Source organism: Silene latifolia, chromosome 10 (assembly GCF_048544455.1).
Source record: "Silene latifolia isolate original U9 population chromosome 10, ASM4854445v1, whole genome shotgun sequence".
NCBI lineage: Eukaryota > Viridiplantae > Streptophyta > Magnoliopsida > Caryophyllales > Caryophyllaceae > Silene > Silene latifolia.
The window spans coordinates 39,848,744-39,920,832 of NC_133535.1; the positions used below are offsets into that span (position 1 = coordinate 39,848,744).

The 72,089-nt window shown below is 38.8% G+C and overlaps 1 protein-coding gene and 2 long non-coding RNA genes across 3 annotated transcripts; all 3 read left to right on the top strand.

Annotated features, from left to right (window-relative positions):
• Positions 1–20,273: 20,273 nt before the first annotated feature.
• On the top strand, positions 20,274–20,591 carry LOC141607478 (uncharacterized). Its single transcript, XM_074426830.1, has one exon. It carries the CDS (start codon positions 20,274–20,276, stop codon positions 20,589–20,591), a length of 318 nt encoding a protein of 105 aa, XP_074282931.1.
• A 21,101-nt stretch (positions 20,592–41,692) lies between these two features.
• On the top strand, positions 41,693–44,578 carry LOC141608947 (uncharacterized). The gene is made up of 3 exons (XR_012527082.1): positions 41,693–41,772; positions 42,905–42,991; positions 44,404–44,578. It is a non-coding gene; the product is annotated as an uncharacterized LOC141608947 (long non-coding RNA).
• Positions 44,579–47,482: 2,904 nt separating this feature from the next.
• On the top strand, positions 47,483–50,564 carry LOC141608948 (uncharacterized). Its single transcript, XR_012527083.1, has 4 exons — positions 47,483–47,591; positions 47,691–47,758; positions 48,893–48,979; positions 50,390–50,564. It is a non-coding gene; the product is annotated as an uncharacterized LOC141608948 (long non-coding RNA).
• Positions 50,565–72,089: the final 21,525 nt, after the last annotated feature.

The following is a 72,089-nucleotide window of genomic DNA, read 5'->3' on the forward strand; positions in this document are numbered from 1 at the left end:
ATAGATTTATTTTATTTTAGTTACATATGTATAATAGGAAATTACGTAATTTATTATGTAATTTTATTCATTCCGGAGTTCCCAAAGACGGATTTCTTCAAGAATGGCGATACATAAAGACGGTGTTATCTCGAGATGCGTGTCACAACCGAAGTTCAAGGGACCAATGGAGTTGGTTTCCGAATATGTAATAGTTAAATAGTTTTTCTATTTTAGGAAGGCCATACTAGGATTTTTTTTATGCTTGCATTTTATTTTATGTCACATGCATTGCTAAATCGCCATAACTAAACATGCATTGTCATTTTATCGAGTTTATCGACCGTGTCAATAAGAATTATCGTAGTTCACCGCTTTAGTTCACTTAAAACGTGATAGATAATAAATTGACATAACCTCTCGCTAAAACAATTAATTGAGACATAGCCTTACCAAGTAGTAGAAACCATGAAAACCTATTTCGCGAGGGAGTGCGCTCGGCCCCACCGGGGTACAAACCTTGTTACGTAGGGGAAGTGGGTGATGAATGTCTATCCACCGAATTCATGTTGATAAGGGATGTATCGGCCACACCGTGCCCAAGTTAATGTGGGTTTGAATCATGGACACATTTATTCGAAATTTGGATTGAACTCAACAAAAGTTTTTGATAAGGGATGTATCGGCCCCACCGTGCCCTTGTCGATGTGTTTTGGGCTAAAGATAATTGTTAATGTAATATTATCGACCAAGAGTTCTAAAAGTAGAATCGATTAAACGTTAATCCACCGAGTTATATTGATAAAGGATGTATCGGCCCCACCGTGCCTAAGTCGATATGAATTTGGGTCTTGGAATCATTTATTATAGTTGGGTAGAGGTCACTATATAAATGTTCATATCTTGTTAATTTGCAAGTATGATTTAAAAACACAAATGTTAATATTTCCTTTTTCCTCCATATTTGTAGTTCTTTACAATGAATCCATCAAATGCTACCGCACCAATAACTATTGAATCTTACCACAATGTTCTTGATGACATTTGCTCCAACAATGATTTCGACACCGCTAGAGAACTTCATTTCGGGATAGGTTCGGATGGAAACCTTAATTTCATCACTTCTTCTAAACCACCCACTACTACTAGACCTCGTATGAGTCCGTCTCAGGAAGACTACCTCATGTAATCTATAGGGTCTTTGTCTCTGGAAGATAAAGATGCCAAAGCTAGTGGGAGCTCTAGCAATCAAGTTCTTGCTTCAAAGGGCAAGAGGTTCAAGAAGAAGGGAAAGAAAATCAAAAACTTCAAGCAAGTTAATGATGAGTGCCATTATTGCTATGGCATGAGACATTGGCTTAGGAATTATCCCGTATATTTGCGAAATATAAGGGAAGGAATCATCACTCCGAAAGGTAAAATTCCTAAAGAAATTTATGTTATTGATATAAATTATACTTCCACTACGACATGGGTACTAGATACCGGTTGTGGTTCTCACCTTTGTAATCATTTACAGGGTTTAAGAGATGTGGAGAAGCTTAGCAAGGGAGATGTGGATCTACGCCTTGGAAATGGAGCTCGGGTAGCGGCCGAATCCAAAGGAACTTATGTTCTAGCTTTGCCAAACGGATTTGAGTTGTATTTACATAATTGTTTTTATGTGCCTACGCTCTCTAAAAACATTATTTCAATCGCCATGCTAGACATGGACGGTTTTTGTTTTGTCATTAAGAACAATCGTTGCTCTATTTCTAGGAATGACTTGATTATAGGCCAAGCTTCCTCAATCAATGGCATATACATTTTAGAGACCTCAAAACCGACAAATGATATTTATAACATTCAATCAAAGAAACTCAAAACAAGTGACCCAAGTGAAGTGTTCATTTGGCATTGTCGATTAGGTCACATAAACGAGAATCGCATCAAAAGATTAATTTCGACTAATGTGATTACACCATTTGATTATCAATCATATGGTACATGCGAATATTGCCTAATTGGCAAAATGACTCGTAATCCTTTTAGTGGTAAAGGGACACGAGCTAGTGAGCTATTGGGACTCATACACACCGATGTATGTGGACCAATGACTATCACCGCTCGTGGTAATTATGACTACTTCATAACCTTCACCGATGATTTAAGTAGATATGGGTATATCTATTTAATGAAACATAAGAGTGAAGCGTTTGAGAAATTCAAGGAATTTCAAAACGAAGTAGAGAACCAATTGAATAAAAGGATTAAGGCACTACGATCCGATCGTGGTGGAGAATACCTTAGCCTTGAATTTGATTCACACTTGAAAAGTCGTGGTATTATATCACAACTTTCTCCACCCGGAACACCTCAACTTAATGGTGTTGCCGAAAGGAAAAATCGAACCTTACTTGATATGGTTCGATCCATGATGAGTCAAACCGAGTTACCGAACTCGTTTTGGGGATTTGCGATACAAACCGCAATTCGATCTTTGAACAATAGTCCCACAAAGTCCACCGAAAAGACTCCATGTGAGATGTGGACGGGTAAGATCCCGAATATATCCTATATGAAGATTTGGGGATGTGATGCTTACGTCAAAACTAAGAACGACAACAAGCTTGCCCCAAGATCCGAAAAATGCATCTTTGTAGGTTACCCCTCGACCTCTCGAGGATATTACTTCTACAAACCTCAAGATCATAAAGTGTTTGTGTCTTGCGAGGCTGTCTTCTTAGAAAGAGAATTTATTTCTAAAAGACAGAGTGGGAGAAATTTTGAACTTGATGAAGTTCAAGAGCCACAAACCGAGATAGAGACGCAAGAAGACGTTCCTTCGTCGTCTAACGTGGTTGTACCTCCTCCACTAAGAAGGACGGGCCGAGTAATTCGCCATCCCGATCGATATGTGGGACTTATCGAGGAAGATGGAACACTCGATGTGTTGCTTATAGAAAGTGACGAGCCCACCACCTACAAGACCGCAATCTCTAGTCCTAATTCTTCTTTATGGCTTGAAGCCATGAAGTCCGAAATGGATTCTATGCTTGAAAACCAAGTTTGGGACTTGGTAGATTTGCCTAAAGGGGCAAGACCCCTTCAATGCAAATGGATATTCAAAATCAAGAATGGCATAGAAGGACATGACGATGTCTACAAAGCTAGGCTAGTGGCAAAAGGATTTACCCAAGTCCAAGGTCTCCATTATGATGAGACCTTCGCCCCCGTAGCCATGCTAAGATCCATACGGATTTTGTTAGCGATTGCCGCATTTCATGACTATGAAATATGGCAAATGGATGTCAAAACCGCTTTTCTAAAAGGGCATTTAGAAGAGGAGGTGTACATGATACAACCCGAAGGTTTTGTTGATTCTAAAAATCCTAACAAAGTGTGCAAGCTTAAGAGATCCATTTATGGTCTTAAGCAAGCATCTAGAAGTTGGAATCATCGATTCAATCATGTCATAAAGGAAAATGGTTTCACTCGAAGTGTTGAGGAACCATGTTTATACATGAAATTCAGTGGGAGCAATGTTGTGTTCCTAATCTTGTATGTCGATGACATACTACTCATTGGAAATGATATTCCAATGTTGTCTTCTGTTAATAAGTGGTTAGGTAACCACTTCCAAATGAAGGATTTAGGAGAGGCACAACGCATATTAGGTATCCGGATCTATAGAGATAGATCCAAGAGGATATTGGCACTAAGTCAAGAGTCTTATGTCGATAAGATTCTTCGACGGTTCAGCATGGACAAATCCAAAAGGGGTTTGGTACCTATGGTAACCGGAATGATATTGAGCAAGACTCAATCTCCCTCCGAACCCCATGATGTTGAACGCATGAATGAGATCCCTTACGCTTCCGCTGTCGGATCAATCATGTATGCCATGATATGCACACGCCCTGATGTCTCGTATGCCTTGAGCATGACGAGTAGATATCAAGGAAATCCAGGTGAGAGTCACTGGATTGCTGTCAAGAACATCCTTAAGTACTTAAGAAGAACTAAGGACTCTATCCTAGTGTTTGGAGGAGATACTGAGTTGCGTGTTAATGGATACACGGACTCAAGTTTTCAAACAGATAGAGATGACATGAAATCACAAGCTGGTTTTGTTTTCATGCTCAATGGTGGTGCCGTTAGCTGGAGAAGCTTCAAGGAAGTCAGAATCATGGATTCTACAACGGAGGTGAGTACATAGCAAAGATCGAAGCTGCCAAGGAAGCTGTGTGGATCAGGCAATTCACGGAAGGTCTAAAAGTAGTACCTACCGCCAATGATCCCATCACTCTCTATTGTGATAATAGTGGGACGATCTTCCAAGCTAAAGAGCCAAAGTCTAGTAATAGATCTAGACATGTACTTAGAAAATATCATGTAATAAGAGATTTTATTGAAAGGAAGGAAATTGCGATTTGTAAGGTTGGGACGGATGACAACATAGCCGATCCGATCACCAAGCCTTTATCGCAGGCTAAGCATGATAGACATGTTACGTCCATGGGACTTAAACGTGTACCAAATTTTTGTTAGATTTTGAAATGAAATAAAAGTGTTGTTTTTGTTCATGTTCATAATCACATTTGTCTTTTATCTTTAATTTATGCATTGTTACATCCAAACGGGTTGTAGTGACAATTGAACCCCGTTAAAGTGAACTCGGATTAACATAGTATTTGCCCATAGTCACTTGTATGAGGTGACGTCTCGAAGTGACTAGAGTGTGAGGCGATTGATGGCAAGTTCAAGTGCCATAGATTCATGTGAGATGACTAGTCGATCACATAGGCAGACTGTTAGGAACATTTTGTCGGGCCTAATGACCGCTTATAGAGTTCTGGCAAATTTATATAGCCTGGTCGTGGCGAGAGCTACTATAGTATTCAAATGAGTCGATTCTTTTGACTAAAGACTATTCACCTAAGATGGCACAGTTTCAGATTAACTTTGATTTGTGTTACTACGACCTTCGTAAATGGGGTCAAATGGGCATATTTTGGGTTATGATGGCTGTGGCTAGTCGAAGGGAATAAGTGCGATAGGAATTGTCCACCCCTAGTCAGGGTTATAACAATATCTCAGGGCCACTCGAGGAGTAATGAATCGAAATGCGTGGCCACGCTCGGAAGGTATCCGAGTGGATAAATCCGGTCAATCGCTTATACTCCGGATCGAGGAAACCACTCTCGATATGATCACTTGCAAGTACGACCTGAAAGACACCTTGCATTGAGTGGGAGATAGTAATAGGACAAGAGAATTGGTGACGCACACTTGTCGAGGACAAGTGGGAGATTGTTGGAATATGTGTCATCCGACAATAATGCGATCACGACTGTTGATCATGATGATCACATGTTTAAGTCTCATTATATAGAATACAATTGGGAAGTAATATTGTTATCACAACTGGTCAACATATATCGGTAATGATTGGTGACTAGAGTTTGACATTACTTGTCGTGTGACGGTGGTGATCGATTGACCCCTAGGTCATACCTATAGGGCAACACTCTTAATTGATCATTTAATTAATCGTATAATGTTACGAGTTAATTAAATTACTTGAAAAATTGACGGACGATTTTGGAAGTAAAATTTACGTATCGAATTGAAATGTGATTAGCTGAGATACGGTCTGAGTAATCGAATTGTATCATTACTCGGATGAAATTATTGTTTAAAGAAACAATTGAATTTGAATGAATTATTGTAAATACGATTTATAAACTGGTGAAATATTTTGGTACAAGTAATTATGAATTACTAAGTTGATTGTTGTATATGACGTATTTTATTAATACGTTGATTTTTAATATGTTAAAAATGCATAACAATTTATGTTACATATGACATGTGACATATTGACATTTGACAAAAATAATATGGAATCCATATTAACATAAGTGCCGAAAATTGGAGGTGGTTTAGGCTAATTGTGGTTGATTAAATAAGTGGAAAACACAATCATTCCAAAAGAGCCTAGCCATGCAACCCTAGTTTGCATTGTGAAGGCAAACAAGGGCATGCATTGGGTCTTTCTCTTCCCCCTTTCTACCCTCCTACCCGGTTTCACCCTAGGAAAGACAAAAGGATTTTTGTCTTATATTTTGATAAAACACTACATGCATTAGTGTGTATCTATCCATTATTATTCATTCTTACTTCTAAAAATATTTTAGAAAGAGAAAAACCTCTAAAATCCCTCTCCTCTAACCGGTTTTAGAGAGTAAAAACCAAACAATTTTTGGTTCAATTTTTCACAAGATTAATATTCTACTAGCTCATATAATATTAATTTGATTAAGAGTAAGCCTTGGGTATAAAGCTTAGGGAGATATCCTACACTTGGATCTTGGTTCATCCATAAGGAAAGCTCAAGAACAAAAGAAAAGGAGATTTCTTTTGTGCCCATAAAACCGATACATCCAATATAAGAATATGATTTCTTCTCTATTATATTTATTTGTTTGCATGCGTAAAATCCATATTTAATTTTATGACAAATTAATTTAAACATATATGAGTATGTTAGTATGTATATAGATCTACATTTCCTTCACCCCAGCAGCCTGCTTAGCCAGCACAGGAGAATTCACCTCACCAACTTCCGGCATCAGCACGCTCAGATCAGGTTGGGTGGGGTAGAGCATCTCCAGCTGCTTCTCCTCTTCCTCTACGGCCTGCTGGGTGGGAGCCTCCTCAAGGGCAGCACGCATCCCACTGATCTTTCCTCGCCAGGTGGCATAGGCAACAACGTTGGTGGCCAGGGAGATCAACTCACTGATCTTCTCCTCAGATTGCTTCAGAGAGTCAGAAAAAGTGCTGCACACCGCCTGGGTTCGAGCCAGCTGATCATCCCCCTCCTTCAACTTCTTCTTGGTGACAGCAAGCTCAGTCTTCAACTCCACCACACGCTCCTTCAGATCAACCCGCTGCTGTGCCAGACCTGCAATAGTCTCCTTCAGCTCCTGGTTCTTGGCGCTGGTAGCACGGCTGGTGGTCTGCACTATGTTGATCATCTTCCTGTTGTAGAGTGCATCAAGAGTCTCAAGGGGCGAGAATAATCGAAGTCGCAAGAGAGTTGAGAAGCAGAATTTAAGCAAGAAGCAGATGGACAGACAGGTAGAAGACGAAGAATATTTACCATGAAGGCATTGTGCACATCGTTCTCAGCCATCTCCTCTGGGGAGAATTCCGAAAACGTCTCCTTAACAGGAGGAAAGAGCAACTGGTCAATCTCCGGCCAGTACGCGGCACCTTGTCCACATTCCCGAAGCCCTCTGGGAAATGAGCAGTAATGCCTCCGCTGGATGAAGCGCGAGGACTAGCAGGAGGACTAGGCGGATGACGAGACAGCGGACTAACTTCTAAGGGCTCTGGTGCAGCTGAACTGGAAACTGCAGGAGGAGTCCGAAAAGAGGCATCAGGAGCACTCCTCTTGGAGGCAGAGGCCACATCAGGGCTGGCAGAGGGTCTCTTTCTTTTAGCGCTTTGGAGGATGAGTTCCAATGGATCAACTTTAGAACCTGCAAGCATACATAGTCTCAGACGACAAGATGATTAAAACATCAGCAGAAACAACATGCAAATAAAAGTGGTTGCAGAAGTCTTACCAGAAGACATACTGTGAGCTTATTGGGGAGGATTGGAGGAGGAAGCAGGTGAAAAACCAGGAAGCAGGTCTGGGAACTTTCTCTCAGACTCAGAAATGCTGAACAGCTTGCTGCAGGCAGGGATCTTAGCGCCAATACGGGTAAGGTCACGGGGGCCTGCACGAAGACGATGAAGTAAGCTAGTAAGCAGCGAGATAAAATAAATCAGGCGGCAGGGAGGCTACTTACTCGAAGTCAGAACCCATTTCTCGAAAATATAATCAGCAGGAGGCTGGATGGAGTCCTTCCTCACGTAGAAGGAGTCCTCAAACCATTTCTCATCACAGGATTTTGACACGTGTCTGAAGGGAGCCTCTCCATGGCCCCGGAATGAGAACTGACCCCTGCCCAGGATCTGATCATCGTACATGTGGGCCGACGCCCGAGTGACGGGTTTACAAGATTTCGACCAGCGGCCAGAGAATAGAGAAGAACTCTCCATATGGCAGCAAAAATTTGTGCCATGGCGAAATTGTTGGTAAAAATGAAATCTTGGATGAGTTTAGGGAAAGGAAAACGGAGGCCATATTTAAACGGGTATAGGTAGAAACTGACCCACCCCGGACGGAGGGCGTCAGCTTTTTGTCCCGGTTCAGGGATGGCGATATCCACCCCATCACCAAGACCCAGCAGATTCTTGATCATAGGAATGTCGACCGGAGTTAGGGCGGAGTCACAGTCATGTGGATGTTTAAAAAGTCCCCGAGAAGGGAAAGTGGGGTCAAGATTACGGTCGGAGGGTGTAGGGGTTGACGAGGATTGTCGAGTTTTACCCATGGTGGAGAGAGAAAATGAAGATTGAAAGAAGAAGAGAAGATGGATTACCTGATGATGGAGACGGGGAAGGGGAACAGTGAAGCCGGTGAAGAATAAAGGAAAAGGAAGATTGAGGGTTTAAGAGAGAAGATTTTTTGAAATGATATGAAGTGATTAATGAGAGTGGAAGAGGGACGTTGGAGTTATAAAGAGGAGAGAGGGAGTTGGGTGCGGAGAAAGAGGAGTAGGGCGGCTGGAAATGATGGGTTGCATGGGAAGGAGTAAAAAGACGGCGTAGGGTTTAGTATTTGGTTACGTGAAATTCCTTGCTCGATACTTGAAAGCGTACTTCACAAGAAATTTGGGGCAAACTGTTTGGGCTAAAAATAGCATAATAAAGAAGGCCCATTTGATAAAATAAAGACTATGAAAGAAGTGATGAGGAGGAAGGGAGCCCGCAGTCAGGAAAAGGGGAAACAGGCTTAAGAAGGATCAAGAGCCCGTCATAGAAGGTGCCCGTGTTAAGGAAAGAAGTGTCAGGGGGAAGTTTGGGAGAAATTAGGGAGATCAGGGAGAATTGACAAGGGAGTCCGGGTTTGGAAAGAAGTCCTTATGGAAATAATATTCCCTTTCCATATTCAAGGTAGGATATATCTAGGGTTCTTACCCTATAAATAGCCAAGGAAGCAAATCAAGAAGACATTCAACATCATATTCAAGACATCCGCACTTATGCATTCACATAAAATTCCACGGCATACCATCTTCAAATATACGTTCACCTGAGATCTTGCAGGCCAGACACCTAGCGTCAGCGAGATTAGTATAAACGTTACTATTGTAATCATCCTCCTATTCATATAGTTCAATACTTGGCAGGGTACCGTCCCTCCCGCGGTTGTTCCCACATTGGGTTTTCCGCGTCACCAAAATCTTACGTGTCAATTTACATTACGCACTTTATTTTCCTACTTACTCAACGACGTACGAACAAACATACATCCAACCAACGAATATAGACTACATTGACCCTAATTAATCGATTTGGGTAAAAATACCTAAACACATATCATATTTACTACCATTATTTATTAAATTTATTTCACTTACTCATCGGGGACACATTATATATATTGGAAGTACATTAAATATAAAGTATAGATACAAAGAATAATTAACCTAAGTACATAAAATATGTTGTTCAATTTTTATCAAGTACAATTAACTAAGTCATCATGTACATTGACTTTATACTGAATGTACATTAAATATAAATTGGACGTACATTTAATAGTTATTAGAGGTACATATTGTTTTAACTTAGGTCTTAACAAAGATATATATTAAAAGAGATACAAAAATAACAACTAGATGCATGTGTCACAGTGGTAAAAGTAAATGCATTTTAACCAAGAGCTCGTGGGTTCAATCCCCATCAACAACATTTTTTAAGTTTGAAATTGTTGATCATCATTGACCATTGGTGGCTGTTGACCACCTTCAACCACCATTGACTGGCATTGACCCTCCGCATGACTGGCTGTCGGACTCTTGACCACCTTCAACCATCGGTGGCCACCGTTGACCCATCGCCTTATTCCGGCACCACCATTGACCATCGGCGGCCACCATTGACCAACAGTCAACCACCCTTGACCGGTGTTGACTTTTTGTTCATTGACTTTTGGGTGGATTGTGTGTAATATTAAAGCTTAACCTTTAAGATGATGTTAAATCTTGTCCCTTAGATCAAAATTGAATGGTGGGGATTGGTTCTCACTAGAGAGAGGTGAAAGCGTGCGATCCTTCAGCGATTAGGGCATCTTCTTCCTGCCTGCCGCTGGCTGCCGCCTGGTTGGACCACCACGTCACTTCCCGCCGATCTTAGACCTCCCATCGCCGTCGTGTGTGGTTGTTGGTGGTGTTTTCCAGTAAGGTTTCACTTGGTTTCTGGTTCGTTTTTCTCCTTCGTTTTACGGTTTCGTTTTTTTTCCCGTTACTGTTGCTACTGGTCGTCCTTCCCTCTGCTGACAGACACTGCCGTCCTAGTTCGTGGGATATTGTAGGTTCTGTCTGGGTTTTGTTGGGTTTGTGTTTTGCCGGTGGGTTTGTGTTTTTGGCCTGTGTTGCCTATTGTCGGGGTTCCGTTTGGGTTGGGGTGGTGCTGCTCTGGTTGCGGTTGGTCAGGGACTGATACGCCAGTCATCGGTGACTTTGTGGGTTGCTGGTTGGTGGCGGTTAACCTGCTGGTTGCTATTGATGGTGTTAGTTGCTACTCTGCTCGCTATAAACGGCTGCCAACGGCCTTTGTGTGCTGCTGGTTTTTGTTTTACAGTACGACTGCCAACGGTCTTTCCAGGCTGCTGGTTTTTTTTTTACGGTTCACCTGCTACGTCACTGGTTGCTTTTTGCTTTCCTTTTCGGGTGTCTTGTCTTCTTTGAGCTTTTAGCTGCTTGTGCGTGAGCCTGGGTAGTGGTTTTCGTTCGGGTGGTTGTTGGTGGCTCTCTTGTTTTTCGTGCAGGTTGGAGGTGTGGTTCTTCCTTCATGCTTGAACTTGTACGGTTTTATTGTCCTTTTTCGAGTCTTCATGCGTGTCCGGATGGTTTTGGTAAAGGCCATACTAAGGCTGCATGGCAGAAACATTTACAGGACCGGCATTGTCAAGATGGTGCTTTGGAACTTACGCGTCAGCTTGCTGATAATCTGACTGTTTTCTCTAATGCCGAGATTACTTTGAAGCGGATGGGGCTCTGGTTGTGTGGGGTGTGCTTTAAAACCCGTACCAGTCGCTCTAGATGTCGACATAGTCGGGGGAATATTGTGGCGCCTCCTGAGTGTGTTGATGGCCTCTACAACTTTCATATTTACGGTGTTCCGAGACCATTGGCTGCTTCTCCTTCGGTTTCTTCATCTGATGTTGGTGTTGGGCTTGTTCAGTGGTCTATATCTTCGCTTGATCATTTGTTGTCGTTGGGCCTTCGCACCGTGAAATTTATTCCTCCCAAGTGTCGTCTTGGGTATGCTCGGGCTTTGAAAGGAGGTTTAGATGATGTGGCCGATTCCCCTGGTGACCTTTACCACTGGATTCATTTGCTTGTTTTGCCTCTGTGTCTGCTTAAGACCTTCGCTCCTCGGAGTAATATTGAGTGTAGGACTGTTATTCGGCGCTAGCGTCAGGAGGAGAGTAATGTCAGGGCTATTCTTACTTGGGGGACACCCAGGGGGGGTTTGCAGTTGTTGTAGGAGTGTTTGGATGAGGGTCCTTCTTCGTTTCATATGGAGGAGGATCTTGATTTGAGTGAGCTTAACCTCCATCAATGTCGGCGGAAGATTGGCGATGGTCCCTATACTGCTGTTGTTCGGGTGCTTTCTTCCTCTGGGGTCGCCCCCTACTCCGATGCCACTCTTGTGGCCTTGCGTGAGAAGTATCATGTTGCCCCACCTCCTTCATTGCCTCCTTTGTCTGGGGATCATCATCCTCTGGTTGCCTCTTTGACAGTGGTTTTGGATATGATTCGGAGCTTCCCACGTAGTACTTCTTGTCGGAGGGATGGGTTTCGTGCCCAGCACCTTATGGACTATTTGAGTGGCGCTGCTGTGGCTATCTCTGATGATTTGATCACTTCTATTACAAGGTGGTTAATCTTTTTCTTGAGGGTCAGTGTCCTCTAGCTCTGGGTAAGTACATTGTCAGCACCCCTCTCACGCCGCTTGTTAAACCGGGTGGTGGTGTTCGTCCTATTGTTGGCACTGTCTGGAGACAGCTTGTCTCTAAGGTAGGTGCTTTTTTGGTTGGACCTTCATTGTCTTCTTATTTTGGTGGTCTTCAGTTTGGGGTGGGTGTGTCCGGTGGAGGAGATGTTATCTTGCATGCCTTGAATCGGCTCATTGAGGCCAAGGGTACTGAGGTGGGACTTTCTATGTTGCTGGTTGATTTCCAGAATACTTTCAACCTTGTTGATCGTACGACCATGCTGTTCGGATGTTGTTGCCTTGCTCAAGCGGATCCAGAAATTCTCGGTATCTCAGGATGCGGGGGCTCGGGTGGCCGCTTACATTTTTACTAGACTTAGCTTTGCTGTTGCTAAGGGTGTGGGAGCCCAGATTGTTTCTCGGCTCCCCACCAATTTCATGTAAACTTTTATTTTTCTTTGAATGAAAGCTGCGGGCATCCTTTTATAAAAAAAAAAATAAAAAAAAAATAATAATAATAATTCCTATAATAATTGTAATAAGGCAATAGTTTCCTAATTAGTATATTATACTCTCTAAACCTAGACTATAAATACAAGGGTAGTCTGAAAAATAATTCATAAAAATAGAAGAAGGAGATTTAAGAGACGGAAGGAGCAATTAAACGATAAAAGGTAAGATCGTCGTAATTTATGTTTATATCGTCTTAAATTAAGTTATCGTATGAACACCGCATAGACCACCATGAATAGCGACGTTAACCTTAGTAGCTACCTTTGACCGTCGTGATTCTAGTAGGACCAGCCGTGACCATTGTTGACCACCGTGGATGGCGGAATTGGTGTCTAAAGGGGCGTTTGTCGCGGGATTTAAGACAAAATTTCTACCTTGTATGTTTGTCGACTTTACCTGAGACTTGGGTGGTTGGCATTTTCGGTGGTGGGCAGTCCTAGTGGTTGTGTCTAGGTTATTGCAGGTGGTGGTTGGTACGGTGGGTGTCAGGTTGTGGTGGTTGTAGCGTGTTTGTGTTATATATGGGTCATGTGTCATTTTTGGTGGGTTGTGGGTTGTCGTGTGAGGTCGTGGCATGTGGTGGGACCACCTTGGGTCAAGGGAGACCACGGTGGTGGCCACTGGTTGTCGTGGGGTGGTGTAAGGAGGTGAGTGTGTGTGATGTATCGGTTGTGTCGGGTTTTGAGGAGGGCTGTTTAGGGCGTGTGTTTGTGTGGTGCTTGTGACGGTGGCGGTAAGGCTGGTGGTTGGGGGATCATTGGGTGCGTCGTGGTGGAGGCAGAAGGTAGCTGGGTTGGGTGGTGGCACTGGTGGCTTGTGTTGTCGCGTGTAGGTGGATTTAAGGGAGGTGGTGGACACGGTTTCTAAACCGTGTACAAGGAGGTGATTTTGGTGTTTGTGACGGGTTTTGCTTTGGGTTATTCAGATTTATAACTGAATTGGGTTTTTCATATCGTAATCCTCTAATAATAATAATATATAATTAAATTGAATAACAAATAATAATTAGAATGTAATAATTAATTATTGGATGAATTATTAATATGTTAGGTAACGGATTGTGAAGAATTTATAATCGGGTTCGTCTGCTTTATTATTTGGATTGCTTTAAGCTCCGTAATTGGATTTGCTCTCCAGGTAGGGATAAATCCTACTCAATTCTCGTTTGTTATTGTACAACATTGTCGATGATATATATTGAAGTGAATTGTTTGTGTATTGATATTGTTGTATTTGTTGGAAGGAAGGAATTTATATTATATTGTGTTGGTTGTTATTAATAAATATGATGGGTACGACTTTAATGGTTATCGTTGATTGTGAACGTGGAAATTGTGCTAAGCTGTTGATACGTGCATTTTATATAGTCTTTTTGAGCCTCATATGCACGCATTTCTATGCAATTCTCGTAGTTTTAGGCTATGAAATGCCCCGAATAGTCTACTTTGGTTTCTCTTGTCCTATTTGCAGGAATGAACCAAAGAGGAGCATAATCAAGCTTAAAACATGTCCCTATGCATACATTTTGGAGATGAGTTGAGCCATAGCTTGGAACCTACTAATTATGATGTGCGTAGAAGTAAGGTAGCTAGGTGAGCAAAGGAATAGCTTCAAATTACAAATGCCTACTTTGAAGAGCCATATATCGAGTTATACAACTGCTAATCAGGTGATTCCAATTGGAGATTAAAGCGTATCCTCTTAGCTTTCCAACGCCGGGAAAATCGCTTGTTTCCGACAAGTAACGAAGAAATGGAGGTCGTTTGAAGTTCAGTGCGTGAAGCAGGAATTACGCGCTGAAACCACTCATAGAGTAATTTAGTGCTCGATCGAGTACTTTTTGTGTTCGATCGAGTACTTTGATTCTCTCGATCGATTACCTTGAGTCTTACTGTACTCGATCGAGAGCTTTTGAGGAAGAAATACTCGATCGACCAACTTTATGTTACTCGATCGAGTAAAACCAAGTTTGACGTGCAGGATTTATGTCGAGACTTATTATATTTAGCTATATTATATTATTAGATAATAAAATCTACTACTATATAAGAGAAAAACATTTATTAGGTTAAGGGTTCGGAACTTTTCACGGCTTGAACCTCTATTACGTTGCATTGTTCTTCTTATTCCGGATCTTAAACTCTGTCATTTCTCTTCCTTTCTCTTAATTCTTGTATTAATTCTTTATCCTTTGCATCTTTAATTCTTTTATTTCCTTAATTTATCTTCCTTTAATCTCTTTGTTAATTTAGTTTATGTTATTTCGTTTCTTCCCTCTTATTATTAATCTAGGGCGGATAGCAGACCAGAAGGACCTTTCCACTACCCTTCTCACATCAGACTAACTGACCTACCTTTAACTGAATTGTGTAACATCATGGTAAACCGACATCCTGGCATCTTTCTCTCTATTTGATCACATCTTTATTTCTCCCTTGCTATTTTAATTATCGTTAAATTTATTGTTCTTATTTTGGTTCATTAGTTTAGTACAACTCAAATGAAAACCCCCCATTTTGTGACCTTAGGCAGACTAAATAACAAGCAGATAGTGACCGCCTCCCTGTGGAGTACGATACCCGACTTACCTCTGCAATATTAGTTAGAGCCGGTTGGTTTATTTTTGATAGGGTTGCGACAGCCGTGTCAAATTTTGGCGTCGTTGTCGGGGAGGCAACTATTTTATTTACTTGTTTTTATTTAGTTTGTTTTAGTCTCAAGGGATTTTCAATTCCTTGAGGCAGTTCTTATTCTTTTCTCTTAGTTTTTTTTATGCCAAGGTCCAACAGGTCAGAGTTAGTAACAGCTGATCCTGAACCAGAGAGGACTTTTCACCGTAGACATAATTTATTGAGAGAGACTCGTCGAGGGGAAGTCTTGAGTACTCTTGAACCTGTTCTAGAAAACTTTACTATTGCAGAAGCTCAGTCTTTAGAGGAAGACACTTCTATTTCTGCAGCCGTTACTAAATCTGAGAAGATGCTTAACATTTCTAGTCATTCTGAGCCGACAGCTGATTCTATTCCCAAAGGTTTCAAACTTGCAACGGATGAGGGGAATACCTTTGATATTCGCCCCTATTATATTAATTTGGTGGAGAGAAACCTGTACAGAGGTGTAGCTGGTGAGGATCCGAGGAAGCATATGGAGGTCTTCACAGATTATTGTTCTACCATTCCTGTTACTAAGGGAGTAACACAAGAGAAGATAAAGGAAGTCTTGTTTCCTTCTTCTCTTACTTATGGATCCCGGGAGTGGTTGACTAACTTGGATTGGACTGCAGCCGGGATTACTGATTAGGAAACCCTGGCTCTTGCTTTTTATAAGAGATACTACCCTCCATTGAGAACTAATACATTGCGAGGGCAGATTACAAGTTTTAAACAAAGTCCGACTGAGAACTTGTATGAAGCATGGTGCAGGTTTAAGAAGTTGGTTAGGTCTGTCTCACATCACGGGTTTGGCCAGTGGTTTTTGTGCAACCAGTTCTACAATGGGTTGTATGATGACCACCGTGCCATTTTAGATGCTGGAGCCAATGGAAGATTTCAGAATAACATTGATGATGATAAGGGCTGGCATACAATAGAGGAGATGGCTACCCATTGTGCTGAATATGGGAATCCAAGGAGTGGCACTAGAAATAGTTTCTACAGATAATACTACATTTGTGGCTCAACTGGAACCCATGAATGCAAGATTTGATAAGCTAGAATTGCAGGCTGCGGGAAATCAACAGACAGTTCATTTGTTGTCTAGACAAGAGACCGTCTCATGTGAGAGATGTGGTACTGAGGGACATAGTGCATTGGAATGTTTACCTGGGAAGTAGCAAGTCTTTGCTTTTCAACAATTCAGGCATGGAGGCTCCTATTTTAACAACCAAGCTGGAGTTCATCCCAATTTGAGGTGGTCTTGCCAGAATGTGTTGAATCCTACACCTCCACTGCATCAACAACAAACTTATGTTCCACCCCCATCGGAATCAACAACAAGGCTTTCAAAAGCCTCCATCTTTCCCACCGCCGCATCAACAAGGAGCATATTCTAGTGGTAACAATGATATAGCTGAGTTGAAATCACTAGTGCAAACACTTGCTCTTCAGGTGCACAAAAATGAACAAACTAGAGATGCATCTTTTAAATTTCTTGAGTCTCAGTTAGCTCAATTGGCTACCAAGCAATCTTCATGACAACCGGGCCATTTACCGTCTCAACCTGACAAGAAACCACATGAGACGGTAAACTTGATCAGTTTAAGTAGTTTTCTTTCTTATGAGGGACCCATAATGCCAACTAAAGGTGCTGGATTTTCTGACTCGGGAGTTGTAGTTGTTATTCACGAACAGTCGTCTTTTGACGACAAGGTGATGAATTCACGAGATGTCCTCGATCGACCGGTTTCTGATGGTCGATCGAGTGAAATTGTTGAAGATGTGCTCGATCGAGGAGAACAATGTGATCAATCGAGCAGTACAGAAAAGAGGTCTCTCGATCGAGCAACTCAAAGTTCTCGATTGAGCACAATTGCTGAGAAAAGTTCTCGATCGAGTGGTTCTGGTACTCGATCGAGCAATAATGAAGCTAAGGATGATAAATTGTCGTCTAAATCTAATTTGGACGATAATTCTTCAATTAAAGATAATTCCTGCAGACCCTAGGTTCCATTTCCAGGACGGCTCTAGAGAACGAAAGCGGAACAAAAATTCGGCAAATTTGTCGATCTTTTGAAGAGTCTTAAAATCAACATTCCGTTTGCCGAGTTACTAACCCAGGTACCCTCTTACTTGAAATTCATGAAATAAATACTTTTACGTAAGACGAACGTAGATGAAACTAAGATGGTGGCCTTGACTGAGGAGTGCTCCGCCACTACTACAAATACAGGCAACCACAGCCCTTTAACAACGCTTATTCATGAAAATCACCAAAAGACGTTGTAGAATGGATTGCGCGAAATTTTACTAAACTTAATTACAACGGTTATGTGTTGTTAACCGTTGTTATTGGTTTTAACAACGGGTCAAACTTGCACAACCGTTGTTAATATAAAAACTAATAACAACAGTTTACTCTGTAATACATTATAACCGTTGTTAATAATTTGGCACAAAATTAGTGAAAAGTAATTACAACAGTTATATTAGAACCCGTTGTTAATACTTTTTAACAACGGTTGTCAAAGGAACCGTTGTTAATATATTATCTAATGACAACGGGTTTATGTGTAATAACCGTTGTCAATACTTTCAAGCATATACCACAATATATACCACACAAACACAGATCAGCTACAGCCACAAACACAAACACAAACACAAACACACAACCACACTTTTTCTCATCGTCTCTTTCTTATCATCTCTTTCTCATCGTCTCTTTCTCATCATCTCTTTCTCATCGTCGCTTTATAATCTCCGTCACTGTTGTTGTCATCGTCTCTTTCTTTCTCTAATTATCAGGTATATATCTATCGCTTTATGGTTTTAGGTTTTGTCATCTCCGTCATTATTGTTCTTTCTCTAATTATTTTATTTGCATGTGTTTTTCTCCGTCATTTTTCTTTCTCTAATTATTCGCATAGTTTTTCTGCGTTTATTAGTAAAATAAATTAAATAAAACAAAACAAAAAAGATGATGGAGAGGATAGTAAAACAAATCCACATTTAACATACATAAACTTAATTAATTGATATATATACATATACTTAATGCATTGCTAAAAATACATTTCTTAGATGTTCATATAGGGATGCATTCTCTTCTATGAGAATCATCCTCTCCTCCTTTGCTATTTAGAGGTTTCGTTCCGCAGGTGCAATATCTTCATATATCTGCATTATCTGCGGCTCTAACAAGCCATGTTTTTTGGCCCCCTTGAGTGCGATCCGAGCTTGCTCAAGGAAGAGCATGTTCTTCCTCTCGATTTCCTGCAAGCGGCGTATGAAACTTTTGTTGTACTCGGTCATAATGCATGTTAAACGAATGGTATCACTCATTATTGAAGGAAGTTTGGAGTTTATTCGGTTTTAAAGATTTAGGGTTTGGAGTTTAGGGTGGAGATAGTGATATAATGGATTGGTTATTGAGATAGTGAAATGAATTTAGAATTAGTATATGTGTCGTTTGAGTTGTTTTTTAATTAATATGTTTAGGGTTTGATGCTTAAATTAATACGAAGTATGGCTTTTTGTTTAAGAAGTTGTGCCATATCCCTACTTCAACTCTTATAACCCTTCGCATTCCATATATTGTGTCCTTTCATGCAGGGATTTTGGCAGTAATAATGCATCTAGTAATATATAATTAATTGATGCAGGAGGGATTTTGGCAGTAATGCTTTGTATTTTTTTTTTTTTTTTTTTTAAAAAACAATAACAACGGTTATTTAAAAAAAAATCTGTTGTCTTTAGTTATAACAACGGTTTTTTTATTGTAACCGTTGTTAAATTTTCCCACCAAAAATTAGTCACACTTTCCACAACGGTTATTTAAAAAAAACCGTTGTCTTTAGTTATAACAACGGTTTTTTCTATTGTAACCGTTGTTATAACTTTCCCACCAAAAATTAGTCACACTTTCCACAATGAATGACTCGTAACGACAACGGTTTTTAACCGTTGTTAATAGTTTTCACAACGGGTTTCTTAAAAAAACCAACCGTTGTTAAAACCTTTAACAACGGATGCTTTAACAACGTCCGCTTTTTTATATAACAATGGTCTTTAACCGTTGTTATACCCTATATCTGTAGTAGTGCGCACTTCTTCAGAATAAGACTCCACCAAAACTGGCTGACCCGGGTAGTTTCTCAATCCCTTGTAATATTGGAACTTAGTTAACTGATAATGCGTTGTGTGACCTAGGAGCTAGTGTAAGTGTCCTACCTCTGTCTCTCTTTGTTTAGGGTTTGATGCTTAAATTAATACGATGGCTTTTTGTTTAAGAAGTTGTGCCATATCCCTACTTCAACTCTTATAACCCTTCGCATTCCATATATTGTGTCCTTTCATGCAGGGATTTTGGCAGTAATAATGCATCTAGTAATATATAATTAATTGATGCAGGAGGGATTTTGGCAGTAATGCTTTGTATTTTTTTTTTTTTTTAAAAAAACAATAACGGTTATTTAAAAAAAATCCGTTGTCTTTAGTTATAACAACGGTTTTTTTTATTGTAACCGTTGTTATATTTTCCCACCAAAAATTAGTCACACTTTCCACAACGGATATTTAAAAAAAAACCGTTGTCTTTAGTTATAACAACGGTTTTTTCTATTGTAACCGTTGTTATAACTTTCCCACCAAAAATTAGTCACACTTTCCACAATGAATGACTCGTAACGACAACGGTTTTTAACCGTTGTTAATAGTTTTCACAACGGGTTTCTTAAAAAAACCAACCGTTGTTAAAAACTTTAACAACGGATGCTTTAACAACGTCCGCTTTTTTATATAACAATGGTCTTTAACCGTTGTTATACCCTATATCTGTAGTAGTGCGCACTTCTTCAGAATAAGACTCCACCAAAACTGGCTGACCCGGGTAGTTTCTCAATCCCTTGTAATATTGGAACTTCGTTAACTGATAATGCGTTGTGTGACCTAGGAGCTAGTGTGAGTGTCCTACCTCTGTCTCTCTCAAAGAGACTTGGTTTGACGAAATTTCAATGCACCAACATGACCGTTCAGATGGCCGATCGTTCATTATCACGGCGTTTAGGAGTCTTAGAGGACGTTTCAGTCAGGATCGGGAAACTCTTGATTCCCGTCGATTTCATAGTCTTAGACATACCCGAAGATTCATACACTCCCATCATTTTGGGAAGACCATTTTTGCATACTGCTCATGCAATAATAGATGTCGGGGCTAAGACTCTAACCTTTCAGGTGGGTGGGGAGGATTTGACTTTCACCCAGTCCAGTGTTCGCAGGGCGCCTATGCAAGTCATGCCATGCAATGCTATTCCCTCTATTGACCCCGACAAGGATCTTTAGAGAACTGTTATTCAGTCATACCCTGCTGTTATGACACCTCCGCCCCAGCCTGGGAGCGAAATGGAGGACCATTATGTTGTTTTATCTTCTGCAGGACCTGGCGAAATGGACAGTGGAGATCCGATTAACGGACTTGGTGCGTTGCAGTTAGAACCTAGCATTGAAGACGTTAAAGATCATAGGGGGCATGGAAAGAAAAATCCTGACAAAGAAAAGCAGAAGGATGCGATATACGAGACGTGCTATTCTCCTTCCGATGGCTCAAATGTTTGGAGAGCGAAAACGAATGTCATGAATACTGAAGGGACCTCATCAAGCCAGAAGCCCAGTTTTGGGCTATTTAATTGTTTCAAAGGATGAAACGGGACGCTATCCCGTTTTTTAACATTTTGTAAGTTGAATTTCCGTTAGACATTTAATTGTTTTATTAGTTATAGACTATAGTATTAGCTTAGTTAGATTTAATTTGCTTAGGACCGAATATAGACTGCGTACTGTTATTTTAGTATTTTTGCAGGAAGTATTTTTGCATAAATTGTAGGTTTTGGGAAGACACTGACCATTGGGAAGCGTGCTAGGAGGAAAGCCCTCGATTGAGCAAATGGCCAAGCAAAAGTCCTCAATCGAGTGGTTTCAACCTCTCGATCGAGCAAACCAATTTTGTGGGTTCTCGATCGAGTACTCGGATCTCTTGAACGAGCAAATGAAAGGAAAAAGCTCTCGATCGAGCAGTTTAAAACTACTCGATCGAGCATATCGAGCTGTTATTACACGAGGGAGTACTTCTTTCCCTCTTTCTATTTCATTTGTTTGAATTTTGTTCTTCCCCAATTCCCTTCGACACTTTATCTCCCTAACTAAAACCTTCAATTGCTTCCCCAAATTTATCAATTAAATTACCCAAATATATTTCCAATCATCAATTAAATAAATTGCTCTTATTTGCTTCATCAATTTCGACATATTTGGGGCTTTCTACGAAATTAGGGTTTGCGAAAAAATTGAATTATTTCGATTCATTTGTGTTCTTATTGATTTTAATTGATTTTCTTGGTGGGTAATCATACAAGTAAGTTCCTTCCCCTTTCTTATTGTTTAATTTCAATTTGCCCTATGTTTTTCGAATTAGGGTTTGACAAATTGATTTGGAGAAATTTTGATTTTTGTTGCTTGATTTTAATTGGAACTTGCTTTCTATTATATTCATGGATAGCAGTAAAGTAATCGGTCTCGAAAAGCCAATGTCGACACCATTTGCGCCGACTTCGACACCGTCTTCTCCGATATAGCCTATACTGCCGCCACTGTCCCAGCTATTTCTACCACTGTTGTTGCGGTGGTTACTACTGCTGCTACCACTACTATGGTGTCGACCCCTGCTTTGTCGACACCCGTCATGACTGCTGCCCCTGTCACTCCAACGGTTACTATTGTCGCTGCTGCTGGTTCACATTTGGGTACGGGGTTTCGTGCTTCTGCTTTACGTGTCGCTGCTAGGCACGCTGCTGACACTTCCACGGAAACTCTACCTGAGTTTCTGCAGGTACGTTTTACATCCCCGTCCCACCGTCCTCGATTTTTAAATTTGATGGAATGTGACATGACATCGACCCGTTTCCTATGTCAACCTTCCTTAGAGAAATTGGGAATTTTAGAGCCCTTTGTTGAGCTGCTCAACGGGACGGGAATGTCGGGATTCGCCACCTTGAAAGAGCTCACCTATCAACAAATGACCTTAGAATTCTTCAACTCTTTTGCTTTTCACCCTGCGGCCTATGCGACTGACCATGGGAGCAAGTGCATCACCTTTCGTTTGTTTAACACTACCTTTACTTGGCATTAGCTGAGTTTGGGGAACGGTTAGGGTTAGCTAGTGACGGTTGCATCGAGCCTCCGAGGAAGCTCGTGTCTCAGATTTTGACTACACTTGCACACACTCCCTTCGGTCAACGACGTGGTGCTCACATCCACTTACCCCCTGTAATACTACGGTTTTATGTGTCTATGGGTACTCTATCGAGTGGGGCTTACTCTGTCGAGTAAGTAGTTTTTGACGCAAAACAGTAGTCTTCCTGTAGGGTACTCGATCGAGTAAGGTGGGTACTCGATCGAGTAGGGGGCACTCGATCGAGTAAGTGCCTTACTCGATCGAGTAAGTGTGTTTTACGGGTTTGTTTTGACGGGTTTTGCTAATAACGCGAGATTAATATAAAAGGCTTCTGTCATTTTCTTTAATCACTTTTCACCTTTCTAAACCTTTCAAAAGAAAAAGAAGTTACGTAGTTATCTCTCGTCGCGTTGTTGGCAAATCCTAATGGCTAGAGTCGTCGGATCGTTAAGTTCTTTACGCCGTTGAGACCGTCGTATTGTGGGTAAGCTCCTAGTATGATTTTTATATTGTTTCATTGAGTTTGGTTAAAACCCTAATTGGGTAGATTTGGGGATTTGGGGGTTTTTATGATTGTATGATTCAGGTAGTATTTGTATGAATATATGTGTAGGAGGAGGGTTCGTAGAAGAGAGGTTTTGAGACAGCTGCTAGATCGTCTGATTCTGTGATTGATGTTCCAGGTAGGGTTTCCCTACTTAGTATTAGTTACATAATGTGTGGTGATTGTGCTGTAGTTAATGATTGTTGGTTGATTCAGACGGTTGTGATTTCTTATTGTTGATTGTTTCAGACGGTTGTTGATGTTGTATTGTGGTTACTGTTTAATTGTCTGCGATCTTCGGGGTGCGTCCCTGGCTGAGTGGAGTCACTTGCGGGAGTGGCTTCACGCCCTTGATTCGCCTTCTGTGGAACCCGCCACAGAAGAGATGTGCACATAAATGAACATGGGTTTATCGCTCAATGGAGATGAGCGGGGTTTAGGTGGGAACGGCTGCGGTCCCCCACTGGCGGCGAGGAGTATCTGTTGCGATGAGTACTCTGGCAGGGCTACACACTTTAGTGTGTAGTCAGTTATGAGGTGATTGGAGATGGAGACTGGGATTGTGTGTGAGCTGTTTGTATGATTGTTTCAGTGTGACTTTGATTGTGTAATTAGTACTGACCCCGTTTTAATGTTTTAAAAACTGTGGTGATCCATTCGGGATGGTGAGCAGTATGATATGACGCGTATGGGATAGCCGGGATGAGTCATCACGTGGCAGTTAGAAGTCTTCCGCTGTGTCAGACGATGTTTTATAGCTCTGATAGTTTTATCAGTAGACCGTCTGAGAACCTTGTATTTCAGTTTAACAGTTTTGGTTTTGATCGTGTAATCACTTTAAACTATATTGTTATTTAAATTATGTTTCTGTATTGACATTTGATTATCATTGCCTCGGGTAACCGAGATGGTGACGTTCTTATACCTTAAGTGGTCCTGGTAAGGCACTTGGAGTATGGGGGTGTCACACCCCCAGCCCGTTACTTACTCCGTATGCTAGGAGAACCCATTTTTGGTAGTCACGAGCCTAACAACGTTAAAAATACTGAGCTGTCCATTTTAGCCAGGTACCTGAACATTGATAGCGGTGCCCCGTTCCTTTTTAACATCGCCTATTTGACAGCTCAGCATTTTAACGTTGTCGGGTTAAAATCATTGGGCACGATAGCATGTGGTGGGTTAGTGAGTCGCATTGCCCGCCGCCTTTTCTCCGACTTTCCCCGTGGTTTTCCTTATTTAGATAAGGATAATGTCATCGACATTCCAGTCATACTTCTATGAACTGGCTAGCAGGTGACCATCGGACGTGGAAGATAGGCACTTCCCCGTCCGTGACTTTACCCTCACCCTCTCTACCCCGTCTTTCACCTTTGACTACTGTGACGGGTAGACTACCACCACCTCCACCTTCTTACCTCCTTGACTTCACCCTTACCGTTTCTAGGAAATGGAAGAGGACTTCCCCCCACTGTTAGGGAAGTTAGAGAGGGATCGCGACCTACACAGGCTGGACACACGCCTACACATACACCTTATGTCTCTCAGCTGGCTTTATCGGCTAATTTTATTCCACCAGCCATTTTTTAGGCGCCTGAGGTCATGGACAAGGAGGGGTCGTGATGCGCTTATTTTGGATATGTGCAGTAGAGTGGCTCGTATGGAGCGGTATCAGGCTCTTGCCTTATTCCCTCTTTACGAGTACCACATAATTCGAGGTCGTCCGGTTTCAACTGGCTGGCCACACCCTTCCTTTTACCGGTACCCGGCAGAGAGGTACCCTCAGCCTGAGAGTGAGGAGGACTCGGCAGCGAGAGAGGAGAGGATCTGAGCTGACTTAGACGCGAGAGGTCGTCAGAGGAGGAGAGGCGAGGAGGAGGAGGACCCCACCTACCAGGTGTTTGACGAGGAGGGTGGTGCCGAGTAGCAGCTAACTACTCACTTCCCCAGTTTGCTAACTGGTTTGGGGATGTTCATCTGGTAAGTATTTTTGTTCTTTATTTCTTTTTATCTACTTTCATTTTATTTATTTTGTTTTGCATTTGCGCTGTATTTTCCCTTTCCCCTATTATTCTGTTTGTGTATGTTGGAGGACAATGAGGGCATTGTCCGTTTTGGTTTGGGGAGGGTAATGCATCCTTTGAGTCTGCATTTGCATTTAGTTTGCATTCACGTTTATTGCATTTTTGTTTGCACTGTCTTTTATTTTTTTTTTAAAACATGAAAAATTCAAAAATTTAGAAAAATAAAAAAACTTCACGTTTATTTTTGCATATTGGTTGAGTCGGAACGGTAGATTTCGATGATAAAATTGTAACACCCCCATACTCCAAGTGCCTTACCAGGACCACTCAGGTATAAGGATGCTACCATCTCGGTTACCCGAGGCATGATAATCATAAGACAATGAAGAAACATACTTTATTAAATAAGTTTAAGTGATTACATTACAAAACCAACTGTAAGCAAATTACAACTGTTCTCAAACTATAAACCAACTGAAAGGAACTGTTATAATAAACACAGCGGAAGACTAAAGACTCTGATATGTGATGACTCCATCCCCAGCTAGATCCCACGCGTATCCAAGATATACCAAGCAAATCGCTCACCACCCCGAATGGATCACCACAGTTTTAAAACATTTAAACGGGTCGATTACTAATCACACAACTTATATATATACATATCAACAGTAAGATACACAGACAGCTTAACCGTCACACATACACACAATTACTCCAATCCCATCAATCTCAATCACCGACTGTCCACTGGACCAGCCCTGCCAGTGGGGGACCGCAGCCGTACCCACCAAATCCCCGCTCCACATAGTGAGCGATAACCCTGTCCATTAATGTGCACATCCCTTCTGTGGCGGGTTCCACAGAAGGCGAAACTAGGGCGTGAAGCCACTCCCGCAAGTGACCCCACTCACCGAGGACACGCCTCAAGAACCACAGATGACAGCTACAATCACAATCACAATCACAACCGTCACAATACAATTATTACATCAACAATTAATCTCAACACATCAACCAATATCCCATTATGGGACTAATACTGAGTAGGAAATCCTACCTGGAAAGCAACACAATCATCCGACGATCTAGCAGCTGTCTCAAAACCCCTCCTTTACAAATCCTTCTCCTATCACATAATCACAATCTAACCTTAACAAATCATAAAAACCCCCAATCCCAAAATTAGGGTTTAACGAAACTTGACGAAATACTATAAAATTGGTATGCAGATCTTACCCTCGACGCAAGGATCACAAAGGTATAAAGAACGATGGAATCCGACCTCTCAAGCTCCGGGATTTGTCAACAATGCGATTAGGATTAAGAACGTACTTGCCTTCTCTCTTAAACAGTAAATTAGGTTTTGCAAAAGTGATTTAGAAACAATGACGGAAGGTTATATATCTTAATCGCATAATTAACAAAACCCGAGAAAAACTCTCCGTAAACCGGCTACTCGATCGAGTACCCAAGGCTACTCGATCGAGTACCCCCTTACTCGATCGAGTACCCTAGTTACTCGATCGAGTACCCAACAGGTCAGAAACTTTTCTAAAACGCAACTTACCCTTACTCGACAGAGTAAGGCCTACTCGATAGAGTACCCCAAGACTTATAAATACGGAGTATTACAAAAATTGCACTACTTTTAGTCCTTTTTGCTTAAGCCTTACATAAACTATATATCTTTTTAGCATTATCTTATTGCATAATCTACGAGTTAATGTTGAAAGTTAGCTGAACGAATAGACTTGACCTGAAATTTTGGCAACCTACTCATATATTCTAAGTTTTAGAGCTTTAAAACTGGTGTCATTCATGACCATTTCATGTAGGATTGTGAGTAGTTACTCCTTGCATAATATGTATCATTAATTTGCATAAGTATGAAATTCAATTGCCTTTTGCCTGCATACATTCGGGTTAGTGGTTGGTGTCACATGCAGGGAGGTGCTTCTAGCTTATATCCCCTTTTCTTCCATTTTTACCCATTAACTCCACATTAGCCAAATTTGCCTTTTGATCTTTAACTAGTTTTGTTACCCGTGAAAATCACGGGTTATCATTGTATATTCTTTTTCATAATCTTAGATATTTTTTCTTTTAAATTTTATTTGATTGTTTCGTAGTTGACAATTAATAGTTTACCCATATTATTGCGATTGTATATGAAATATAGTGGGCACAATGTGATCAAGTGACATCTCCCTTTTTTTATTCTTCGACTAAGAAATAATTTATGCTTGAAATATTTGTTGTCATGATAATTTTCTCCTTACAACAGAAATCATATTGTGATAAATAACATTTAGAGTCATATAAGAGATTTTAGAAAATTGGAGATCGGTATAGCATATATCATCTACATAATACTCCTATATAGTTCGAGTTGTATATAGACTATTCAGAGTTCTAATTAATACGTAGACAATGTTTTGTACTTAGTTGTTTACTTTATTATAAACCATCATTTTTTACAAGTCAAGCTAAACTAAAGTTGTTATAGACACCAATGTGACACCAATATGGACAATAATTTATTGTTTGAATGTACATAACTAAGGACAATTCGCTACACCATTATTATTATTGTATTTACAAAGTAAACCATTATTGTTTGAATGCTATAAAAAAACGATTGTTCTTTTCATAAATGAAAAGTACAATTGCAAAACATATAAAGGGTACAAATAATATAATACGTATAACTTCGAAGAGATGCCAATGTTTTAGTTAAAAGATTATGTTTTTATCTAAGTTTGTCAATTTCACTTCCACCAGCCTCCACATTGGTCAAGTTATATATTTGTAACCTAATTGTAATTATATGACAATAATTACCATGATCATAACTTACAACTTCTTGCTTTCACACATCAATCCACCGTTGGTGTGAGTTATGATAATCGGTCTAATTTTCACGTTAAACTCTCGTTTCCTTTTGAAAATCTATCGTTTAAATACTACTATAAATGATAGTAATTTGTACTAAAATAAAAATGTTAAATAAAAAAGGGATTGTAATATGAAATTAGGCACAAAAATGAGATATGGTCCATTTTTTATAGGTATCATGTATCTATCTAGGTATTTATAAAGGATATTCGGTTTTATCTGATAATGTATGACCCAATAATTTTAAAGAAATACAAGCGAATGCGTCAATCAATTATCACTCTCATATAAAATTAGCGATTAGAAAGTTGATATTTTGAAAGAAGACCAAATATAAATCGATATCCATCATTAATGCATATTTTTATTCTAAAACGTTTATCATCTTCAATACATATTTGCATAAATTTTATAATTTGATTACGTAGAAATTATGGAATTTTAAAAGGAAAAATAGAAGATTTAACCTGTTAATTATGTAAAAACTAAATCTTTCTGTGCATGACATTTTTAGTTATATAATTTTATCAAAGCTCCCTCCGCCTATACAATATAAGGAAAACAAAAAAAAATATACGAATTAGTAATTAATCATAAAAAGTTCAACGAAATCAAATAAACAACTCAAATTTTCCCCCACGTGACTATTTTAGAGAAAAACAAAGTTAAATTTACCTATGCATGAAATTGTTAGTTATATGACTTTACCAAATTAAAGCGCCTTCCGCCTACACAATATAAGGAAAACAAAGAACAACACACGAATTAGTAACTGATCATACAAAATTCAAGGAAGACAAATAAACTACTAAAAAACAATTCTCTCCACATGACTATTTTAGAGGAAAACAAAGAAACAATCTTAAATAAGAGAGATTAAATAACGCTAATTTGGAAGTTGAATGATGTACATTGATATTTTGTGTACAAATTTTAAATGACAACAATTTAATTTGGGAAAAAACATTCAAAAAGTTGGCATTCAAAAGGTTGTAGATAATGAATTGAGTTATACTTGTGATCTTTATAGTGAAAAATTATGGCAAATTTAATATAGAAGTTGAATGGGGTGATAGTTAATACACCAGAATTAGAAAAGTCAATAGTGTTAATGTAAAAAAAAATTATGGCAAAATTAATATAGATGTTGAATGGGGTGATAGTTAATACTCTAGAATTAAAAAAGTCGATAGTGTTAATGTAATAATTTATGAAAGCTAACATGATGAAGGCTAAAAGGGTTGCCACTTGGCAATCTAAGACTACTCAAGCTACCCTTTTTATATTATTATATAGATAGATATAGATATAGATATAGACATGATGAAGGCTAAAAGGGTCGCCACTTGGCAATCTAAGACTACTCAAGCTACCCTTTTTATATTATTATATAGATATAGATATAGATCATATATATAGATTTACATATGTATTCAATTTATTGAAATTGAGAAAATTTATTGCAATAATATTTAAGAAAGAGTTTCACATATAAATAATTTTAAATTAGAGTGATGTAACTTTTTATTTTTCGTTTAACCAATTATCCTTTTAAAAATTAAAATGTCAATGTTTTATGTTAATTATGTTATTATTTGCCCTTAATATTTACAAATTCTTTATTATTTCATAAACGGCGTAAAATTAGAATTATGTGATATTTATTTGTTACTTAAATATCCTAAGAATAAACGTAGAAATTTAAAATTTAGTATGAATTTTGATTTTTAATTATTTTTTAATTTATCTAGAAATTAAAAATGCCAAAATTTAATGTTTTTTATACTAATTTATTTTTTATGTAAATATTTTTAATTTGTGTATCGTTTTAAATGGACCATTATACGAACATGAATTATCCTCTTAATTAAACACGTCACACTACATGGAGGATTGGTGACGTGGAATTTTGGTAATGCAAGGTGGCATTTAGTAATGCGAGGTGGCATTGTCTATGTGGCGTTTAAAGTTTAGCCTTTTAATAATATTTATAGACTACATCCAAATTTAGCCTGCCTTGTCAAGCTAGTTTAGTGATTGTTTTTGCGGTATATTGTTTATTGGGCCGAATTTGGTTTGTATTGATTATCGGGAGTTGGTAATATGGAGAAGGACAATGATGAAATGAAAAAAAAAAAAAAGTTGAAAAAGAAAACAAAAGGAAAAAAATCAGAAAAAACTGAAAAAGAAAGAGAAAAAAAATGAAAATAAAGAATTTTATTGTTAACGGTTTTTGCTCCTATATTCTTATTCTATATCTTATGAGGAGTTGTATATTATACAGTTTAGTGAGTTTCCATGCCGAGTTAAGGGAATTGTGCTTAATTTTGATGGATTAGAAGTGGATTTGTTTAATTTGGTTGTGTTTAGGTAGCTAGGTTGGCTATTACCCTCACATTCCCAAAAATGTTTTGCCTTTCTTACCCATTACCTCAATTTTTCATACTTTTGTAAGCCCTCGGCTGTGACGGGACCTTGTTTGGTTGGAATGTATGTGTACGGTAGCTAGAATTGTCTTTCATACTATATTGCATGCATGTTTATGTCGGTCGTAGTTTAGGTGAGCGACTATATTTCTTCATCTCTTACAATTAATTGCTTAACCTTTGCTTCATGAGAGAAGAGTGACCCGTGAGAGTCCATTAGCAAAGGTCTTGCAAGGTCGACGGTTCAGCTTTATTATAAACATCCTACAACTCATTTCCATTTGACAGTTTTTGCTATAAGTATTAGTTTGCTTGCATTAAATTGGTTTAAGTAGACTATTTGTAGCTCGCTCTAAGTTTTTATTCCGTTCCATTAGTTAATTGCATATAATTTGCTTGGAGACAAGCAAAGGTTTGGTTTGGGGAGATTTCATACGTGCATTTTATATAGTCTTTTTTAGCCTCATATGCACGCATTTCTATGCAATTCTTGTAGTTTTAGGCTACGAAATGTCCCGAATAGTCTACTTTGGTTCGTTTGGATTTAATTGCAGGAACGGGCCTGAAAGAAGCAGAATTGAGCCTTCTACTGTCCTTTTAGTTTGCATTTAGGAGATGGAATATTTGGAGCGGAAATACCACTGTCTCGGGATGCGTAAAGTCGCCTTGGAAGATAAGTCATACGTCCTTTGGCCTATTTCAGTGGCAGTTGACTCGATCGAGGTGTTTGGCTAGCTAATGTGCTCGATCGAGAGCTTTGGATGGTGAGAATACCTCGATCGAACCCCTGCTGTGTTCGATCGAGAGGTGCATTTTTTGAGGTCTTCGATCGAGTAGATTAGTTGCTCGATCGAGAGGTTTTGCCGAGGAGTTGTTCGATCGAGAAGAATCAAAGTGCTCGATCGAACACTTTGCTATCTGACGAGGGATTTTTCTCGCGAGAACTTATTTATTTTATTATCTTAAGTTGCATGTTGAATAATAAATATCTTTCCTATATAAAGGAGAGACGTAATTAGGTTTAGGTTATCGAATTTTCACCCTTAAACATTCAGTTTACATTCATTTCTCTTGAATCTGGTTTGACGTAGCTTTGCCTTACTATTTTCTGGATCTCAACTTTTGTAATTCCTTTACTCTGTTTATTCAATTTAATTCTCTTTTGCACACTTAATTCCTTGTCCTTTAATTTCTGTTTTTATTAGTATTGTTATTAAGTTTATGCAATTTCTCCTTATTCATCTTAATATCAAGTTTAGCATAATTTATTCAATTGTTGTTGTTTTATTTACCGTCATGCGTAGCTAATTCCCTTAGTGCTAGGATTAAAGGAGCCATGATAGTAAAACAATGATGTGATAAATAGTTTAGAAAGTTTTTGTTGTGAGAATTGTTTTATAGCAATATAATAGTAGTTATTAGGTTGAGTGCACGCGACCGAAGTAAATAAATTGGTTAAATTCAGACCTAGATCGGAATATTGGAATGAACAGATCTGTTATGAACAATAGACTACCCTAATCAGAGCGGAAGCTATTTAGAAAGAATCTAGGGCGGATAGCGGACCGGAAGGACCTTTCCACTACCCCTCTCACATCAGACCGACTGACCTAGCTTTAGCTGAAATGTGTAATATCATGGTAAACCGACATCCTGACATCTTTCTCTCTATTTGATCACATCTTTATTTATCCCTTGCTATTTTAATTATCGTTACTTTTATTGTTTTTATTTCGGTTCATTAGTTTAGTACAACTCAAATTAAAACCTCCCATTTTGTGACCTTAGGCAGACTAGATAACAAGTAGATAGTGACCGCCTCCCTGTGGAGTACGATACCCGACTTACCTCTGCTTATTAGTTATAGCCGGTTGGTTTATTTTTGATAGGGTTGCCACACCCGTGTCAGCTGTATTGCAGTCAGATGTACGTTGTTGAGGGAGTTTGTACTCTGCGGTGAACGGTAATATGTACGTTGTGAGGGAGGGGTACTATTACATAATAGCGGTACACTATTAAGGGAGGGCTACCATTGCAGTGTAAGCATGTTGTTAAGGGAGGTGTGTTAAGTCATGAAAAGGAGCATGTTGTTAAGGGAGTAGTGCTATGTGTGTGGAATTTGATTGTATATTGTTAATCCTTGTTGTTAGTGTTTATTCCTACTCAACTACGTGCGTGGTTGACCGTGTATTCGTGAACACCTGTGATGAACCGTAACTGGGTAGCAGATTTGACAGGTACTTAAGATTAGCTGACTTTGGAGGTTGTGGGAAAGCATGAGGACTCGACCAGTCTACCTAAAAGTCTAGACCATATAGATTATTTTATCACTTTATTTATTTCCGCTGCGAGTTGTATTTAATTTTATATTAACATTTAGTTTGGTTAAGTTGTATTAAACATGTAATCCCTAAATTTTATTTAAAGTACTTTGGTTTGTTGTACTTTGTTATTCACTACCTCGGAAAAACGAGATGGTAATGCTCTCATTTACTTGGGATGTCTAGCTAAAGGCTCCTGAATAAATGGGGGTGTTCGACACTCGACCTTGTTATTTTTTTTGCATATATGGTTGTCTTTTATGTGACGTCTCATGCATGTTTACTCTGTGTTTGGAGATAACCTCTCACCTATTTGATGATGTCAAGAGGAGGAAAAGGGAATATTCATGTTTCTAATACATGTCTTTAATTAAACTCTTGCTATGCGGTAGCCTAAATATGTTAGTAATCTTGCTCTAGGGTTTGTCAATTTCATAAGTTTACATTGCTCTTACTCTATCTTCATGATTTATTTTGGAGTGAGCAATTAAGGGGGAATTCAATGGTAACATTAATCTTATGGGGCTTACCGTCATCAAAGAGAGAATTTTTTAGGACCTATTTGTTGATGATGACATGCCCATTTTAATTTTGTTTCTAAGTGTGCCATTTGAGGAATAATACCACCTCCATAAGCAAGAGGTAATCAATGATCAAAGTCAAGGATTGTTGATCAAATTCTGCCCATGACTTGTGTTGTAATTGTGTCACTAATAATGTAAGGGTAAGGGAATATAGTACAAGCAACGGTCCTAGCAAAGGTATGTTCATCTGTGCAACAGTGAACAAGACTGTTGTTTAAGTCTTGAGTCACTTGAAGAAATTAGAGTTTTGGTTTCAAAACTCTTAAGCGTTCAAACTTTGCCTCTTCCTTCTCTTCATTCTTTGATTTTCGTTACTCTCTTAGATATCGTTTTTTTAAAGAAAAAACGTCTTAACTTTTTTCTTATAATAAAATCGAAGTCGATAAGTTATCGAGTCGAAAACGCGGACAAATTATGAAAATAGATTTTAATATAAAAAATTGTGTGAGGGTATGTTAAAGTCAGAGAAATAAATGATGAAAGTGAGTGAGATGTGGAATAAGGATAAATTATGGGTGGATGAGTGTTTTGGTTGTAAATTGAAAAGTTGAGAAATAATGAAGTGAATGACTTAGAATTAACAAGTGATAAGAGATAATGAAATGAGGAAGATAAAAAAATTTGGTTGAAGATGGTCTTATGTCTTTACATTTTACATACAACGAACACATTGCACTACATTGACATTACATGATACTAGTACATCAATAATTTGCTACATACTAATTTGTTAATAGAAGTACATCGACAAATAAAAACAATTGGATGCACAATAAATCATCACAACACCTTTCACTTGTGCATCACTTGTTCTTGACATCTTCACCTTATTTCTTATTGTTGTTCCTAGACTTCTCAAGCCAACCTCTATTTTTTTTTCTTGTTCAAAGGCTTAGCTTGCTCATCATTTTCTTCTCTGACAATTGCTCTTTATCTGCCATTCTGTTTGTTCATTATCTTATCACTTAAAGTGATTCTAATCACACCAAACAGTATTAAGTTGGACATTAGACTTGCATTTACCAACAACCACCTTTCACTTATGCATCACTTGTATTTATCCTATCATTTGACATTAAATCAGAAATACAAGATTAGATACTGGAAATAAAATCCCTACTTTGACATAAAAACGAAACTGCAAAATGGTTTGTCAGTGAAGATGGGTATATCAAGAGAATTGATCGAGAATAGATGTCTTCTATGTAATAATGGTGCATAAAGCATTATCAATCTCTTCTACCATTGTAAGTATAGTCTAAACTATCTCAAACTGATTTAACTAAACTGATTATGTGATTTGTGTCTTATAATTTGGTTAATAATAATTTTTTATCTTAATCATAATTGTAAGAAATACTCCCCTCCGCCTTGTCATTTGTTTACCTATTGCTTTTTTGGGTGTCTCATTCATTTCTTTACCATTATAGCTATATTTGAAATGGTTTCGAAGAGTAATTTGATTACCTATACATGTCACTGTCCACTTGTCATCGAATAAGAATAACCACAAATGATTCCGTCCTTTTTCTTGGTTTTTGTGCCAAAAATAAAGGTAAATAAATAAACGGAACAAATGGAGTATCATATAAAAATGTGTAATAAATGGTAATGGTATGAATTAGATAGGCAAATCAAAGCACTTTTATAATGACAATGTATTATGTATATTAATAAAAGTAAAGTTGAGACTGAAATACAAGGAGCAATAGAAACAAACCTACAATACTGAAAAGGAATTTAGATGGAACCATCTTGCTCGTGCATAGTTGTCTCCAGTTTCGGACATCCCTTTATCACTAGCTGTGACGACTGATTTTGAGGGAAAGATTTGGGAAATCTTTTCAATGCACAACAATTACTAAACTCAACTCGAAATCCCGTTGAATTATTCAATAATTCGCCTAATGACTCTGGAATGGTAGTTAAACTTGGGCAATTTCGAACTATTAGCCGTCGAAGATGTTTAAGGCTACAAATCCATTCAGGTAGGGCCTTAAGATTATAAACCCAACAAATTGACAGTGTTTTAAGCTCTGCTAGCAAACTAAGGCCGTCCGGGAGTGACTCAAACTTAGCGACATTCATCAGCTTTAGGTGGCCAAGGTTGGTGAGTGATTTCCATGGTATCATATTGGCTAAATCTAACTCTGGGCAACACTCTATGTCCAGCTTCATGAGATTGGTCATGTCTTGACACGCCATTATTGAAAGCTTCTTCAATTTCCCACAGTCATGAAATCCTAATGATTTAATGGAAGGTGATTCCACATTCAATGTCGCCAATTCATGGCATTGTCGGATTATCATCGACTCTAACTTAGGAAGCTTAATTGATATAGAGTCTAACCCACGAATTGCTGAGATGTTTAACGTCTTGAGGACCGCAGCTACAGATGATGTTGAGGATATAAGATATTTCAAAAACTTATTGGACATGTCATTCGCATCTAACGATACAATGTTTCCCATTATAGGTATAAAATGCAATTTAGTAGAATTACTGATTTGTAGTTTTGTAAGACTACGTATTTGTTTTTCCTCTTCATTCTTAGTTTTGATCCTATCGTAATCTTCCCATGCCTCTAGTTTAGGCAGATTAGCCAATATTAAGGACTCCAAACAAGGGAAGTACGGTATATCTTCCCGAATATTAGTACTCTCTAATCTCTATGTACTCTAAGGCGCTCAGGTTCCAAAGTGTGAATGATTTAAGCTTAGGGAGCATACTAAAGGATGGGAGACTTTGACATTTATGGCAGTCCATAATTTTTATATAATCTGTTGCGACACGGAATTTAGCCCATGTTCGAAAAGACGGATATCTGAATAATTAAATACGTTGCACACTCATGGGTCCCACCATAATCTGGATTTTCCAAAAAAAAAAGAAAAAATGCAATGCATTTATGACGTGGCGCGCTGTACAATGAGTATTGTCTTCTGAATTTATATAGATAAGATTCCTAACCATCATAATTAACCAAAATTATTATTGGGCCCACCCTCTTAACTATCCAAAAAAATTATGACCATATAATATAAACTCGGCCATATATGAGGTTGATTTTTTTCCGCTTGCAAAATAATTGTTCATAATTTTTTTTTTTCCAATAATTAATTTTAATGGATCTTTTTTTTTTTTTTTTGATTTTTCTCATCAAGATATTAAAATTTGGGTCTCTATGTTAACTTGGTGCATAATGATATGAATTTGCTTGTGTATATTTTATTTGATATTATTCATTTGATTTGTTATTTTTTAATTTATCAAATTGCTAATCAAATCCATTCATAAAATAAAAATGATAACAATTGACTTGGGACACCCCAAAATGAAATAAGACAACAATTGATCGGGACACCCCAAAATAAAATAAGACAACAAATGACCTAAACGGAGGGAGTATTTGTGAATAAAATAGATGATTAAGAATACCCTACTTAGAAAGAAGACTGAATATTATTACCTGAAATGGTAATAGTAGATCAACATTAAAAAAAGCGTAAAATTAGCGAAGGCGGGATTTAAGATCAGGGGGCCGCCTATTTTTTTTAAGTAATCGCAAAGTTGTATACTCCCTCTCATCTAAACCAAAGGTAACACTTGCTTTATCATACTTGTCGAGTCACGTTTTGCAACGTGAATATCTTTAATTACACATTATTAAAAATTATAAAAATTTGATATTCTTATAACATTCATGTCGATAAATCAAACAAGATTTCACATGACTATATTTTGTCTTATAGATTAAAAACAATATCAAAGATTTTCTACGATCATAAATAAAGCAAAAAAGCAAGTGTTACCTTTGTTTTGGATGGGAGAGAGTATTACTCCCTTCGTCCACTTTAAAAGGTGTTTGAATAGTAAAAGTAACAATATTATCAGCGAGATTAGTGAAAGTGGTAGAAACAACAACGGGAGTAGTGAAATAATCAATATAATGCGGCAATAGTGAAAGTAACAATAATTACGGTGGAAGTAGTGAAATTAACAATGATTACGGGCAAATAGTGAAATGCTATTACTATTGTTTCATTAATAAGAGTAAAATATTAATAGCGGGAGTAGTGAATTGTCTTAAAATTTATTTCCGTAATGGATATGTCATAATAAAATATATTAATGATAAATTTATGAGTTATACAACTTTAAGTAATTTTATTTAATGAAAAAAAAAATTAATGGTAAGTAGAGGTAGCCGGGCGAAGTCGGGCACCAATACTAGTTAGTATAATTGTTGTTACTACAAAATATTTTAAGATTAAAATTGAAATAAATTTATCAACCAAATTATAAGTCCTATTCACTACACCTATGGTTAATTTCAGTACTTTTGTTATTAAGTACGTACTACTATTATGTTTACCGCTTTCTCTGCGACTAATGTTATTTTAATTATTATTACTCTCGATGCTACTGTTGTTACTTTAACCTACTTCTTATATGATTCAGTTTCCATCCAATAATAGTGTGACATGTCAATCATGAAAGATCTAGATTTCATAATCTTATGTAATATATTAGATATTAGATATTGAATTAAATAGTCGTTAAAATACTAATATTATACTCAAATTAAAGACTTTTCGAGGGTCTCTTCTTTAGTAGCCTCCTACTAGAGGGATGTGCACATTCGGGTTGAGGTAGTGATATTGTTGAGATTGAGATGTTGATGATATTGAGAATAGGTCTTGTATCGTTATAATAATTATGTAACTTGCAACTGAATTGCGAATACTTGTTAATGTCGTTACTACTTTCGAGGCTATTTATGTTATATTGATTTGTTCCTACTCAATCGTTGGTTGATCTTTGTGTGTGTATTGTCCACCCAAACTTTTAAACTTGTTGGCTTGTCATGATCCATTTGTTATTTCCGTTCAAATGGGGATTTGATAGCATCTGTGTTGTGGATGCTTGCTGGGGATTGGGCGCGATAACATAGTTGTTCTTGGTTGTTATTTCATTTTCATTGTAGAATTCCGGTGTATTTATTTAGTTGTTGTTTTGCTATTTACTATCATGGGAAGCTAAAATGATAACAACATTATTTAGATGGAAATGTCTTTTTGCTAGAGACTCCTAGTTAAATGGGGGTGGTATATATATCTTTTCATCATTTTAATTGCTAATTCGTTTATGTAATTTAAAGGGAAAAAAAGTAATTTAGAATAAAATTATGAGAAAAGTGCAATAAAATTAAATAAATTAGGAGGTGAGCAAGTGAGAATACCGAGGGGTGTCATCATCTAGGAAAGACAAGTTGGATGTAGTCACAATAATCTTAAGACACATAGGTAGTCTCTCTTTTGCAATATGTTTGATTGCAGATTTAACGTAAAAGGTCGGGTGCTTCCAACCATCAAAGATAATCAACACACTTGGGATTATCTGGTTCTCTTGGCACCCACAACTTGTCTCTATAACATCCACCAGTGTGAACCTATCATCAGTTTTGTAAATACGATCAAATCTCAAGTTATCGCAATTTATCCAATCTCTTACTTGAAACGATTCGGAAACTTGAGGGTCGTCAAACAGATATTGTGCTAACATCGTTTTTCCGATTCCTGTTGTGATATAAAATATTTCAACTATGTCAAATTGAATAAATTACATCTATAAATAATATTAAAAAGTAAAACACATGATGGCTACTGGTGGCAATCGAGTCAGTTGGGTCGAGTCAGGGTCGGGTTTGGTCGGTTCGGGTCATATCGGGTCGTGACTGCATTCAGGTCAGTTTCAGGTCACTTATGGGTCGGGTTAGTCGGGTCGGTTCATAGCTCCGATTCCGGTTAGGTCGGGTTCGGGTCGGGTCATTCATACAAAGTCGTCTGGTTTGGGTCGAGTTTTGGCTGGATCGGGTCATCCTCGGGTCGGGTTATTAACGGGTTTGTTATAGAGTCGGGTCACTATTGGGTCGGGTCGGATCATTTTGTGTTTGTGATAGGTTTCGCCTCGTTTGAATCCTCAATTCATTATCGAGTCGACTTTCCGATTATTTAACTAGTTGGAGTGTTGAAACGCGGATCAAGACGGTGTCGTATATTTGATAACATGGCAACCTGAATAGGGTCTTAAAAGATGATGCGACAGTTTTAAAATGTATTAAAGACTTTAAAACACGTTTTTGGCTCATTGAAGGACATTATAACGTATTATTGGTTGATTGTCGACGTTATAATGATACGGGAAGTAATGAAATGTGGTATTTAGTATTGATGATTGTTAATAATTCATCTTGGAAGGTTGTGTGGAGAATACTGTAATACCACGGTTTTCTGAAGTCGTGTTACTCGGCCGAATAGGACTAACTCGGCCGAGTAATGTGTCGTCTGTTCTCTGGTCAGGCTACTCTCCAGGAACACTCGGCCGAGTAGTGTAATACTCGGCCGAGTAAGGCGTACTCGACCGAGTACTCTTGGTACTCGACCGAGTATCCGGTTTAATGGGAATTATTTCCACGGTTTGGTTAAGGATGATTAAAGTTATAAATCGTATTTTAACATTTTTACTTTTCATTTTACCAAAAACCTAATCACTTCTACGTTCTCTAATCATCCCTAATCACTCCCAAGACCTTTGATCGTTCGTGAGTCTTTGTTCGTCCCTCTCGCGTCAGTTGCGTCGGTAAGTACCTAGTCCTATTTGTTTTGTTAGATTTGTCTTTTAGGGTTTACCCTAGTATAGGAATTGGGGAAAAAGGGTGATTGCATGTTGTGATTAGATTGTTGTGATTGTTGTTAGGTGAAGGGTTTGTAGAAGAGCGTTTCTAGCTTCCGCAGTAGACTCGTATTCGGATCGGTGCTAAGGTAGGGTTTCCCTACTAAGTTGTCTGTTTAATTGATTTAAGATTATTATGATTGTATTGGCATGCTTAGTATCGTTGTTGGCTTGTCTTTCTTGATTGTTGGAATTGTGGTGGATTGACTATGTTGGTAAGGTGCGTCCTCGGTTGAGTGGAGTCATTTTCGGGCCGGGAATGGCTTCACGCTCTTGATTCGCCCCTTGTGGTTCCCGTCACAAAGGGGGATGTGCACACTAATGGACATGGGTTTGTTATTCGTTGCGATGAGCGGGGCTTAGGCGGGCAAGGCTATGGTCCCCCACTGGCGTAATGGATTATTTGTTGCGGCAGGTAATTTGGCAGGACTACACACTTAAGTGTGTAGTCGGATATAAGGCATGATTGGAATTGGAGAAGGGTTGTATAGTTGCTGTTATGGTTGTTCTTGTATATTTCTTATCTTAATTATTCAGTGAACTGACCACGTTGTTGTTTTGTAGAACTGTGGTGATCGATTCGGGGATGGTGAGCAGATTGTGACAGGTGATGGTTGTCTTTAGCTGCAGGGACGAGATGGGATGTCATCACTTTGAGTCTATCTTCCGATGTTACGAGTTTAGATGTTTGGATTTTAATGTATTGAGATTTATACACTTTCGTTTTGGTATTTCTTTGGACGTTGTGATCATTAAACCTTATACTTTAATAAATGTTTCTGAATGGTTACTTTTTGTAACACCCCGTATTTTATTAAGTTGAATAAAATTCTTTTAATTGCTATTTTGAATTTAATTACATCATTTAACGATTTATATATATATGCTTAGCTAATTAATTAATTTAATCATAATTCGATACGTTAATTTTAATAATCATTAATAAGTTTATTGAAAGTTAGTTCAAGTTTATTGAAGTTAGTTCGAGTTTGTTTATTTAATAATTTCCGTTTCTTTACGAGTCCTTATGACAGTTGTTTTAAGTGAACCCGAGATGGATTTTGGGAACAAAACCGTCCAATTAGCTATTTTGAGCTTATTTCACTAAATTAGCAATTTTTATTAATATCCGTTAGTTTCGTAGAAATCGCTAATAATTCCGATTCAAGCTGATATCGTATTATTTCCGTTAACTAGCTGAGTTTTTTTTATTTTCACTCATTAAATTTATTTATTATTAATTCCGTTTTATTACTGAAACTTTTACTAAAAACCGATTTTTATTAACTCGAGACGGTTTTAAAAACGAACGAAATTACTTAACGATGAAGAAACGTACGTATAATTAGAAGCTAGCAAGCTAGCTGGTGTCTCATTATTATTATTATTATTTTATTGTTGTTGTTGTAAACCCCCGTCCCTACCCCTTCTTTTCCCTTCCTTTTTGCGCGTTTCACCAGCAACAACAATCAACATCCACCAAAATCATCAACACCATTTCCGATCATTCAAACCCCAGATCCCGCCTCCATTCTCAACCAAATTCCGTAATTTTTGTACCATTCTCTTCCCCTTTTCCTTCCTCCTCCTTTTAAGGTAAGAAAGTCTCCTTTTTGTAGTGGTTTCGTCTTTCGCCGTCTTATAAAAGTGTCGTCTTTTAGCTTCTTTATTCCGTTTTCTTGCCCTTTTATGAAGGATTCGAAGACCCGGGGTGAGGCTCGTGCCTTGTGGACCATTTATTCGGAGAATAAGGAGCGTTTAAGGTAACGGTGATAGGATTATTCGTTACTAAGTCGATTTTGTATGCTAGTTTGTATATTGGATGCTTACTTGTGTTAAAGTTTCATTCTTTATGAAATTTCCATATTGTTGTAGCATGTGACGGTCTTATACTAGATTTACTTATTAATTTTGAGAAAAGTTAGTACCTTTGGATTCATGGTGAAGTGGGTAATTATGTTGGGTAATTTAATTGGGTGAATACTATCATTTTAATGCTTAAAATTTCGTCTTAAGACGGTCACAAATGAGCTTCTTTAATAGTGAAAATGGGGTATTTGATTTCTTTTTGGCACATTTCCTGGAAATTATAGGTGTTGAAATTGGGATCTGTTTTAAGGCCAAAAATCGGGACATCTTTGGGACTCACACAATGGGTTGTATGTATTTTAGGACTGAGTGTGGGTCATAAGGATTGGTGTTTGGAACGGGTGTGTGAGGGTCAAAGTCCGGGTTGTTTCGACTTTGTTCTTGGACCGAAATGGATCGGTATAACACGATTTTCCGGGTGGGAAATTCGATCGTTTTGAACTCGGCTTTGGAGCCGTTAAAGGGACCGAATCGGTCTCTGTTTTGATGGGTCTGATAAGTATTAACAATTATTTAAGTGTCGACGTCTCACGCTCCCAACTCTTCCAGGTTTGAGAATAGTGAACAAATTACTCCATGTCGCATTTAATATTAGAAATTACTGAATTACTACTATCGCTCGGAAAGATATCGCTTTGTATTATTGAATTTGGCTTAAACAGCTATCCCTTTGTATACGATTGATCTTTCCCCAGCTGTTTACATGTTTTCTTTTCAATGGGCTGAGTTGTGTTTGAAGTTATAAACCCGTCCTATGGACCGGTTGGTCACAAATGATTTTGGGTTATAATGGTGGTTTGCTTGGGATCGGCGGTGGTTGCCTGCCTAGGCAAAGGGCTTGGGTGAGTGCGACCTTAGCCATAGGTGGTCGTTGAGGCGGAAATAGGGCTGCCCAAACGGTCCTCGAGTCGTGGTTATGGATTTCTTTAGGCGCCTAGTTTAGTTCATTTGAAATAATTATATTTCCGACTCATATTTTATATAATGATAATTCGTTAATATCGTCCTTTCACATAATTATTTTAGGTGACTCATATGTGGTTGAAGATGAAGAGTAATTTTGGGTTTTAGAAGCTTTCTCAAGTTTATTGCTTGTCTCTTTGCTAGCTTAAGGTAACTATTCCGAGTTACTCGACGAATAAATGTCACATTAGTAGTTAATGTGTGCCTGTTGTTTGATAAGTGTTTAGGTGAATGAATAATGTTAGGATCGTTTACAAAATGAAATTGTAATTAATAGGCTCAAATGAATTTTATGGTGATAATTGTAATGTTTTGTTGATTGTCCGAAAAACCGAGCCTTAGTCCCTTTGATCGATGCGATGTCGATTAATTGAGTGATTGGTCGGCCGCAATTTGACCCGCACTGTCGCAGGTGGGGGGTTGCGGGTAAAAATTCGGTTGAATGATTTAGATAATCGGCCTTTTTCTTGTTTTAGGCCATTTATCAAGCTTTAGTTCACATGTATAGCTTATTGAATTTAATAGTGTCTTGTATTGTAGAAATGGCCCTAGATTCCCTGAAGCCTTTAATATGATTACTATTGTTAGAATTAGAAATTAGTATTGAGGATTCTGTTGGATTGTATGCTGTAAATAGACATTTAGATAGCCTTTCACATGATAGAATGTTAGAATTTAGGTTGGTAAGTAGGACTTTTTGCCCTCTTAAGGTTAAGTGGGTGTCTTACTTGACTTGTGTGGTGAGTCTTGGGTGGTGTGGGCTAAGGTATTCAAGCTGGGACTAGCTGGGACTAGGTCCTAGGTGAGTATTTTGGCCTTCATCATAGATAGGTCTTTATAGTCTCTGACGAGTATATGTTCACTGCTTGATAGCCTTTGTGTTCCTGACTAGTGGATGTTTATCCAAGTTGGGGCATGACCTCAGGTACTTATTTTGATAGTATGGGGTCAGCTTAAGTACTAGCCAACCCTTCGGTGGTGTCCTTAGGGTACTCACTTAACTTTGTTTTAAAAAAAGTTGTGAGTCTTGGGTGCGGTGGTGTGTATCCGCATGTCTAGATCTGCGCAGATTTTAGGCTAGGGTTGTGTTGTCTCTTGGCCATGTTTTCTTAATAGTAACCGCTGAGCCAAGATACCGGTTCGATTACCTTCCCTACCTCGTGGTATAGACTCGAGTTACAAAGTGACTATTGACGGTACTAAGAACTTATGCCTGTCTTTGATATATTGCCCTTTCTTGTTTGATGATTCTATGAATCATAGAAGGTGAGATGCAAGCCGGCTATGGTTGATAGAGTTTGGATTCCTGGATGTTATGTGATTCACATGATAGTGTAGTATGAGTCGGTCTAGTATTCACATGCTAGGACTATGTGTTGTTATATTGTTGTTCACATGATAAGCACGATTGTCTAGCATTTATATGCTAAGGCTATGTGTTATTCATATTCATATTCTTATGTTTACATGTTATATTAATTACGACATTTCGTGGCTGGGAGAACTCGGAGTTACTCCCCACTGACTGTGGCTTTCGTATTTGTATAAAATGCGATTGACAGGTAGGTGATGCATATATGGGGTACACGGACGAGCTAGCGAGTAAAGTAACCCTGGAACCTAGACTGGTTTTATTTCTTTGTGACCCTTAAACCCTTTTTATATCACATACATTTTAGGGACATATGTCTCCCTTTCTCATATTTGGTTTGTATAACTTTGTTCCGCGACTTTAGCGATGTTTCATTCATGAGATTTATTTTGGACCTTGCATGTTTGACACCTTCCCTTTTGGATATCTTTATAACAGGTTCAGGTTTTAAAAATTACAGGTTTTTACCCAATTGAACCTATTACAAACATATCCTGTCAGTTTTTCTGTAGAATTACGTGTTTTCTTTTCCGCAATAAATGAGGGTGTCACAGTTGGTATCAGAGCATATTTGCTCCCGACGCACGTTTGTGCACCCCACTATAAATAACTTGACCTTAAAATAATAAACTTGAGAGACGGGTAAGATGGGTAGATTTAGGATCTTATGTTGTAGTCTCTTTGTGTTTGCTCTTTGTTAGGTACTAACATGTTTGTTGATTGTCATTTAATAATTGTTGCGTTCTTAGATCAATGACCGTGAACTTATTTATAGTTAATGGAGTTATTGCCCTTATTAAAAAAATTTGAACTAAAGGTTTTGAAAATATTTTAATGTTTTTTCACTGGTTTTAACGTCAACTAGTGTTAAAGCTTGTTATTGGAGACGTCTGATAATTAGTTTTATCATTTGTTGGTGTAAAAATGTATTTTTATGTCTTTGAATTGGAATATTGATGTTCTTGAGTGATCGCCAAGAGTATCTCCGTTCCATTGAAAGGACACTTATATATTACGAAGATCAAGATTTAGTGCCTTTTGCTGAGGATTGAAGATTTGTTCAACCTTTGAAGAATGCTTCTACTTCCTTGAAGATATTTCTCGTTCTTTTTGTATCTCGCTTTATTCTTAATCTCTTGGTGTCTATCCTTCTTCTAAACTCTCTATTCTTCTTCCTAGGAAGTTACATTTGTATCCTCCCAACTTGTCCTTTCACCCTTGCTAATTCTCCCTTAACGCCTTTTAGATAGTTCTCTTTCTTTTGTGGGGTGTTAACGTTGGTTGGATAATTTGGCTTGTGGAGTTGTTTCTGGTTGACCTATAACCCCGGTTTTGAGAAGTTGTGATATTGGAAGGACTTAGGTTAAGTGTTGATACCTTAGGAGTAAACACGGAGTAAGGTTTATGATGTGATTTTGGAAAGAGATACCTTTAGGATGTTGATAGCCATACATAAATTGATGTTACCTTATGACATTGTTGTTTGAGATTTGAGTATCTGACTTTTCCTTGTTGTCAAATTTCCCTTTCTCCTTGATCATGAGCGTTACCGTTCATACCTCCTTTCCTCGCTTCATCTTGCTCCTCCTTTAAGTTGACACTCGTATCTTGTGAAACTCTATCTTTGACATCCTTGTAAATTTGACTTCAATCCTTATCCCTAGGAAGTTCATCATACCTCTTTTGATTAGTTAAGTTTGAATCCTCTTATCATACTTGTATCTATGATGTCTAACTTACTTTTCATTTCGCACAATTTCTAAATATTTCAAGCTACCATTTTTGGTTCGTTGTTAAAAATTTATGTTACTATTACAAAATTTTCCCTATTTGTAAAGATTTGGAAAATGAAAATTCGATTTAATTCTCTAATTGTTCTTTGAGTATAGACTTCTTTATCATGGTTTTGAGTTGCTAAACCTGAGATTTTTGTAAATTTTATCCAATCTCTATTCACTTTGATTTAATCATAATGCCTTTGTCAAAGTTTAATATTATATTTCAGGAATTTAACTCCCCTTTTAGTTTAAAGGTGAAACCTTTATTTCTACTTTGGCTTTTTGCAAAAGAAAATTTGAGTAGATTACCTTTCTCTTATTTTGATTTTAACGTTGATCGGATGTTAGAACTAGTTATTGGAAACGTTTGATAACTTGTTCTACGATTTTCTATAATAGTTTTTGTTTTAAATTTGTCTCTGACTTGGAAAGTTAGCGTTCTTGTGTGCACGACAAGAGCAATTCCGTTCCATGAACGTGACTTATACTTTTGAAAACTCTTCATTAATGTTTTCGAAAGTATTTTGATTTTCAATTTATACAAATGATTTGCTTTTTGACCTTATCTTTGATTTGGAATGTGATGTTCTTGAATACGTAATGAGAACACTTTCGTTCCCTTGATGAGAATCGTTCATTTTAAAATTTTATTTGAAACTATTGAAAGAATTTTGATTCTTACGATAAATAACCTTTAAAATGTTTTGGTTACCGATTCCAATTTCAGTTTTATTTTCATAACCTTCCATTTATACTTTCAAGTTTCGAGGACGAAACTTTTTAAAAGATGGGGTGATTGTAACACCCCGTATTTTATTAAGTTGAATAAAATTCTTTTAATTGCTATTTTGAATTTAATTACATCATTTAACGATTTATATATATATGCTTAGCTAATTAATTAATTTAATCATAATTCGATACGTTAATTTTAATAATCATTAATAAGTTTATTGAAAGTTAGTTCAAGTTTATTGAAGTTAGTTCGAGTTTGTTTATTTAATAATTTCCGTTTCTTTACGAGTCCTTATGAAAGTTGTTTTAAGTGAACCCGAGATGGATTTTGGGAACAAAACCGTCCAATTAGCTATTTTGAGCTTATTTCACTAAATTAGCAATTTTTATTAATATCCGTTAGTTTCGTAAAAATCGCTAATAATTCCGATTCAAGCTGATATCGTATTATTTCCGTTAACTAGCTGAGTTTATTTTATTTTCACTCATTAAATTTATTTATTATTAATTCCGTTTTATTACTGAAACTTTTACTAAAAACCGATTTTTATTAACTCGAGACGGTTTTAAAAACGAACGAAATTACTTAACGATGAAGAAACGTACGTATAATTAGAAGCTAGCAAGCTAGCTGGTGTCTCATTATTATTATTATTATTATTTTATTGTTGTTGTTGTACACCCCCGTCCCTACCCCTTCTTTTACCTTCCTTTTTGCGCGTTTCACCAGCAACAACAATCAGCATCCACCAAAATCATCAACACCATTTCCGATCATTCAAACCTTAGATCCCGCCTCCATTCTCAACCAAATTCCGTAATTTTTGTACCATTCTCTTCCCCTTTCCTTCCTCCTCCTTTTAAGGTAAGAAAGTCTCCTTTTTGTAGTGGTTTCGTCTTTCGCCGTCTTATAAAAGTGTCGTCTTTTAGCTTCTTTATTCCGTTTTCTTGCCCTTTTATGAAGGATTCGAAGACCCGGGGTGAGGCTCGTGCCTTGTGGACCATTTATTCGGAGAATAAGGAGCGTTTAAGGTAACGGTGATAGGATTATTCGTTACTAAGTCGATTTTGTATGCTAGTTTGTATATTGGATGCTTACTTGTGTTAAAGTTTCATTCTTTATGAAATTTCCATATTGTTGTAGCATGTGACGGTCTTATACTAGATTTACTTATTAATTTTGAGAAAAGTAAGTACCTTTGGATTCATGGTGAAGTGGGTAATTATGTTGGGTAATTTAATTGGGTGAATACTATCATTTTAATGCTTAAAATTTCGTCTTAAGACGGTCACAAATGAGCTTCTTTAATAGTGAAAATGGGGTATTTGATTTGCTTTTTGGCACATTTCCTGGAAATTATAGGTGTTGAAATTGGGATCGTTTTAAGGCCAAAAATCGGGACATCTTTGGGACTGTTACAATGGGTTGTATGTATTTTAGGACTGAGTGTGGGTCATAAGGATTGGTGTTTGGAACGGGTGTGTGAGGGTCAAAGTCTGGGCTGTTTCGACTTTGTTCTTGGACCGAAATGGACTGGTATAACACGATTTTCTGGGTGGGAAATTCGACAGTTTTGAACTCGGCTTTGGAGCCGTTAAAGGGACCGAATCGGTCTCTTTTGATGGGTCGATAAGTATTAACAATTATTTAAGTGTCGACGTCTCACGCTCCCAACTCTTCCAGGTTTGAGAATAGTGAACAAATTACTCCATGTCGCATTTAATATTAGAAATTACTGAATTACTACTATCGCTCGGAAAGATATCGCTTTGTATTATTGAATTTGGCTTAAACAAACTATCCCTTTGTATACGATTGATCTTTCCCATTTGTTTACATGTTTTCTTTTCAATGGGTGAGTTGTGTTTGAAGTTATAAACCCGTCCTATGGACTTTGGTTGGTCACAAATGATTTTGGGTTATAATGGTGGTTGTTTGGGATCAAGGCGGTGGCTGCCTGGCCTAGGCAAAGCGGGGCTTGGGTGAGTGCGACCTTAGCCATAGGTGGTCATGAGGCGGAAATAGGGCTGCCCAAACGGTCCTCGAGTCGTGGTTATGGATTTCTTTAGGCGCCTAGTTTAGTTCATTTGAAATAATTATATTTCCGACTCATATTTTATATAATGATAATTCGTTAATATCGTCCTTTCACATAATTATTTTAGGTGACTCATATGTGGTTGAAGATGAAGAGTAATTTTGGGTTTTAGAAGCTTTCTCAAGTTTATTGCTTGTCTCTTTGCTAGCTTAAGGTAACTATTCCGAGTTACTCGACGAATAAATGTCACATTAGTAGTTAATGTGTGCCTGTTGTTTGATAAGTGTTTAGGTGAATGAATAATGTTAGGATCGTTTACAAAATGAAATTGTAATTAATAGGCTCAAATGAATTTTATGGTGATAATTGTAATGTTTTGTTGATTGTGCCAAAACCGAGCCTTAGTCCCTTTGATCGATGCGATGTCGATTAATTGAGTGATTGGTCACCGCAATTTGACCCGTACTGTCCGCAGGTCAGGGTTGCGGGTAAAAATTCGGTTGAATGATTTAGATAATCGGCCTTTTTCTTGTTTTAGGCCATTTATCAAGCTTTAGTTCACATGTATAGCTTATTGAATTTAATAGTGTCTTGTATTGTAGAAATGGCCCTAGATTCCCTGAAGCCTTTAATATGATTACTATTGTTAGAATTAGAAATTAGTATTGAGGATTCTGTTGGATTGTATGCTGTAAATAAACATTTAGATAGCCTTTCACATGATAGAATGTTAGAATTTAGGTTGGTAAGTAGGACTTTTTGCCCTCTTAAGGTTAAGTGGGTGTCTTACTTGACTTGTGTGGTGAGTCTTGGGTGGTGTGGGCTAAGGTATTCAAGTTGGGACTAGCTGGGACTAGGTCCTAGGTGAGTATTTCGGCCTTCATCATAGATAGGTCTTTATAGTCTCTGACGAGTATATGTTCACTGCTTGATAGCCTTTGTGTTCCTGACTAGTGGATGTTTATCCAAGTTGGGGCATGACCTCAGGTACTTATTTTGATAGTATGGGGTCAGATTAAGTACTAGCCAACCCTTCGGTGGTGTCCTTAGGGTACTCACTTCACTTTGTTTTAAAAAAAGTTGTGAGTCTTGGGTGCGGTGGTGTGTATCCGCATGTCTAGATCTGCGCAGATTTTAGGCTAGGGTTGTGTTGTCTCTTGGCCATGTTTTCTTAATAGTAACCGCTGAGCCAAGATACCGGTTCGATTACCTTCCCTACCTCGTGGTATAGACTCGAGTTACAAAGTGACTATTGACGGTACTAAGAACTTATGCCTGTCTTTGATATATTGCCCTTTCTTGTTTGATGATTCTATGAATCATAGAAGGTGAGATGCAAGCCGGCTATGGTTGATAGAGTTTGGATTCCTGGATGTTATGTGATTCACATGATAGTGTAGTATGAGTCGGTCTAGTATTCACATGCTAGGACTATGTGTTGTTATATTGTTGTTCACATGATAAGCACGATTGTCTAGCATTTATATGCTAAGGCTATGTGTTATTCATATTCATATTCTTATGTTTACATGTTATATTAATTACGACATTTCGTGGCTGGGAGAACTCGGAGTTACTCCCCACTGACTGTGGCTTTCGTATTTGTATAAAATGCGATTGACAGGTAGGTGATGCATATATGGGGTACACGGACGAGCTAGCGAGTAAAGTAACCCTGGAACCTAGACTGGTTTTATTTCTTTGTGACCCTTAAACCCTTTTTATATCACATACATTTTAGGGACATATGTCTCCCTTTCTCATATTTGGTTTGTATAACTTTGTTCCGCGACTTTAGCGATGTTTCATTCATGAGATTTATTTTGGACCTTGCATGTTTGACACCTTCCCTTTTGGATATCTTTATAACAGGTTCAGGTTTTAAAAATTACAGGTTTTTACCCAATTGAACCTATTACAAACATATCCTGTCAGTTTTTCTGTAGAATTACGTGTTTTCTTTTCCGCAATAAATGAGGGTGTCACACTTTTGATATACTAATCTCGGGAAACCGAGATGGTAGCAGCTTCACATGCTAGGGTGGTCCTTGGTAAGGCGCCTTGGTATGTGGGGGTATTACACATACGAGTTAGAGGTAGTTTTAGAATGTAACGTTTAATATCAAAAGAGTACTTTTCATGAACCGTTCGTAGTTACTCGTATTAGTTAGAGACTTCAAGGTGAGATTGTGTAATTGTTAATAACTCAAATACTTTTGTCCACTATTTGTTTGTTTTGATAAATAACCGTATTCCAAACACATTAAAATAGTAGTTTGAAAATATAAAATTTAATTTTGAGTAATAGAACAAAATGTTTTCACATTTAATTATCCAGATAAGACGTTTTTCAATTTCAAAAAACCGAAATTTGAATTTTCAAAGTTGGCACCAAGGTAGAATTGAATTACAAGCACTGACGTCAAGTCCAAACTTGAATATTTGTCTTGAAACTATGTCAAAATTGAAAATTCTTTTTGGCTCCAAATCCAAGATTGAATATTTGTCTTGAAACTATATCAAAAATGAAAATTGTTTTGGCTCCAAGTCTAATTTTCAAATATTTCAAATATTTGATTTTGGCGCCAAGTTTGAAATTTAACTTTAATGTTTGGTTTTATTATCGATTTTCGCCCGTGGTTTTAAGAATAACAATTTGTTTAGATACTTTCGAAAAAAAAATATAAAAAAAAGTCTCATAGTATTAAAGTTATTTTTAAAGTAATTTACAAAAAGTCCGAAATAAAATATCATTAAAGTGGTCTAAAAAATGGATTAAGAGGTAGAAAAATGATGACAAAAAGGTTTTTTTTTTTGTTTTTTTTTTCTTGTCAATGATTTAATTTCTGTTTTTTTTATGGAGTTACCTTTCAGGTCAGACTTTCGGGTCAGCTTTTGGGTCAATTTCGGGTTATCATTCGGGTTGGTTCATTAGTCGGTCGGGTCAGTACATGAATCGGGTTGACTCGGGTCACGGGTCATATCGGGTTGGGTCGGGTTAAATTTCGGGTCAACCTTAATCGGGTTATGGGTCATTATCCGGTCGGGCCGGGTTGGTTTCGGGTCGCAATATTTTCGGGTCCTATCGGGTCGGGTCGGGTCAGACTTGCCACAACATCGCCATCTAAAATTACTAAACTAACCCTTCCACATAATACATAAATTATCTAAAATTCCTTACAAAAATGTCATTATATCTATATTAAATTAATTGTATACATTAAATATCTAATGAGTTAAAACAATTCTAAAAGTGACGTAATCTCTACAAATTACATAGAAGTTTATAATTAAAATTGACATTTTAATTCTAATTTTCCTAATTGAACGTGTAAACGAATCGATTATGATTCTTCATACTATTTTTTTTAAAATGATATCATAAGATGAAATATTGGTTGAAAACGTTATATATTTTTTACTTTAGACTTAATTTTTAAAAATCGTACTACTTAAAATTTTACACATTCATTTATTTATTTAAAAATATTAGTTACAAAGACCAAAAAAACATAATTAATACCACTTTTTATTTCCTCTCATAACTTTGGTTATCAATCTAGCCTATTTATTTAATCTTTATTTCTTATATTAAATGGACCTTTTTGTTTCCCTCTACATTATTATACTTTGTATTTATGCTACCATAATTAAACTCTTTTGTTTGATTTCTCATGAAATTCCACCAAAATTATATTTATAATCTAATTAATCGATTACAAAATTTACTTTTTGTAAATTTACAACTTTTATATAATATATAATTATAATAGCAAGTCGTTTTTTTTTAATATTTTATTTTATTTATTATAGATGAATGTAAAATTAATATTTACGTGGATAATTAATTTATATAAATTAATAAAATTAAAATTAGTAATTTTTATGTGATATTAGTTGAATAATATAAATGTAAAATGAATTTTTGTCGAGATTTAAGTGAAAATTAAAAATTAAGGTTGAATTTCACTTTTTGATAAAGTTAGGGGTTTGATTGCTACATTTAAAACTTAAGGGGGCTAATTGCACCATTGAACAAGTTAAGGTGGCAAATAGCCACTTTCGCTATAACATTGCATGAAATTAGAAATAACGATTATGCACCTTCTTTACAATTTTCTTTTGGCTTGAATACTTTTTTATTTTTGTCGGGTTTTCCTTTTTTTAATTGTGGTGTATGTTGAATGTCAAATTGTAGTATAAATCTCTAATAAATACATTCTATTTATATACCAACCCATGGAATATTAACTAGAATTTTTTTTTTAAGTTGTACTAGATTGTCTTGCACTCTTTCGTGCACTTTAATTCCCTATGTAATAAGTTTCTTCTATTTGTATTTTGTCAAACAGGTTATAAATGAAATGTCATAGTCGAAGTATTGAAGTATGCTCCAAGGATGTCAATTTGACCATTTAATAGTGTCATATGTGGAACAAATATTTTGCATGCTTATTGGTTGGAATGTTCATTCTCCAATTCATTGTTCCAACATTAAATGCTTTCAAGCCTTTGAATCATTCTTGTTTTCCATCAAATATTTCTTCGAATACTCACAAATTTTCTTCGAGAAATGTCTTTTTAATGAATTGTGCATATTTTATTTTCTCATGAATTAGGAAAGCAAATAATTCTTACGAAGTATAATAGTATTGTTTTGATCGTAATGTTGGATGAATGAGGAAACATCTATGTTTAAATCTTACAAGTATGTTCGAGTCATATATTGCTTAAATTTCTATTAATAGTGTCATTCTGAAAAATGGAGTTCGCTTCCTTATGTTCCTCTCCTAATCTTTCTCTCAAATCTTATCGTATATATATATATACTACGGAGTATATTATTAGAAAACAAAATCCGACATAATAAGACTATGTATCCTTATTTCCTTGGAATGCATTAGAATAGATGTTAAAGTTACTCACATAAAAGCTCACCACCAACACGAGATATATAAATGCCTCTAATTGACAAGAGATATATATAGAAATGAAACTAGGACGATGTTATCGTTCAACTGATACATATTCTCGTGTATCTTTCACTCAAAAATTGCTCACATAAAATCTATACAATACTATTAACACAAAAAAGTAGAGTTAAATTGCTTATAAGAAATCATGTAATGTAGATGGGAAGATTGTTTGAAGGAGTGAGTAGTGTATTCTCTCATATGGTTTATATAGGCTATATATATATAACATTATAACTCTTACATTTTTAACAAATTATATAAATCGGATTTTCTAATTGTGGCAACAAAATTTCTCGATTAGGTTAATTTGATTTTTTGATTATATGTATCCAAGAGCTTTAGCCCATATTATGTACAAGTGTAAAACGTACCTATGTATTAGGTTGCTCATTAAAAAAAACCGCAAACATCAACATAAATAACGGAATTACTTTTTCACATACGAACTTTACTCTTTCACATACATTTTTTCATTAACTTTCCACACAATACCCTTTTACCTAAATCTAACCAAATTACCTCTTATATCAATCTTTTACCCTAAAATCTAATCTAAATGCTCAAAGATTGGAACCATTGACCCTAAGTTTTTCTAATTAGTTAATTAAGATAAACTTTAATCATGGAGTTACACAAAACTACACCTAAGTTTATAATAAAATCAAAAACTAAGCACGAACACATCTTTGGTGCGATGAACAAGTGTTAATTAAATGGGAATTTGTTGAATTATAATGGGCTATGCCTAGGACTTATAAACGGCCATGAATGCGGAAAATGGAGTTTAAATCTTTACCAGAGGCAAATAATTAATGATATATAATGATGGTAATTTGTTGGATTTTGGAGTGTAATGTTGCAAATTCGAACAATGGTGTTGCTAATGAGTGCATTGAGCGATACAAAATGTGCTGAATTTTCATGGTTTTGTCCGAGGTCTTCCATGGCTGGGGCCGGGGCTGGGGTGGTCGGATCAGGGGGAGCGGGGCAGTACGGTCGGTTAGAGCAAGGTTCGCCGGAGAGACGACCGACGGACGTCGGTGGTGAAATGAGTTGAAGGGTGTATAAAATCACTTTTGGGATATTCTCTCGTGTACCCCTCAACTTTTTCATTTTCTATGATATACCCCTCTTTTCATGCAAAAAAACTTTGACCGTCAATAACTCTTGGCTACAAGTTCAGAATACGATAAACTTTTTTTCCAAATTGGTCGTCTTTAAAAGGTCTTCCGTTTGAAAAAAAAATTCACCGACGTCTCAACTCGTAGTCGGGAATTATGGTCGGTCAAAGTTTATTCGTTAAAAAATGTTTGACTAACCCTAACTACCGGCTACGAGTTCAAAAAACGGTGAATTTTTTTTTTCAAATTGAAGGCCTAGACGAGATAATTGGTTTGAAAAAAAAAAATTACCGTTTTTTGAACTCGTAACAGAGAATTATTGTCGGTCAAAGTTTTTTTGCGAAAAACGAGGGGTACACCATAGAAAACGAAAAAGTTCAGGGGTACACGAGAGAATATCCCATCACTTTTTGAGTTAGGAGTTGAAAAAAATAATAAGGGTAAAATCGTAAAAAGCGTATGTAAAAGAGTAATATGCGTATATTAAAAAGCACAACCCCATAAATAAACAGGTCTGCGAATTTACGGGTAGAATATACCTGTCACACCGCCGATTATTATGATCGATATCGATTTACCCCTTTGTTTTTTAAGAAGCTCCTCTTTAATGCCTGATATTTTATTGTTTTTAAGAAACTCCTCTTTAATGGCTGATATTTCATCCTCTATGGGGAACACTGATGGACCCCTTTGTTTTTTAAGAAGAACCTCTTTAATGCCTGATATTTCATCGTCTCTGCCGAACATCTCTTGCTTGTTGAACGGACAGGGTGTAGTAAGTTTCTCCAAACAATCGATTAAACAGCTTCTAGTATCCTCCCAAACTATGCGATTTTTATCATCTTGGATATCAACCATCTTCAGCTTCTTTAGTAACCGCTTGGTCTCCTCCCACAGACGTCCATGCGTCAACTCAAGCCGAGAATCACTAACCCGCTTAGCCACAATAGTGTCCAGGCATTTCTCCACCCTCTTCACGATCTCTGTTACATCCTCCGTTTCTTCAGTTAAGCTTGGAGGGCATTCAAACATTTTTAGTGCTCTTTTAATCACCATTGTGTGTATAGATTGGTAATTTGCAATCAATATTGATTGGTAGGTGTCAGGTTTTATATTATCCTCAATTGATTCCATGCTTAATTATCCTTATACTAACTTTTATGCCACTCAACTTCTTAAGCAATTTTATATCATCCAACAACCAAAGGATTGATTCTATGCTTTTTCACATAACTAACCTCATACTAACTTTTATTCCACTCAAACATCTAATGCCGCATTTAATTTTCGGGATTACTTTTTCACATATACTTTATATTAGAAATCGAGAGGGAGGAGTTCATAAAGGAAATCGTGTTATTGATAATAATTCGTGGTTTTCACAATTACAATCGTAGCATATTTATAGTACTCGTAAGATCTCCAAATATAGGAAACTATAATAATATAACTTATTTTATTCTGATTACGGTATATTACGATACGATATCGTAATCTCCTCTAACACTTTACTATTGTTCCGGGTGTAATTCCAGAGCAGATATTAGTTACCACTCGTAGCTTGTAGAATGATGTCCTTGCTTGAATCCTCCTTTCGGTCTCCTGAAACGATGAACAAACTGAGGGCTCGGCTTTGGACCGAGCGAACTCACTCCGACGCTCAAGTCAGTAAACTTAAGAGGTAAGTTGTTGTTACTTGGCTAAATGTGTATTGTAGAGAGATAAGGAAGATATTACCAGATGAATAGTGATTCTTAGGTTAAATTGTGGATCCTTTCCTCAATGAGGGTTGAGGAGTATTTATAGACTTTCACCTTTTGTCACGTAGTGGCCAAGTGGCTAGCAGGTGGAAAGACCGTTCTACCCTCGGCCGATAGACCTATGGCAGGCCGGCCGAGGGTCCTTGGATATGAGTACACGGATATGCGCCACGGCTGGCTGGTTGCCATGCCGAGACCCAGGTGACAGGCCGATGGGCTGCATCGGCTAGGCTGTCTAAGTCGTTGACTTGCTGTGGATATCTTTGACCTTGCTCAATATGTTGACTTGGTCAGCGGTGCAGAATATGCCCCATCAATTTGCCCCCAGCGTAGTCTATGCCGTGGTATGGGCTCCGATGTATGTTGAGCGTATATTCTGCGTAAGTATTTTGCAAAATTTATTCTGCATCGGCTTCTTCTACCTCGGCCTGGTTCTTATTAGGCCGTACCATATCCCCCCTCCACATGGATGTGTAAAGGGCATCCGATGTGGAAAAGAAAGTGACGCTGACCGAGACCAGGGTTGAGAGTGCCGGTTGTTTTTGATCGCCCCCGGCCGGTGCTACCTAGCTTGGTTGATCATGTGGCCGGCGGAGAGCAGATACTTAGGAATTTGTTGAGGAAGATGAATCGGCGAAGAGATGTGAATGGGCGTGTTGAAGACGCTTGGTCACTGTTGCATTGATTGACGTTCAACTGTTACAACGATTGACATTCCGTGGTTGCATGTCCGACACGTGTCTGTTTGCTGATTGGCTGACGCTTCATGGGCTGTGCCCTGATTTGTCCTTCTCCATGGGCTTTTCCCTATAAATAGGGCAGTTATTCCGTGAAATTGGCCACCAATTTCATTCTCTCCAAAATTTGCTTCTCTCTAAACTTTCAAGGGCTTCTTTCTCTTCAAATCTTCAGAATCGTTACGTCGGCTAGTGCTTTTCTTCAAGGTAAACAAACAATTTTTCTCAATCTTTATTTTGTTAATTGTTGCTACCATGTCTACTGCTGACGCCGGGACTAGTACTTCTGCGCCGGGGGGTTCCCCGTCGCGTCTCGATGAGGAGGGGATACTAGACGCCATCCCGATAAGGTCTGGGGGCCCTAGGTCTCCTCCTCCCGAAGTTAATCCACAAATTTTGGAGGGATGGGAGGATGAAGATGATGATGCTGATGATGATGGCGGTGAGAGGACTCCTTCTGATGGGGAGAGGCCGCATCTCCCGGATCACGGCGAGGCCTGTTCGACTAGTATTGACCGTGCCTGGTTCGATAAATTCGCCCGTTGTTCCGGTGACACTCTTTTCGAGGGTCATTTCTCCTTTGGTGAGGGGTACAAAATTGTTATCCCCGAGGAGGGTCAGGCGGTCTGTTGCCCTCCCCCGGGTCATATCGGCGTATATATCAGGCACCTGGAGTATGGGCTCCGGTTTCCTTTGAATGAATACGTCATGGCCATCATCAAAGCTATGAACGTCGCTGTGGCCCAACTGCACCCGTTGGCTATGAGGACGATAGTCGGCTTTGTGTGGCTCTGTCTCTTTAGGGGGGAGACCCCAACGGTTAACTTATTCCGCCGACTTCATCATCTTCGGCCGTCAATCTCCGGTAAAGTGGGGTGGTATAGCGTGCAGACGGAGCCAGGCTACGTCTCCGTGTCCAAACTTACTTCTTGCAAGGACTGGCAACGGCGATGGGTGTATGTCCAAGTGCCGGAGGACTACCCATTGCCTCGGTCTTTCCAGAGCCTTGTTTACTTGCGGTGTGAGAACCGGGAAGAATATGAGAAATGTATCTCCCGGGGTAAGGTTAAGATGGACGCTTCGATGGTCCCTCTTACTGCGGATGAGAAGCAGGCGATGCAGCTGTTTGATGCTGAGAAGGGATGGCTGCCCCCGACTCAGATTATTCTTCAGGATGAGCTGCTTTGCCGCGTCGGCCTCATACCGGCCCTCAACCAGGGTGAGTGGGGTCGGTGTGAGGCCCATCTTTGCCTGTTATGTTCCTGTTTTAGAGCTTTGTTTTACTTCTTTTATGTAACTTTTGTTTGATTTCTTGCAGACCGGTTTGGCCAGGATCTGTCTGAGAGGACCTTGAAGAGGTTAGGGCTTGATAAAGACGGGAAGGTCGTTCAACGGCATCTTACGGCTGACGCGCGTGATCGTAGACTGGCTCCCAACGAACTCATGGAGAAGCAGCTGAAGGCACTGGATCCGGCAGCGGCCCAAGCACGGGTTCTCGGAGGCGTGCCGAAGAGGACAAAGAAAGCAGCGTCCAGGTTGGCGACGGCATCTGTGCCAACTCCCTCTTCGACCCCGGCGGTTTAGAAGGAGCATGTGGAGGTCGTCGATATCTCTGGGGAGGTGATGACCGTTGCGAGGGGCCCTCCTCTTCCAAAGAAGAGAAAAGAGCCACCGTCCGCTTCCACCGTTGCCGAGGAGAAGAATGACTCAGCCGGCCCTCCATTCAAGAGGGTCCAGACTGGTACGGATCTAACTTGCGGTTCGGACTTAGCTGGTTCGTTGGACATTCCCGATGACAGACTTTCTGATGTGTCAATGCATGTTGACATGGATGCTCTGTGTAAATTTTTTGTAGATCCGCCGTCGGCAGTCGCCGTTCTCACTGAACGACAATTAGGGAAGCAGCCTGAGAAGGCTATTGAGAAGGCGGGTGATAGAAATGTCACCGTTGACTCCTCAGTTCAGAAGATTCCCCCCACCGAGCTTGTGGCAGAGGGTGCGAGAATATATAAGAGGCTGGCGAAGTGGACTCAACTAGCCGGCTCCCACATCATGGAGCAGGAAAAGGCCATGGCCCAGGCTGGGCCACTAATCGAAAAGCTTAAGCTTGATCTTTCTGCTGCAAAGGGGGAAGCCGGGAAGGCTAAGCTGGACCTCCTTGCTGCCAAGAAGCGTGTGGAGGAAGCCGAGAAGCGGCTAGTGCCGAGAGGGTCAAAGTTGAGGAAGCTGATGCTGCCGTTGCCAAGCTTATGGTGGAGCGGGACAGGTATAAAGGCGCTCATGACGCCGTGGTTGCCAAAAGGGAAGAGTGGAAGGATCTGTTCGATGCCCAGTCGGAGGCGCACAGGGACACAAGGGCTATCCTTGCTCAAAAGGAGAAAGATATTGAGATGCTTCAGAATGAGCTTATCCCTAAAATGTGCGCCCAATTCCGGGACCAGGCCGAGGAGGCGACCAGGGAGGCAATCAAGAAGCTCTTCCCCGAAGGCTCCTTCCCGTGGGATAAATTTGACCAGCTTCTGGATGAGATGGCCGATCTTTGCGGCAAGCGCGCAGGCTGCGAGAAGGCGGAGGCGGCGAAGGCGGCTCAGATAGCTGAGGCCAAGGCGGCCTATGATGCAAAGGTGAAGGAGGCCCACAAGGAGGCTGAGAGGCTAAGGGCACTTGAAAATGTCGAGCCTTCTCCTGAGCCGGCCACCGAAGATGCTGCTACTACCGATGGAGGGCAGCAACAGGCATAGGGAGACGGGCGGTCGTCACCAGACTCACCCGGCATCTCGGATAGCTTTAGCTGTTCGGGGGCCAACTATTGAGCCTTTACTCCCTGCCATCTTTTGGCGCTTCAAATGATATGCTTGTAATCTTTTGCTTTTCTTTTCCTTGTTTTGTTGTAAAACTCTTGGTACGTTGTGTTTAGGCTTATCCCTATGGGGACGGCCGTCGTCTGTATTCTTCTTGTAATCATTTTCAATAAAGTTTGTCTTTTTGGCCCTCGGCTTGGCCGGGGTTTTGATCACAATCCTTCACTTATCTTCTTGCGTTATTAATTGAGTGCCTTTGTCTTTACCGTCGGCATGGCCGAGGTAGTTAGAATGCATATCTCAACTGTGTTTAACGTCTTTTTAAACATGTCGGTATGTTGGTTGCTTCCTCTTTCACTCTCGGTCTTGGCCGAGGCGTCCGATTTGCGCTTCCCAACCGCCGTTGTGGACATGTTATCGGTCGTTGTGTCCCCGTCACTCCCGGCTTTGGCCGGGGTAATCGAGGTTACGGCGCGACAGCGTTCGTATCTGTAGACATATTGATCGCTTCTTCTGCCGGGCCTTTGGTTGGCCGAGGCGGCTAGAATTGCGTCTCAACTGTACTGAGTATACGTTTCTTCTAGCGTATCGGTCGTTGTGTCCCCGTCGCTCTCGGCTTTGGCCGGGGTAATCGAGGTTACGGTGCGACAGCGTTCGTATCTGTAGACATATTGATCGCTTCTTCTGCCGGGCCTTTGGTTGGCCGAGGCGGCTAGAATTGCGTCTCAACTGTACTGAGTATACGTTTCTTCTAGCGTATCGGTCGTTGTGTCCCCGTCGCTCTCGGCTTTGGCCGAGGTAATCGGGGTTACGGCTCGATAGCGTTTCTTCTAGCGTATCGGTCGTTGTGTCCCCGTCGCTCTCGGCTTTGGCCGAGGTAATCGGGGTTACGGCTCGATAGCGTATCGGTCGTTGTGTCCCCGTCGCTCTCGGTTTTGGCCGAGGTAATCGAGGTTACGGCTCGATAGCGTTTCTTCTAGCGTATCGGTCGTTGTACTGTGTCCCCGTCGCTCTCGGCTTTGGCCGAGGTAATCGGGGTTACGGCTCGATAGCGTTTCTTCTAGCGTATCGGTCGTTGTGTCCCCGTCGCTCTCGGCTTTGGCCGGGGTAATCGAGGTTACGGTGCGACAGCGTTCGTATCTGTAGACATATTGATCGCTTCTTCTGCCGGGCCTTTGGTTGGCCGAGGCGGCTAGAATTGCGTCTCAACTGTACTGAGTATACGTTTCTTCTAGCGTATCGGTCGTTGTGTCCCCGTCGCTCTCGGCCAAAACCGAGAGCGACGGGGACACAACGACCGATACGCTATCGAGCCGTAACCCCGATTACCTCGGCCAAAGCCGAGAGCGACGGAGACACAACGACCGATACGCTAGAAGAAACGCTATCGAGCCATAACCCCGATTACCTCGGCCTACTTACGCAGAATATACGCTCAACATACATCGGAGCCCATACCACGGCATAGACTACGCTGGGGGCAAATTGATGGGGCATATTCTGCACCGCTGACCAAGTCAACATATTGAGCAAGGTCAAAGATATCCACAAAGAAGTCAACGACTTAGACAAATTTAGCCGATGCACCCATCGGCTGTCACTGGTCTCTCGCATGGCAACCAGCCAGCCGTGGCGCATATCCGCGTACTCATATCCAAGGACCCTCGGCCGGCCTGCCATAGGTCTATCGGCCGAGGGTAGAACGGTCTTTCCACCTGCTAGCCACTTGGCCACTACGTGACAAAAGGTGAAAGTCTATAAATACTCCTCAACCCTCATTGAGGAAAGGATCCACAATTTAACCTAAGAATCACTGTTCATCTGGTAATATCTTCCTTATCTCTCTACAATACACATTTAGCCAAGTAACAACAACTTACCTCTTAAGTTTACTAACTTGAGCGTCGGAGTGAGTTCGCTCGGTCCAAAGCCGAGCCCTCAGTTTGTTCATCGTTTCAGGAGACCGAAAGGAGAATTCAAGCAAGGACATCATTCTACAAGCTACGAGTGGTAACTAATATCTGCTCTGGAATTACACCCGGAACAACTATTTCACATACATTTTTTTCATTACCATCTCATCATACCCTTCTTCTAAACCTAGAAAAATTAAAGCTTATATATTACGCTCTCTGTCTCGGTCATTTGTTATTCTATTTCATTTTGGGTGTGTCAGTCAACTATTGTCCTTTCTATTTTAAGAATAAACTTGATGAGCAATTTGATTATTCACACACAATTTTGTCCACTCGTCATTTATTAATTAACCCCCTTCTTTATCCTTGTCTTTGTGTCAAAACCGAAAAACAACAATTGACCGGGACAGACGAAGGAGCACTTTTTATATCAGCCATCAACCAAAAGAACAACAACTCGACAAGGTGATTATTAGCTGAAACAGATTGGCCAAACATATTATAAATTAGTAAGTAGATTTCATGCTTTTTCTCAGATAAACTAACGTCATTCTAACTTTTATGCCACTCAACTTCTTAAGCAATTTTATATCAGCCATGATTCTATGCTTTCCAACATGACTAATCTCATACTAACTTTTATTCGGAAATGGATCCTCTCCATTTCCTTTCTCTCCATTTCCTCTCACAATCCCCTTAAATAATAATTTCTTCTCTCACCCTCATTTTCCTTTATTTTTATGCGTAAATTTAGAACCGTTAGATGATATCAAGATACGATCCGGGCCATTAATAGGTACTTGCCTCTCCATTTCTTTTGAGGAAATGGAGAGGAAATGAGCTCCTTTTATTCCACTCAACATCTAATGTGTCGTTATTTATTTATTTATTTATTTTGCTTGGTTTATTTGTTTTGGTAACATTTGGTTCCATAAAACATGATATTGTCTTTTTAGGCAAGTTAGTTAGTTGTACAAGGTGAAAAGACCATTCATAGTTTCGGTAAATGGGTTATTCGGTTGACCGTTTTTTCTGTGTTTTTTAGTAAAATGTTGAGCACTGGTTAATAGTGACCACTTTAAATATAATGTTTATTTTTCAGTCATAAAAAGTGGTCACTATATACACAGAAAATGATAATCACTATTTATAAAAAAATAATTATATTTTTTTGGTTGTAGGTAAGAAGATTGTATAATAGGATTTGCGATCATAGCTTTTAGACTCACTTATTAACATATGTTAGAATATTTCTCGGAAATTTAACCAACCTATAGACATCTACGAAATACGCAGAACATACGCAAGGCAATAGGTAGATTATACATCCGATGTACTATCACCAGTTGTATATTGTTTCTGAGCATTGTAATAAATTTTTTGTGAAGAATCTCATATAATCCCACATGTGAGTGTCTCACATTGAAGGAGAAAGAGAGATTGTACACCTTATAACCAAGGGGGCTACTCCTCCTATTGTTAATTGGTTTTAGGATGGAACGTCCCTTGTGTTGTTAAGTGGTTCGTCTCTCCTCCTTTCGGGTAAGGCCCAGGCCCATTTGCATGATTTCACATGATATCGTGAGCAATTTCGATCCAAAGACAGTTTCTTTTCAATATGCCAGGAGAAGGAGATAAAAACACACAAAAAAACAACAATATTGAAAAACCACAAGTTATACCCATGACTTCCCCATTATACCTACACCCATCCGACAACCCCAACCTCGTGCTTACACAAATCGCCTTCAATGTAGATAACTACGATTTGTGGGACAATGCCGTTAAGAACGGACTTGATGCCAAAAATAAGTTGGATTTTCTCGAAGGAAAGGTCGTAAAACCAGATGAGGTGGAAGGAAGTAATAGCCTCGAGTCTGTTGTGTGGCGTCAATGCAACGCAATGCTAAAAGCATGGCTAGGAAATGTAATTGACCCAAAATTGCACCCAAGCACCGCGCTCAATGTGACCATTGCAGAAATATGGGAAGAATTAAGGGATCGGTACTCAGCGGGAAACGCACCGAGAGTTCATCAATTGAAGGGCGAACTCAACGAGTTCAAGCAAGGTAGACAAACAGTGGTAGAATATTATACTCGTCTTGTAACACCCCCATTTATTTAGGAGCATTTAGCTAGACATTCCCAAATAAATAGGACTGTTAACATCTCGGTTTCCCGAGGTAGTGAATAACAAAGTCCAACTCACCAAAGTACTTTAAATTAAAAGTTTAATGAATACATGTTTATTACAACTTAACCAACTAAAACTTAATATAAAATACAATACCACTCGCAGCGGAAATAAATAAAGTGATTAAATCATCTATGTGATCTAGACTTCTAGGTAGATTGGCCAGTCTTCACGCATCCCATAGCTCCCAAGTCACTAATCTTTAGTACCTGTCAAATCTGCTTCCTATTATGGTTCACCGCAGGTGTTCACGAATACGCGGTCAACCGCGAGGATGAGTAGGAATAAATACTAACAACAAGAACATACGATAACAATCCAATTTCCTTTTACATTGCACAACCCCCTGACAACGTGCTCCATCCTTTTACTTAGCACATCTTCCTTAACAACGTGCTCACTTTACTTTGGTACCCCTCCCTTAACAACGTAATGCCATCATGTAATAGTACCCCTCCCTCACAACGTACATATTACCATCGCCCTAGTGTACAAACTCCCTCAACAACGTACAACTGACTGTCGCACAGCTTTTCACAATAAACACAATCACAATCAACAATAATAATTAAAATCACCTCATCAATATTATTAACACAACTCAATATAATTTCCCCTTCCAACAGTTACGATATGATTAACCAACATATGCAATATAATTCTCCCTTCCAACAATTACGATAGTATTAACCAACACAACTCAATATAATTATTTCCACATCAACATAATCCATTTAATATATCAAACATTATCGAGTAAAAGTTGAGTAGGATTTATCCCTACCTGGCAAGCAATTCCAATTACGCAGCTCAAGCAATCCAATAAATAAAGCAATCCGATCCGATTATAATTCTTCACAACCGTCACCTAATCAAAATATTATAATTCAATTCAATTATTTATTTATTTATTTGTTCCTTTTATTTAATTATTCAACTAATTATTTATTATAATTATTAAAGGTTACGATATTAAAAACCTGCTTATGAAACAAACCCGAGTCACCCGAATTACCCACTTAAAACCCGTCACCAACCACACCAAAATACCCTTCCCATACACGGTTTTAAACCGTGTCTACACACCCCCATTAACACACCCAAAACCGCCACCACAAGCCACCACGACCACCACCTAGTTCTGCCACATCCTAGCCCACACCACGACGAGCACCCACGACCAAAACCACCAGCCAACCCGCCACCAGCAGCCCCCAAACACCCTGCCCTATCATCCCTATTCAAACCGACATAACCAACACCACTCCCTCACTCACCATCTTACACCACCACCACGACCACCGGTGGCCACCACCGCGGTCTCCCTTGACCTACGGTGGTCCCACCATTGACCACAACCACTCACGGCAGCCCATAACCACCCAGAAACGACACCAGCAACCCCTCAAACCCTTCGCCATGTTCTCGCGATTTCCGGCCACCACCGGCACCTACCAGCACCAACCACCTTTCCAACACCACCAACTTGGCCGACCACCTTCCCCCATCACAACCAACCCTAGCCCAGGTCAAGACATAGACAATTAGGGGTTCAATTACCCCCTGCAAACCCCAAGAATAACACGCAACACCTCCCTGACCAACCACCTTTAGCCACCCTAAAAACCACCCTAGCAAGGTCAACGACGGTCAAATAAGGTCAGGTCAGAATCTCGGCAGTCCAAGGTTGCCCTAGGTCCAAATCTCGGGTCCTATGGTGGTCTATAGATGTCATACGGTCGTCTTAAAGATGCTTGCACAATTAAGCATAAAACTGATTTAGGATGAATAATTACCTCGAGTCGACTAATTGATTTTTGTTAATTCCTTCTTCTTTCCGTCTCCTAAAGCTCCTTCTTTTATTTTATGATTTATTTCTCAGATTTAACATGGTATTTATAGGGCAAGATTAGAGAGTATGTGAGGTTAATTAGGAAACTATTATAGTTACCTTATTCTAATTAGTATAGGAATTACCATTATATTATTATTATTATTATTATTATTATTATTATTATTATTATTATTATTATTATTATTATTATTATTATTATTATTATTATTATTATTATTATTATTATTATTATTATTATTATTATTATTATTATTATTATTATTATTATTATTATTATTATTATTATTATTATTATTATTATTATTATTATTATTATTATTATTATTATTATTATTATTATTATTATTATTATTATTATTATTATTATTATTATTATTATTATTATTATTATTATTATTATTATTATTATTATTATTATTATTATTATTATTATTATTATTATTATTATTATTATTATTATTATTATTATTATTATTATTATTATTATTATTATTATTATTATTATTATTATTATTATTATTATTATTATTATTATTATTATTATTATTATTATTATTATTATTATTATTATTATTATTATTATTATTATTATTATTATTATTATTATTATTATTATTATTATTATTATTATTATTATTAGATTTTGGATCATATGAGAATGGCACAAGCGTGAGAACCGTGAGAACGCGCGTCGGTCGTTGGATCTTGTCTCGACGCGCTAATCTAAGGGCCTATAACGCGCGCACCTTTACCAAAACTTGAGGGCTTTGTCTTTCTTTTTCACCAAATTTACCTCGCTTCTTCGTTAAGCTTTCAACCATGGATTCCGACCTTCTTTGTTAAGCTTTCAACTATTTCTCTCTCCTTATTCTCTGTGGAGTTGCATTTTCGTCTTTCTGTTGGATTTTCTCTTACCTATTTCGTCATGAAGGTATATACTGTTTAGCTTCAAGCTTTTCTCGATTTCGTCCTTAATTTATGTAACTCTACTGTAATCTAAATTAATGTTTCTTATGTTCATTTTGCCGGATTATTCATTTATTGAAGAATTTTGAGTTCAGTATTGTTTTTAAAATCGAAATTTGCGTTTTCATTTGCATGCTATCGGAATTTGTATTTGTCGCATTGTTTGTTGATTTCGTAACTTGCTTATACATTTCGATTTGTTTGTTGTTTTTTAGTTTGATCTAATTTGTGTTTTTTTTTTGAATTTTAAGTACTTTTAACGTAAGTAGCATCAGTTTAAGACCACATGCAAAAGGTCATAATTGCGTGCACATTATTGTTGTAGATCATGCACATTTCAATAAAACTGATAGGACATTTCTTCGTGAAACGTGTACGACACAACAGAACTGATTAATATTACATGCAAAACTACTTTCGCTTATTGAAGCGCAAAGGCGATCCCGAACTCGTTACACGACGTATTTCTCCGAGGTGGAACAACCTCGACCCCTATCGTTGATGATCCTACTCCAATGTTCTCCCGTATTACCACCCGGATGTCACCTAAAAGTTTTGTTGATGTCCTTCGATACCTTGATTACAATCAATGGTGTGCTCTGGAAGAGATTGGTTTTTCTTCATTGTTTTGGCTAAGGGTTACAAGGCTTCCTTTACACCTTGGTTATTGGTTAATTGAGAACTACAACCCGTATTCGGATTTCATCATTCTACCTGATAAACAGCGCTTTCGTGTTTCGCTTCTTGTATTCATGATGTTGTTGGCCTCCCAATTGAGGAAAACCTGTTTTACTTTCATGTCAGTAGTGATGAAGATGCAGAATGTGATGCGTTTTACGCACATTGGAAAGCTCAATTTCATGTTGATGGTCAAGTGGATATCAAGACCCTTGCAGAGCATATTATTTGTCATGATGATTACAGTGATCAATTTAAGATTAATTTTGTGGTGCTTGTTGTGTCTTTGTTAATGCGCAACAATCAGAAGCCGTTCGTCAATCACCATGTACTAAAATCGCTGAGGAATGTGTCTGCCATTGGTCAGCTTGATTGGTGTCAATTTGTCATGGAGTGTTTGCGGTATAACACAAAGGATTGGGTCAAGAAGGGGAAGAAGAATCACTTTGGTGGACCTCTCCTGTTTCTAATGGTACAAATCTTCTGGGTTACATTTATTGTTAGTTATTATGGTTTTAAAACCTGCCATTTTCCAGTCATAATCTTGTTTTTACTTGCATCTTGTTTATGTTGACCGTGTTGTCCATGAAAAACGATTCGTAGAAAGAGATTACTATACTCTTTTGAATTGGACATCTGCTGCACTTTTCTCAAGGGAAAAGCAGGAGATGGAAGCTGGTCAGTTTGGTCTTGGTCGTGTAAAAGGTCGATTGATGGAAAGAATTAGATTTTCTAATCCATGTAGACAAGTGGTTGAAAAAGTGCGGAGAGTGTCGAGGGATGTTAGTACTGATACAAAATCTCCAATTTCATACTCGTCTCCGGAGGTATATTGTAACACTACGGATTTTCTTTTGTGACTACTCGACCGAGTAGAGCCTACTCGGCCGAGTAGTGCTGTTGTTGTGAGTTGTTTTGGTTCTGCCGATGAATACTCGGCCGAGTATAGTGAATACTCGACCGAGTAGAGGATACTTGGCCGAGTATAGTGAATACTCGACCGAGTAGAGGATACTTGGCCGAGTATAACTTTACTCGACCGAGTATTCGGTCTGGCGAGTATTATTTTGACAGTTTTGATTAGGGAGTGTTTAAGATTATTTTATATCCCGCGTCAGTTTTCAAAACATCATTTCAACTTCATCATTTCTACGTTAACCCTAATCTCTCCCTAATCACTCCGTAATCATCCCATAGCCTTTTTGTTTGTGAAAGCTTCGGAGTCCTTGCGTATAATTCCTCATCCTACTGTTGGTAAGTTCTAATTATATGTTATTCGTATTCGTTGGGGTTACTGTACATTTACGGAATTGGGAATATGGGGTTGTGCAATGTGTAATTGTGTGGTATGATTATGGTATAGGAGAAGACTTCGTAGAGGAGCCTTTTTTATTGTTCGAGTTCATTCCACTGTTGATTTCTAAGGTAGGGTTTCCCTACTCAGTTTACTGTTCTTTGTAAGACATGTTTGTTGTGATTATCGTTATCTGTTGATCATCGGAGTATGGAGATTATTGTGACGATGTTGGTGTGAGGGGATTGAGATGGCTGTGATGTCATGTGATTGTGATTGTGGTGGAGTCACTTGCGGGAGTGGCTTCACACCCTAGTTCGCCCTCCGTGGAACCCGCCACGGGAGGGGATGTGCACATTAAGGGACAGGGATTGTTGTCGCTCGTTGAGGAGCTGGACTAGGTGGGATGGGCTGCGGTCACCCACTGGCGGCGAGGATTACCTGTTGCGATGGGTAATCTGGCAGGGCTACACACTTCGGTGTGTAGTCGGTTACTGTATGAGATTGGATGATTGGGAATTGGTGATGATCAGTTGATTTCTCTGTTTGTTTGTCTTAATATTTGAGTAATACTGACCCCGTTGTTGTTTGTGGAATCTGCGGTGATCGATTCGGGGATGGTGAGCAGGCTTGACAGGTATTGCTAGTGTGAGCTTGGGGACTTTCTTGGGAGAATTGCCATCACGAGTCATAGCATCACCGTCTGAGTCTTAGTTGGGTTTCCTTTATTGTTAGACTTTGGAGTTGTACTTTGTTAAACAGTATTTGGGTTTGGATGTTGTAAACTTTATACTTTCAGTACTTTAATAAATATGCTCAGTTCCGACGCTTTTGATATGTACTAACCTCGGGCAACCGAGATGGTAACACACTTTCATGGTAGGGTGGTCCTGGTAAGGCACCTTGGTATGAGGGGGTGTTACAAAGTGGTATCAGAGCCGAAGATTCCGGCACCTAAACAAATGAATTTAATGAACCTAGGGAGTCTAAATAAAATGAATCCGGGGAGAGTTGTTTGGAGCTACCGCAAAGACTCGGGAGACGTCCAGGAGTCGCAAATTGGCCCTCACTAACTCGAGCTGGTAACATGGGGAAGTGTGATGAGAGTTAGGTTTTGTATGCATATGTATGTGAAGATGCATGTTGTTAATAGTTGATAGTTGAAGGTGTGTGTTGAGAGTTGTAAATGTGGTGATGGAAAAATGGAGGATGTGACGGGTGTGTGAATGTTTGTCATGATTGGAGTTAGCGTATGCATGATTTGTATGCTCATATGACGATAACGTGGCATTAAAGTTCTTGATATTTGAATTGTAGATTGATGTGATTTTTGTTGGCAATAAAGTCCTTGATGTTATGTGTTGTTGCGGGAATAGCGAGCATGATAGAGAACTTTATACTGTATACCCGTCTATTCTGTGACTCGGCGGAGCAGGGCAGGTACTCGAACGAGTAGGGAGCACTCGGCCGAGTAACCAAGCACTCGACCGAGTATTGTTTGACAGTGAGTAGCAGTAGCTACTGTATGTGATAACTCGACTGAGTAAGAAGTATACTCGACCGAGTAGTGACTACTCGGCCGAGTGTTGTTTTGCTCGACCGAGTGTTGTTTCTGAGTTTCTGACGTTCGCTTCTGGAGTCGAATACTCGACCGAGTATCTAAGATACTCGACCGAGTGGTCGTTACTCGACCGAGTATGGTTGTATACTCGGCCGAGTGTTCTTTTGGCGGAAAGTATTACGTTTTGAGTTGTAGGCTTTTGTTTTTACGTTTCCGTGTTTCTTGTCAGTTCGGTATGCCGCCCAAAAGAACTCCCGCGCAGATCCAAGCTTCGGAGATGACTCTTGATGAGGTTGCTCGCATGATTGAGCAACAAGAGGCTCTCCTTGAAGCTCTTAAAAATGTGGGAAAGGGGAACGAGAAGTCGATGGATGCAACTCAGCTCAGCATCATCATTACTCGCTTCAACCCTCCCACATATGACGGGGTAGGTGAACCAAAGCTACTCGAGAAGTGGCACCGTGAGATTGAAGCTCTCATGGAAATGGTTAAGTGCCCCGAGGACATGATTGTTGAGCAGGTAGTGTACTACCTAAGATGTGAGGCTGCAGTTTGGTGGCAAAATGTCAAGGAAGATGCTAGAGCTTTTTACCGTGCGGAAGGAGCTATTCCTTGGTCCGGTTGAAGAGTGCTATGAGAGAGCAAAGCTTTGTACCAGAGCATATCCGACACAAGATGAGATCCGACTTTGATTCCTTCACCATGAGTGAGGAGATGACGGTCACTGACTACTATCATCGGTTTTTGGAGCTATCTCGTTATGTTGAAGACATGCAGCTAGGACAGAGAGGTTTGGCTCTCCGTTTTGAGAGGGGTTTATCTGCTAAGATAGTGAGTCGTATGCCACTGGGGTGGCTACTGACCTCAAGGAAGTGTATCTGAGAGCGGGTCAAGCCGAGAGAATGGTAGATCTCTCAAGAGAGATCGATGAGAGGACTCGGCTTTGAAAAGAGGAAGGTCGATGGTGGAAACAACGGTCGACGGCCAACAAGAAAGGGAACTTTAGCCATGCTAAGGCTTTTTCTGGGGGAGCTGGTTTTTCGGGAGGATCTCGTGGCTGGGGAAAGAATGGAGGTCGGAGTGTGAGTGACAACTCTAACCTTACATGCTTCAACTGTGGTGGGATAGGCCTCAAAAGACGGGAATGCACGAGCTACAAGCCCGACAATGGTTCAGGAGCTCGGTCAGGGAATTTTTCTCAGGGGCCGACTCAGAGTTTTGCTAGTAACCGACCGGGAGGTTCATGGGGCAACAGAGGTGGACAGGGCAACCAGGGCGGTTACAACCGCGGTGGTGGTGGATCTTATCAGCGCCAGAACAACAGCACCACTCAGGATTCGGCAGCCAAGCCAAGTACCTCCAATGCTTTAGTTAAGGGTGGAGGACAGAAAAACAGTGGAAAGCTCTTCATGATGGACAAGCAGGAAGCACAGAATGATGCTCATGTAGTTACCGGTACCTTTCT

What these genes read in the sequence shown, in the direction of transcription:
- LOC141607478 (XM_074426830.1), top strand. Translation starts at nt 20,274, where the DNA reads ATGACCGTTCAGATGGCCGATCGTTCATTATCACGGCGTTTAGGAGTC.